Raw genomic sequence first — 72,089 nt, forward strand, 5'->3', positions numbered from 1 at the left:
AATACATTAAAATGGATGATTCTGTAAAACTTAAACTACCCATCTTCAGCTACATTCCTTTGTGACCTTTTCACAGGATGTCTGCCCAGCTCAGAGTGACACAAATGAAACCAGTACATGATTAAACCTCAAATGGAAACTAACGCTACTGACAAGCACTGCTGCAAAAAAATTAAACCCCTGAAACGTCAACCTGTGGTAGGTTCTTTATGAGAACCTTTTGTTTAAGGCCTTTCCAATTTCCTCTGAGAGCCAGGATGAAGCTTGCACTGGAAGACGTTGCTGGCAGACCTGTGTTATGCTGGTAATCAAATTAGTGTCAATGATATTTACTTTTTTTTCTTTTTCTTTTTCTTTTTTTTTTTTTTTGAAGATCAATGTTAAATAAATCATAAATGCAGCAGAACCACAAGGACATTTTTTAGTAATACAATTGTCAAAACTACTAATTGGAGTAACAATTCTTTTTGAAAAAATGTTCAAGGCTCTGCTAGATAAAAATTTATCTAACTTCCTAACAGTTGGCATTTGTAAAAAGATTGTGAAATCTGCTTTTTGGAAATGCAGAAATTCAAAGACTTCTTCCCTAATGCATCTTTTGGTCACAATTCACAAAGTACTTAAACGTCAGTTTTCAATAGCATACGCTACTCCATTAATAAACTCATGAGCATTCAGAACAAAGCAAAAATAAACCACACTGCAGCCTTTACTATAATTTAAAAGGGCAACATATGGGGGGGGACGGACAGTTTTAATAGGGACAGATCAGTTAGCCTGGCATGAAAGACACTGGAAAAATGGATTCGAAGCAGCACTGTATGTGCGTATGAATCACCTTTACATTTCTATCCAAATCAGTTGTTGAAAAAACAAAGTCCAGAAATACTTTTTATTAAAACACTGATCATAGTTAAAACACTTTGAGGTACATTAAATAAATACAACTTTTAAGTTGTACAGCCGGTCTCTGGCGGTTTTGCAATGGTTTTCAAGAAATGCTAGGCAGCATCAGTAGCATTTCTATAAGTACAGTGAAATAAACGCATTTCTGATTGGGAAAACATTTGTTATGACTTTACTAATAAATCAGTTAAAATTTTGCAAAAATCAGGGCTGAAATTTACATTCAGAAAAACAGGTGTTCTCCTCCTGCTGTTGGAAAAAAGTGGAATTCCAAAGGAAGACACTTTTTCCTTTTTAAGTCATCCACTACTTGTATTTCTCCCAGTCCTGGTTTCTTCCTTAATTCTCTTTGCTGGAATCACGTACCTGCGAATATTATCAAAGGATGGTCTCCTGGCAAACTCCAATTAAACTGTGAGGCCTGTCCCGCTCTAAACTGCGAGCGATATGGGACCTACGTAAGAAGGCAACTGGAGAGCTCAGAGCACCACAGCTCTGAAGATGAAGATCTTCTTGAAGTCGCTTTCTAGAGGTATTCACATTCTGCTGGGAACTTGTAATTACCTGTTTAAATGGGCAGGAATGGAAAATGGGAAAAAAGAAAAAATGGGGAAGACAGGGTAAGAAATGTTTTCATTTAAAAGGTTCAGTCCCTGACTATCATTTCATTTAAGTTATCTAATGATGGAACTGTCCCAGAGGAGATGTGTGTTTACGCAGCCATCCAGAGACCCTCCCGCTTCTCCTGCTCTTACAGCTGGTCAGGGCTGAGTACCGGCTACTGGAGGGCACAGTCAGGCTTGGAAGGCATCAGGCTTCCTATCTGTACTGTAGCATTGAATCAACAAAGGCACAAACGAGTATTTGTGTCTCTCTATATGAATGAAAAGGAAACTTGTGGAAAAGGCAGCAGTTCTGCCTTATAATTGACAAATACAAGTTTGGAGCAAATTAAACTCATCTGTTTCTTTTAGGAGAAAGAGATGCTTCACTAGCTTTGCTGAGGGTGGCAGAGAACTAAAACCTTGCAAGCCTGGTAAACAAACATTTTGGTGTTAATAGAACTGTCAAGCTACTTCACAAACCTGAATTATACAACTATTTTACCAAAAATTCTGTGACTTCTTAAGTAGATTTCTGGGATGCCCTGGACTTTTACTAATTAATGATGCTTTTTGTCTGAAAAAATAACTCCTAAAATTATTTCTTTAATGAAATGGTGAAATAACATATGGTGAAAAAACCATATGTCTACCCGAATCTAAGAAATCCACACAAGATAAAAATTGGGCCATTGGTTTCTGGTTTTATGATCTACATAAGCACTCAAGTATTTTTATACTGTTTTGTTTTGCGAGAAACTATGGCTTTTTCATTTAAAGAAAAATGTTTTCAACTTTCTAACCTTGAGGATTTAATGACCTATACATTTTGTAAAGCAATAAAAATGTTAAAATTTAATTCCATACCGACGCTCTGTTAAGTATGCCGTGATAGTACTGCTTTTCTTCCCATGTGACTACAAAGGTAACTGATACTGCGCTACTTCTTTGTTCTACTTCATAGTTAGCAAAAACAATCTTACAGCAAGCTTTATTAAATGCTGTCTGTTTCCTGCTACACATCACACTATCTCACATGCTATTTAAGTGCTATTACTTCCTATTTTAATACTTAGCCAGTGTCCCTCACTTAGGGATCAGCAGACTAATACCTAGATAGGAATTACAATATCTCAGGAGAGGAAGCAGCCCCCAAGCGTGTATCCTTAATCATCTGTCCAGCTCTGTGGAAACCCTACAGGCAACCTGAATGTGGTTAGTCAGTGTTAAGTGCATTCTGCTTTTCAAATCTGACAACGTAAAAGGAACTTCATTTCTGTAGCTGTCATTCTGGTAACAATGCTAGCAAGAGGTGATTCATCACCTTTCTTCCTGCAAGAAAGATTTACCGTTAAACATGCATTAGATAATAAAAGTTGCTGCCACTACCAATTCCCTTGTTTTATAGGATTCCTTCCAAGCCTTGTGTCTGTTTTATTCTCACTCAAGGTGAGAAGATGCATTATTCCTTCATTTGGAAAAGCACAATTTCTCAATTTTTTTTCTTAAAAATAGTAAGGGTTATTATCATTCTTCTAGCCAGGAGTAAGGGTAACTGCACTGTTCTGTTTCGATAGATCACGGCCCTGCTTGTATGTCTGCCCATTCTTTTCAGCTAGTAGCTTATGCTGTACAAATACATTTGCCTGAAAAAACACCACATCCAAGTCAGTTCTGTGTATATCCATATATAAACACAAATTCATGTATGGAACAGTCACAGGTGCAGAAAGACATTGGAAATAAGAGAGGATGATTATCAATGTGTAAATATCAGCTCCCTATAGATCTCCTAGGAAATTATTGGGTCCAGCTGAAGAATTTTAAATGCATTTATGAGTGCTTCAGTGTAAAATGCATTGCTGCCCAATAAATATTAATTATTTCTTACTAAAGCCATGTTACTATAAAAGAACTTTTGTAGGAATTTTCTGAAGTACTTAAAACTGTAAAAACATTTAAATAAGGTATGTGTTTATCACAGTTGAACAAATCTTCAGAACTTAAATGGCCTACCTGGTCTATAATATTGGCACTGAAGATGGCTTCTTCCATGTGTCTCTCATCAGATTTTATTACTGATCGTATGCTGTTCACTACGTGACGTACTTCTGGAGGGAGATTACAGTTTGAATATTCCAAAAATTTTGCCACTAAAATTTTTGTGTCTTTATAGGCCTTAAGGTCCACTAAAGAGTGCGGTCGCTCTTTTGACACTGTGTGCAAAGCCTTTGGCTTTAGGTGTAGATCAGTTTTCCTTGTATCCCTCTGTTTTCCAGTTGGTAGGAAACTGCTCAAAGAATGCTGACAAGCAGAGGCAGCCATATGAGAACCAGAAACAGGAACTAAAAAAGGGGGGGAAGAATATCTTTAAAGTAATAAGTTAAAGAAAAAAAAAAAAAGAAAAAAAGGCAAAACAAATATTGTCACAAAAATTTTTACGTTGTCATAAAACGTCTGTTTTTTTCTGAAGAATAACAAAAACATGCAATCAAGGAAACATGGCAAAATGGTATTTAACCAGAGGTCAAGAGTAAGACTCTTTCCCATGACCAAGAAGGACTGCATTTAGAACAAGTGGGTGGGTAATTAAAGTACATCATAAATCACAGACATTTTTGTTACCTCTACTTTCAGGGACTTCAGTTGACATTAATGATAAGGGGAAACACCAGCTACTCAGTGTTATATACATACCTGGTAATGTTTTAATCCCCCCCCCCGGATAAAGTTCCCCTTATTTCTAGGCCTCAAAAATTATAAGCAGTGAATAATGCAAGAGAGATTAGTAAGAAATACAGAGAAAGCAAAAATGCTAAACTAAAACAGAGGACTTGATTCGCAGCATTTATTTTCACTCAAAGCCTGGTTCCATCAGCACTGTACATCGTATGTATGCTGTTAGTAAGCGATTTTTCTGCCCCAAATTTTCTAGAGCTTGCTTCTCTATCAGAAGCTTTTAATTATTTTTAAACCAAAAGAAGAAAACCCACATGATCCTGCTGTAGAAAACTGATCCTCACCTGTTTCTACTGTAGCTGGAGATAATCCTGCATCTTGACGCTGGCTACATATAGGAGTCCAGGCACAATTATCACCTTTAACCAGAGAGAGAGAGAGAGAGACAGAAAGAGCACAATCAACCCCTGCTATCCTCTGCCCAAAGCAAGGAAAAATACCTCGGAATCTTTTATTATCTCCTCTACAGAATGAAACTACTCAGAAGAAATACTACTTTCAAAATGTCCTTCATAAAGAGAAGCTACTATACACAGAAATGTCCTATAAGCTGTTAAATAAATACAAGTGGAAAGATATAGTTCCTGCTTGATGGTTTCCTCTCCGTTATACAGCTATCAAATCCTAAATATTTCAGGCCTAAGCACTGAAGCTACAGAAGGATCCCTGCTAGGGGCAGACCTCAGACTTTCCTGTATTTCCTTGGCAGACAGAGTTTATCTTAGAAAACAGGAAAACCGAGAAAGCTTAATCCCTCTTACTTCTACAAAACCAGCATTTTATTCAATATTTCTACCTCCTTTTTTTACAGATTCTCATTCTTTGCAGGACAAATGCTATCCACCACTGATTAAATTAATGGGTAGATGACCATTATGGTTACTGATGATCCAATCAATACAAAATGGTTACAGAGCATCTACGAACAGCTCTGGACATAGCTGCCTTCTAACAGCCGAGTTTCTGGGACGCCAGCACAAGGATCAATGACGATGAGATCACACTATACAGTAACTACCAGTGCAGTCTTTTTCATTTCAAGCTTGTGACAGTCAAGATGCAATAAACCCTCACATTTATGCTAAGGCTGTTTACATCTGTTTCCAAGACTGAAAACTATTTTGAACTTCTAGGTAGATTAGAAGAGGTTTTCTTCCATATCTTCAGGGAAAGTTTATAGTGAAAAGCTGGTATAATCCTCTCTGGTAGAGTGAATAATTAAATGAAGGAAAACGAAGGTAAGATGCTACAAACATAGGAAATCTGTAAGAAATTAAAAGAGACAGCTTCTATTCTGTCTTTAATTTGCTTTATTATGCTGAAGTACTGCAACACATGAATTGTGGCATGCTTATTAAGAAGAGACACTTCAGCAGTTGTCTTCCCATCCATTATTATACTGCTTAATGTACTTGCAGCACAGTCAAAACTACACCACTAGATGTTATCCTGAATTAGCTGGAACACAGACACTACAATAATCACTCAGGCACTTAACCGATATAGTCACACAGTGTATCATATTTGATTATAGGTTAAGTTTATTTTAACAAACATCAGTGCTAGAAGATGATTTTGTCCTCCTTTGCTATGATAAACTTTATGGGGAAAAGAGAGAAAAACATGCAAACTACTAATCTATACGTAATTTTTTTAAGAGGGAACTATTTCTTACAGAGATTATGTGTAAACCCACCATAGTTACATTGTCCAGGGACTACACAGTGACTATAAAGGCACCTATTAAACTAAACTTTCATCTATAATTTCTCTACCAGGAATGACAGATATTTCAACACAAATAAACAAGCTCACTTTCAGCATTAAAAGATTAACAGGAGAATTACTGACTAACATACCCTAAAGACCCCATCATGTCAAGATGTGCTTGAAGCACATGGATTGTGTTTTATTGACCTAAAAGCCCAGAGTTTTATGCCAGCATTAAAATTCCCAGATTACTAATTTGTTAGATCTCATTGCTGTTGTGTCACTACGCTGTTGCACACGTGCAACATCCCCGTGCCAAATAACTTATGTTCCAAACCATGTGCAGTGCAATCACAGTAACATTCAAGACCCATTTAACAAAACTCTATGCAGTAAATTTCAAGGTTGCACTCCTATGTCTCTTCACATTGACTTGCATAGGGAGGTTAATCAGAAGATAAATTAATAATTTTTCTTAAAGTAGAAAGACAAGGTCCTAAGACAAAACCAAACCCTGCTTACCAATCTGACCATTATATTTTCCCATTTGTGAACATGCCTGAAGCTCCCCCACCCCTCAGTTCTCCAAAATCCACAGTATGTCTCTTACATGAGTTATTAGTATAACAATACATAGTTACAGTTCTGGCTTTCATATGGTCAGTCTATTTGACCAGTTCTACTCCAGGACAATTTTAAACAATAATTGTGTTACTGAAAAAAACCCTTTATCTTTGCCTATCGTTCAACTCTGTGGATGTATTTTAAAATTCTGCAGTGACATCTATATACCAATAGCCCGTCATGAAAAATCTAGATCAAATGCCTTTCCAAAGTTATAAAGACTATAAAGAACTTAAGCTGTGTGTTACAGCTTAGGAGAAATAAGCTTCAGGGCTGCTACAAACAGCCAGTACATGTTACCAGAATTGTGCTGCTTCTAACCTATGTATGTTTTCCAAATAAAGTTCAACAAAAAGTAGAGGAAGGGGAAGTGATGTGAAGTTGTGAAAACCTTCACAGAGTAAAATTTTGCAAACTGTAGTTTGCCAAACATAGAAATGAAAGAAATATGCACATCTAGACTCAAGTGCTTCTCTTAAAGGTTTCATTTTAAAGAGTCTTCTATAGGCAGCAAAAGAATGTCAAACTAGGTCAGCACAAACACAGTCTCTCTGAGTTGCTTCTTCTCTTCCCCCTGCTGTGTGTATATCAGTATCTCTAGAACCATCTCTGCTCCTTTATTACAATCGTTGCTAAGCCCAGTTACATCTCAGTGATGTTCAACCCATGTCCCTCAACTCATGTAGGGCTAAGAACTTGGAAACTAGTCAAAATAATTCACATAATGCCACTTCTCCGGAAAAGATGATGGATGTATTTAGGACATGTTAAAAATGAAGGCAGAGCATCTGTTTTACCAAGTGTCCCAGCAGTCAGCTAGAACACATAGATATGGCTGCCTACAGCAATCTCTCTCTCAAACGCTGCTCAAAGAGCATATGGAACACAATATGGAAAACTTGCAAAGCATGATCCAGAAGAGAAAGGGCTGTTCTTCTTGTCTTTGGCACAGTAGAAAGGATTCAGAAATTCCTACTTACTGTCTGCACAGCAGCTTCATAGCACATAAATCCTAGCAGAGTAAATGTCATAAAATAAATGCAGACTTCTAGATTAAAGATTCACTTTTCCTGGACAGGATGCTGAGGCTAGATTTCTAAAGGTAAAAGACATTCAATTATTGAGCTAAGTATGAGGTCTCTGAAATTCAAAGAAACACAATAACGATGCAAAAAGTGTAAGAGAACCAACACATCATCTTCCTAAATGAAACCACTTATGTCAGCATTTTGTCTACTTTTGTTTTGAGCTAGTCTTCCTCTAGACCCCTCAGAAAGCCCAGTGAACGCATCTGTAACAGCACAATCTATGACATCTTACAAAGCTTATAATCTTTACTTTCAAACCACTTCTCCAGGTTACCCCTTTGGATCTCTCTGAACAGCTTACATCCTTTTGTAAAACCTGCACTTTTTAAATGGTTTTAATGGTTCTACATTCCTGCTATTATTTGATCAAGCCATTCTCTACTAACTCAAACATTTTTTTTCCACTAACAAGCAGATTTTTATGAAGATACACCATTCAGCTAACAATGTCTCCTCTCTTCTTCCCTACTTGTCTAAAAGGAGATTCATATCAGAAGATGCTTATGTCAAAAGCTGAAGTCAAAAGCTTTCCTTTTCATTTATCATCTTGTCACGTGCCTCATCTTTCATTTCTTTGTCCTTCAAAACTTTTCACCCTACAGTCCAACTTGCCACTACACAGTCGCACTGCCTGCCTCTGACATGCACCAGTACTGCCAATGTCAGCGTCACCGTCAGGAAACACAACCTGCTGCTGTATTACAAGCATGACAGCTCAGTTAATTGGCTCCTAAATAGACCCCAGCTACCATTCAGCTACTTAGTTTAGCTGCTCAATATAACAGTAATACAGAGGTGGAAGCATCTCCTCAAGAGGCGGTTTTCTGAGCACTGCAGAAAGGCTGGTACAATTTAGAAAAGCCAAAATTAATTTCACTCTGTCACTTTTCCCATTTCCATTTTTCTTAAAATTTTTCAAATTTAGAAAATGTGCATGGCACTAAAGCCTTCACACATAAGTCAACCCTCACTGGAACGTTTCATATAATTTCCAGCAGCACCAATTGCTGCATAAATCACGTACCACTCATTTGTTCCATGCTCTATCAGCCTTGTAGTATTACACCTACCTTCTGTATAAGACGAACACGATACAGGGTCACTAGTTGATCGGACTATATTTGAAATTCGGTATTTTGTAATCTGATGCCGCTGGACAGCACTGTCGCGGCCGCTTGCGTACGATGAAGTATTTGTGGGCCCAACACAGGGAGAGGTCTGGGAAGGGACAGGAGGCTGGCTAAAGACCGCACAACAGATTTTCTTTTGCTTCAAAGGCGGCGTGGCATTGCTCTCTTGAGCAGAACTCTGCAGTTCTCTTTCTGAGGGGCTGAAATTCTCTGAGGAACAGTCCAAGGACCCGCCACAGGCACAGTTCTTTTCTTGCCCTTGAGACCTGTCTGTAGAGACTCGGCTGTGGGAACTGTCATCCTCATCAGGAAAACCCTCTGAGCAGGTTCTGTGGAACCTGCAGCGGGTGCTGTAATCCAGAGTGCTGCAGCTCTGGTCCGTAGCCCCTTTGGGGGTTGTACAGTAGGGAGAAAGATCTGCAGAATGGAGAGATCCTTGAACTTCCAGCGAACAAAGATCTTCAGAGGAGCAGCTATGGTCTGGGATATCAACAGCCTCAGAGACCATCAAAGAGGTGCTCTCAACAGAAACTGCAAAACAAGAGATTCAGAGAGGAATAAAGACTTCTTGCCCCTCTCCCATCCCCCCCCCGCCCCTGTTTTCAATATACTGATTTACATTTAGTAATTGGCAAGTACATCAATAATTACTCAAAAGCTGTCAGATGACGGAATGCCAAAGCAAAAAAGACTGAATTCATGTACTTGTTTCTAGTGTCCTTCAGGAAAGATAATTTGTGCTGTCCTTGAGTATTTTCTTCAACTAATAAGCACACTTGAGCACTGATACCAAAGTATTATCTGTAACTACATTTGGACAGGAACAGCTCTTTCACTACTGGTTTCTCTGGTAAACACTGAGAGATTGCCTGTGGTAGAAAAAGTAAAACTTGACACAAATGCGGAAAAAACACGGCTCTGTTCACTTTGAAACCAATCACTGCTGCCAATATTAGCTTTGCACCTAACGCTTTCTCATCATTCATCATTTCCCCGAAGCATGTACCTAAGTTATTTACAAATGAGAATTCACCATCATGTAACATCTCTGGCACACGAAATATGTGACACACACACTTCAGATAGAAGCTAAGCATTCTATGCAAGGTCACATCATCTTTGAAGCCTTTTGTATTAAAAACTGAGATTGTTATCACTTCTGCCATGTCTAGAAATATATGTTATGGATGAAAATGGCCCCTGGTATGAAAATAAGTATTTGGCTCTGCATTATGCCCAAGTCATGACAAAAATGAAGAAAATAAAACTAGATAATCCAGGCTCCAATAATACAGACAACACTTTTCCCAACTGGGACTCCTTGAAGTCCTCCATGTAAAATCAAAATATTTACAAAATACAAATCACAAAATTCTATTCAGCTCAGCAGCCTCTGATGCCCGTCTTTGCATAACAGCTGTTGCTAACCATATTGATGAGACCAATGCATTTTAAGTGTTTTGTTCAGAATAGAAAACTAGGATCTTTTAGTGACTTAGGGAACGTTTGTTAAGTGCTCCCATGTTGTGGGGTCTAGGAAGCAGAAAGCTTTCTACAGTATAGGGAAATTAGCTGTCAAAATGCAAGTCAAATATTCATGAAGTTGGATTTTATGAAGGACATTTTCTTCTTACATAAAATGAATCACAACAACTATTTTCTTTTGGGGCTTCCAGGAAATAAATTTGTAACATGAGGCAATCGTAAGATTGCCCAAAAGGACATAATCATCAATAATGGAAATACATCTATACATTGACATAATGCTAAAAAGGCATAATATGCACTGGTTATTATGTGTTAGGTGCAAAGCTGCAGTGGTTTATTGGACCATTTATATTTGTGATGAGGCCCCAAACATTTTTTTACCTAGTTAGATGATTCTTTGCAACATATTCCCTTAAATCAGGCTTTGAAATATCTATAAAGTTTCTATGGACAGATGAAAGCATCCAGTTTGTGCCTGTCTTCAGAGCACAGATCTTCACTGTCCAAACTCTCTGTGGTTTGATTTGATGTAATTGATAACTAGAGTGTGGTTGTTCGTACCATTTGCTACCTGGACTCAAGGGTCTTAAGCTGTATTTACAGCTTCTTTCTATTCTACTCTTCCACTGGCATGGTTTTTCTGGTAATACAGACAGCAGGGGGAGGAGGGACCTGAAGCAGATAAGCAGCAATCACTGTTCAAAAGACAGGGAATGGTGACACCTGACTGACTCTACATGAACAAAACATGCCTGAGGACCTTCGTAATTCACTTTCATGTCCACACAGCACAATATGTAATGTCAAAACCCTGGCTTGAGAGCTGGTCTGCTGCTTCCCAACAGTCAAAACTCTAGCACTGGTCTTAAAATTTAGACTTTCATATGTGGATGTGAAGTCCAAATGTACTTAGGAACTCTGGGAACTAGCTCTGTAGACACAGCCCTTGTTAACAGCAGCACATAAAAACTAGTCCCCTTCAGTTGTCACACTCCATTGCAGTTGTCAAACACTGCGGTTTAAAAAAAAAAAAAAAATTAGCAGTAGTTAAAGGTGACCACTGGTGGCTCTGGAAACTGAAATCCTCCTTCTTCACAGAACAGATAGTCTGTGTAGGAACAGACGCTCCTCACTTCTCTGCTCGGCTGTCAGTCCCATTCTGGATGCTAGGTGAGAGAGGACTGTTGCTGTTTCTTGGACCACTCTGCCACCCACCTCTCTGCCCATAAGTGTACTACCTGAGACCACTTGCCAGTCCATTCATTAATATGATATGAATATGATGTGGAAAAAGTCTTTAATGGAAATTTTACTCAAATAATTATTTCATACAAACTGCTCAACATCTCACGATCCACTGCGGCTGTAACGTCTCAGAAGCCCTCCATATCAACAGACATGGTAAGGAGGCCTATTCCAGTAACTTTTAAACTTTAAACAAACAGGCTCTGTACTGCTACTCATCTACTTGCATTCACAACATCGACACCTCAAGCAGCAAGCTTCCTGTTCAGGCTTCTGGAAGCCACATGGGAAACTACTATATGGACCAGGCATGGGGACTCTCGGGAAGACACCCATGTTGCTGATAGTGAGAAACAAACTGCTAGTTATGTGCATGACTCTTCAAAGAGCAATGACAGTTGCCGTATCTGCCTCAAAGGGCTTTATAGAGCATGCTTTGTCGAGCAAAATTCTCCTCTGCATTTCCAGCCACATCAGTTTATGACTGTGAAAAGGTTCTTCTTGCCATGAACAATCTAAAAGCAAATCCTTCTTGCTCCATCGGCAAGGGCAGAACAGAAGGAAAAGTCCACTCAAAAAGCCTACTACATCTTTCTCAAGCAGGCAAACATAATGCTATGATTACCTTGTGTGCTGAAGTCCAGGGTCATGTTCCTCTCACCCACACTCGATTCGGATACTTGCTGATCAGTACCAGTGACCTAAATGAAAATTGTTTAATGAAACAGCACATTAATCTGCAATTTACCAAAACAAAGTATAGAGCTGATGATCTTAAGAACACACCTGACAATGTGAAATAACTGTCATATAAGCTGCTATTCAGACTGAAAGCTATTTAAAGATACAGTATTTTACAATGTCTTTGGGTCAGGAACAAAAGCAGGGCAAAGAACATGCTTAAAGCGATTTTTCAGTTTTTCCAGGATCTACAAGCTAAATTCATCTTGAATTCACAGGCAGCTGGGGCTGCAGGCCCACATTACAAAACTTCATGTCTGCAATGCTTAAAAATAATGGTTCTATTACAAGCAATCTCTTTTTCTACAGTCTGCATTTTTCCATATTACACTTTTTTCCCACGACATTATGTCGCCCTAAAATAGGACAGAGAACAACAGAAAGCATAAAAACAAGAACAGGAGCAGTATCTTCCTTTGGTTAGTTGTTAAGATGTTAACACCTAATATATTTTTAATCCCTATAATATCATTGCCACCCAATGTGGCCGATGCCGGCTGCTCTCCAGCCTATCGGAGATTGCTGAAGGGAGGTAATACTAGGACTCACCTTTTTTCCCTGAAAGGATGGATTAAGTGGGTAACTTCCCTTCACCTTTGAGAATCATGTGAACAAAATGCAGAGTCAGTCCTGCTGGAAAGACTTGATCCATAAACACCTGAAATTTAGGAAATCTGCTTTCCACTGATTTTAATAGACTTTGGATTGGACCTTGTTGCCAGTCTCATTAGATTTCTAGCAGTTCTTTGGGATCATGATTATTGAAAAAATGGTTCCAATAAATAGCTGGTAACAATAAATGAGAAAAATATAAAAAGAGAAGTTGAAGGGAATGAGATTGATACCATCTTTAGCAGAAAGCATCATATCTGCTTCTGTCTGTAGGGCCACAATTAACTAGTAAAAGCTTATTACAGTTGGTGACAGAGTCTAGAAATAACCATCAGTCACCTCTGTGAAAACCTTTTTGTCAAGAGCTTAATTTGTATCTGGCCTTCTAAAAAATTGAATGTGACACTATTACTCTGAAGCTATTAAGGAAATAGCTTTCAGTGCACGTGCCAGTGTAGATTAATGCACACATATATATGCATAACGTACTGTCCTCACTAATTTTTTTTTCTATCTATCCATCCATCCATCGCTTACTATAATCAAGTGATCAGGAAACTTCTTCTGATACAAATTTAGTTTTTAAAAGTGATTTTAAGTCTAAGGGTTAGCAGATACAACTCTAAACAAAGAACAGTACCAGAAATACTTTTAACTCAGCAATAGATGGATAGAGAACTGGGAAGCAAAGGTGAAGTCACTCATATTTTTAAACAATTTACTTGGAAATTTCTTAAAGGATCTTTCTTTATTGAAGCAGAATATTGCATCTGTGGTAAAAAAAAATAAAAATTTAGTGGTGTCACTCTAAGTTGCAGGCCATTCCTAGGAACTAACTGTGGAACTGCTGGGAACTAATTGGAAAAGAAGTGTTCTCAAATGCTCTTTGTTGCTAGAGAAAATTCAATCAGACTAACTACATTTTGGAAGAAGTAATATAATGTTTTAAGGGTGTTTGTTTCTTTTTAAAAATCTAGGGGTTCTTTTTACATCTAGGTGGTTTCACAAATTCTTAAGCATTGACAGGAAAGTATCTGCTGAATATTTGTGCTGAAACATTTATTGACCTTTTACATTCTCCCAGTCACCAGGCAGCTGTAGTGACATTGTCTACTACCTATAAAATGACCTAAAACCTATAAAATGAGTTATATGCAAGGCTGAGGTTTTCGCAAACCCGTACTAATGAAAAAGAACCATCTGTGGCTTTGATCTAGTAAATTTAAAATAACAACATTATTATACAGCATATAAACCAAACTTAAGGCTTGTGAAAAACGCTGGCTTAGCAATTCTTGAAATGAAAGCATTGCATCTCTCAAAAAAAATACGCTATTTTACAGAGAAGAAATATGTGCATTGTATTTACATACTTTCGATTCCTATTACACAAACATTTCTAGATTATGACAGTTCGATCTTCATGTCTTTTTTTTTTTTTTTTTTTTTTTTAATTTTCTGCTCAGTTTGCCAAAGGGAACAATTATAGTGCTGACAGAACTTTTTGACCTGGGAGTAAGACAACTAAGCTCATTTGACACAAGCCACAGAGCAGCTATCGATACTCTGCTTTGACATCTTGTTGGAACGGAGCTTGCACAGAACACACCACGGACCCAAGGTGTATTCCAACATGGGCAGGAGACAAACTAGTTTACCTTGCAGTTAGGTGTTAACCTTGAGAGTCCTTCAGCTCACCTAGGCTAAGGCCGCCTGTTTCACTCAGGGAAACTACAGAGAGGAACTGTTCTCAGCACTCTCTTCCACGCAATGAGATTTGTATCAGCCTTTCACATCCTTTGGAATTTATAGGGCCACAAAAGCTCATCCAGCACACATCACATCCCTTCTCAGGCTCTGCCTCAATCTCAGAGGCTCCTACTCAGGCTGAAAACCTTGCAGCAACATACCTAAAGACATGGGGCTGCATAAACAAGATAACATTCTTAGAGGTGACTCGTTACTATGTGAATCAAAGGACATGGCCTCTCAGCTTAACCTCTGAATGCTTGCTTACATAGTGCAGACTATATTATATTATAGTTTTCTCTAATTACAACTGCTGGAAATAAAAAACAAAACAACAACAACAACAAAAAACAAAACCAAAAAACCCCACCACACAAAACCACACCACCAAACAAACCAAAAAACAAACAAACAAAAAAAAACCAAACAAAAAACCCCAACAACAAACCCCAACCTGAACACAACCAAACCCCAACAATATGACAAATAGATGGGACAAATTTACACACACAGAAATTGCTTCTTGAGACCAAACAGAAGATGGTGATTATTCCGCTCTATATAAAATCTGTCACATACAGAAAAGCACTCGTTATCTTTAATGCTTCTCTCTTAAGGGCCTCATTGATAACTAGCATCCTTAATAGTGGGAAAATAAGAAATTTCAAGATTTCAGGCATGCAGAAGAAATCAGGGATGTAATTTGAATTTTGGTTTCTTTTTCTACTTTTTTTACTATTTAGCCATATTTTGCAAAACATACGCCATTTAAACTTATCCAATCAATGGGTTAATTTTTCCTTTTCCTTCCCTTGTTCTTTTTCCATTCACAAGAATAATTGCTGAATGTATTTTATATGCTTCTGGAATTGATTAACCTTCTTGCTTGGGGGAAGGAGAACCGTGGTTTTAATTGTAGGAGATAACACTGACAATTTTTAGTCAGATCAGAGTTTTGGTTCACATAGGGATGGCACGTGGTTTCAGGCAGGTTCCTGCACAGCCTAGGGTAACAAAACCTTATTGACTTGCACATCCTCAGACATAAAGCTGGTAAAGACCGTCACTAAGCGATCAATAGGAAAAGGAAAGAAAAACCATGCTTTTAACAAGCCTGCACAGCCTACAGGTTAGTAAACCTTATATAACAGTCACTGGTATAATTCGCCCAGAACCCTGATCTATTTGTTGTCTTTTCTATATCCTAGTCAGTACTTTGCATGGAAAACAGTGTGAAAAACATTTTTTTCATAGTCATAAAATGGGAATTCCTAATCGGTACAGATTCTTACTTAAATGCAACCACTTAAATTAGCACTGACATTTGTTGTACGTGAAATGCATGAAATATTGAGTCTAATTTGATACAATTTAATAAAAGTCTAAGGACCTCAATCCATTTAAAAACAAACAAAACCTATCGCTTGATGCTCAGCAAGAGGTTTTACAATTATGACGTTATTACATAATGGTTTCCAGAAGCACTTCTGTAGCTAAAGTTCTGCCGTGATTTCCATTGTAAAGTCTGCCTTTGAGGGATTTATAAATCCAGTTATTTCAGTTCATACTGTACTGTAGCTTAGTGCATATTATATGGGAGCATTTGCATCGTGTAAGAATTTAGGACTCCATTTCTTTCCTCTTGTAGACCTAAAACTGTCTTAGACTTTGGCTCCATTCCTCCATTTACAGATCGACTGGGACACTCACTGCAAAAAGATACATTAGTGCTTTTGTTGTCAAGAAAAGTATATGGCTGCAAAGTCCCCGTGTAGGCTTTAGTTAGCATTGCCAATGCACTTCACTTCTGATACTCAGCACCTGTTGTTATTTTGCTCCTACAAGCTTTCTGAGCCAGCAACTATCAGGCATACATAAACTCACTCCTAGAAGAAACTATATAATTAAAATATAATTTAGAAATTAAAAATCACCACTCGTTTTCACCTGTGATTAGAACAAACACTTCTGAAAACCAGGTGGCCAGAGACGAATAGGCAAGACACTGACACTGACCCCAGATGCCAAAAAATAACAGTCAATACATCTGCTTATTAAAGCTCAGGCTCTTCTTGCAAGAGCATGACTCTGCTGCTTTAAATTATGTCTTGTTAAATTATACTTTTGTTATATGCTGGTGCTATTGTGCTGCTGAATGTCGATGCTCATGCAAAGTGTAATCCCAGTTATAAGAGCGCTCAAAGTGATTTCGTGCTTAAGTATAAATAGACACTTTTCTAAACCTTACTTAGTACTACATAAAAATTCTTATCACAGATATGGTCCTTTTCTTTCCCCCCAAATCATATCACTTTTGCCAATTTTTTTTTTTTAATCACAGAAAAATATCAACTCCTCCAGGGCGTGCAGGTTCCTCTGAGTTACTGTAAAGGGAAAAGGATGGAACTTGGATAAAAATATTTTAGAAGGGAGATGGCCTTAGAAACTCCAATTTTGTTGTTCAGAAAAGAACTTCCCTCACAAGCAGTTTATACCGATTCATTTTATTATATAAGAGCCAAATAAATCAAAGGTAGCGCAATGTTTGGCCTGTTTATTGTGGCAGGTGGTGGAGGGTACGATACAAGGTAAGGATTAGAAGCGTTGTCAGAAGCTGCTTTGCCAGTCATAGAAGCTGCAAAGTTCGGCATATCTTGGAGTTTTTTAATTGCATTTTTGTCAGGGCCTGTGCATCTCAATGTTCTTTTTTTCTCAGACACTTGTCTTATTAATTGTCTTAATAGTCGTCTTGTGTGTGATTTAGTTTTGTGGTTCCAGTTGTGGTTTCCCCCAGTGTGAAAAAAAATCACTCGCAAACTTTTCAATGTTTTGTTTTGGGGAAATGCAAAGTACTCCCCTCTGTAACATGGGTGCAATTTGCCAACCTGAACACACACGTTTCCACAGTGTGCTATTAACAACTGAGAAGCCATACCTAGAAGGTTTGAGTCCTTGAGTTTTTACTGCAGCCTGCAAGAAATCACAGTTTCTAAAAGCAATTTTAAGTATTTTCCCATTTGTGACAGCTGATTCAATTATCACAAATCACTTCAAGCAAAACTTTGCTCAAATTAGCTTTGGCTGTACATGCAGATACATTATAATTCTAGCTTCAGTTGAGTTGACACTGTATAGTAAAAAATAAGGGAAAAAGTGTAATGCAAATTTTTGTCTGAAGCATAATGGATCCTTTTTCAAAGCTCAGAATAAAGGTGTCATGCACTCTCAGGAGTAACTGTTTCTGCCATATAACAGCAGAAGCTATCAAAAGCAGTAACAGCCAAAAGCATAAGCAATAGATAGAGAACTACTCATTGCGACTTCATAGGAAGAACACGTCCCTATCCTTTTATCATTCAAATCTTTGCCTTGTATGGTTTCTTATCAGCTAGCGTAACACCGAGGCAGGAATCAGTTTCTAGCACTTCGGTGCCCGACAGGAGCCTCCTTATGGAGGCCGTATCTTACAACGACTACAGCATCAATTTGGCACTGAGTTCCAGGCATCCTGTCAAGAGCAGAGCATACCATCGTAAGAACCAATACCAAACCTGCTTCCTAATTCCTTATTACCTACAGAAATTAAGAAATGTAATTTCTTTTTAAAACATCATTATCCTTTTCAAATAAGGAAAAACACTGTGCTTCGGTGATTCCAATCCATTCTTCTAGGTTTTTGTTACTGACAATCCAGTATCATACTACTTTTTTAACAGATAATAACAGCTGGAATATTACTACTCGCATAAGCATTTGCCCAACCATGCACAAGAACATAAGGAGAATACACATTAAGTAAAATTTGTAAGTTAAACCCTTTTAAAGAGAATGGTCTGAAAAATGTGTTTAAAGAATATAAATATTTTCTAATGGTTGCTCCCCCAAAGTACAATTAACTCCTAAATTATTTTAGGTCACTAAATTTATCTAAAATTGTTTCGCATCATGAAAATTGGAAGACTATGTAAAGAATTTCCTGTGGCTTTCCTTACCTGACTGGCAGGCGTCTCTCCAATCACTGCCTCATAAGGAGGGGGCAGCTCAGCTGGATACAGCATTGCCGGGCTGTTAATGGTTACTTCATATAAAGCACTGAATGGGGAATGAGGAAAATCCAAATGGAGAGCTCTGTTTAAAAATACAATGAAACTTAATTATTAAGGAATTGCATTAGATTTATTTGGTAAGCTATTACCTACACCACAGTGATGTAGAGTCTTCTCTGAATTCAAAGCCCATATACTACAAAGAATTATATTGAAGAAGTTTACTAGACAACCAAAAGGAAGCCCGGATTCACAAGGCAGCTTTAAAAATTGTATTTCATTTTGGATGCCAGCCATCTCTACCAGCTCGTTTTGCAGTCATTAATGTCCTTCACTACTCCACAGTAATACACATTAACTGCAATGATTTCCTTAGAAAATTAGATCTCATATTCAAATTCAAGTATATAATGTTAACAACTGTGAAAGGATTACCCACAAGCTGATCTCTGCTTTAAGTTTAGATATTGTTATCCTTGTCTTAGCTAAGTTCAGTCACTTCCCTATTAAGGCAGTGCTTTAACACAAATATTCCAGGCGCATCCTAACAAGTTTGCAAAAAATGTATGTCATCTCTCTGGAAAAGAAGCACCTAATGTAAGTGAAGGCCATTACTTGGCTTCCTATTCCTTGAAAAAGCTTCATAGTCTGTAGCTCAGAACTATGCAGTGACTGTAACTACAGGGAAGAAGAATCACCTCTGTGCCTCTATCACTGGTGTGCAGGTATATTCTGGTGGGTAGTAAGGTGGAGGCGGTATTGGTGGTATGAACTCATCAAAATCCAAGGTTTGATGCAGGATAGTTCCATGTGGAGTCATGCAGTCAGGATTGGTAGAATGTGGCCTCTGCGGCAGAAACTGAAAATGAACAGGTCAAGTTCCTTCAGATGGTAGAAACGTCATCACCAATAACAAAAATTTTAATAAAAGGTCAGTATTGGCAACCCTGACCAATACTCAATTTTGTTAATACTCATACTGAAATGAAGGAGACACTTCTAGAAGCAGATCAGTGAGGAGTGTGAGTCAAACTGCCAAAATATAACACAAGGTTTTACTAAAGACAGAGAGGCCTGTGCCTCGGTCACTCTTACAGGATGCAGAACATAGACATTTAAAATGAAATAACTTTTCAAGGAATACTTCTACCTTGTAATACAATTTTGTTATAGCAGTACATAATCAGCTGTATTTTAATAATTGATGAACAGTAGATACAGCTACTAAAATAACTATTTGCATGTTTTTTTTCCAACCTGAAATGCCTTGTGCTTATAGAGAAAAAAGCCAACCCCACCCCCTCAAAAAAACCCAAATAAACCAAACTAGACACAAGCTACCACGTATTCATTGCATTTTGAATAAGACAACTACAAATATCCCACCTATTTTTCCCTTCCAAAAAAAGGGCCATTTATAACAATTCTTTATTATTCTTGTAAAACAAAATATTCTTAATAGCCATTTATGGTTTGGTGATACAGACACTGCACACTTAAATGTGGTATAAAGGTTTTAAATACTGGCATGAAAGTGAGAAAAACATTTATTCTATATAAACATCTCAAAACCAAAAAGAAAATAACCACACTGAATAATAAAAAGTAATAATACTGAGAATTACTGTCAACATTTGTGACAGGAACCTAATCAACTTCTAGCATAGCAGTGATATCAAGAAGCCATTCTGATACCTTCGATATCAGAAGCACCGTAACTTAACAAGCCTTCTAGCAGAGGCTTAAACTACTTCGGTATCAACTATAGCCCATTCTGCAGATCACATGGAACCCAGCCACCTTGACCTGGCTTTATAGGGTCCCCATGGCTAACCAGGGATCAAAAGACAATCCAAAACCACAGAAGAATTCCTGCTTCTCCAGGCAACCTTCTGCTGTCATATCACTTTTCTTGGATCAGCAGATGACTTGGTCTTTAGCTCTTGCCTTTTGAAACAAGTGAGCTAAGAAAATTTGCTGAAGGCACGTTTCTTTTTTATACTGGAACAAGAGAATATATGTCTTTGTACTGTTGTCTCATTACATTATGATTTGTTTAAATCCATGATAAAGACTTAAGAAGCAGTGAAATAAAAAGGGAAAATGCTTATGCTTAGGAGATCCAGCAAACAAAAAGTAAATTACCTTAATTTTTAATGTCACAGTTCTATATTTTTCACTTTTTCAAATTTAATTTGGTGCAGCAGCTATGCTGAATTTACATTACCACAGAAATTATATTAGTCTTCGGTATTTAAAAGGTTGAGTTACATCTTAATTCTACTAAACACACTCTATGTATGTTGTTTCAAAGGTCAAAGCTGTAATAACGCAACACAACAGAGGGTCAGGAGGACCAATTTCAATTGTTTGTGAAAATGAACTTAGTTGCTTACGAATCGGCTCTCTAGAGATATTTTCGCAAGCAGCTATTAAATAACCTCCTCTGCAGACTATGTTAGATCATTACATCTTACACCCAATTCAATGACTTTCAGCCACTGAAGTCTACAGATAGTACATGTCATCTACTTGATTTACACTTCGTTACATGAAATGTCTGATGCTGTTAAGCACTCTTTCATGTAAGATGTGATGCTGTTATCCTGAGTACTGTCAGACATTTCTACAGGTTTGTGTTACAGAATAAAACTACATTTTCGCGGTCATTCGGTCTAAATTCACCTGGTCTTTCAACAGCCGTTTCCCAAACTGTAACATTACATTAATATTAACTGTTAAACACGAAACTTCTGCCCTAAGTGATATAATTACCAGTGCTCATCAGTCTGCTACCATCCCAAATACACTGAAGAATCTTACAGGAAAATGGTAAGCAAAACAAACTTCAACTTAGTGACCTAGAAGCTGTATAAAAATTTATCATAATGAAGACAAATATCTATATACTCTGGCTCACACTTTGTACCCTACTTGATCCCACCAAACTCAGGACTACACTCAATTTTCCTAGGAGAGTTAATAATTTGGGTCATTTTTACAGTCTGGAAACTAACCAATTTTCTTTTACAACCTTCTGTACCTTCTCCCAGACTATTTCCACATACTGCCATGGGACCCAAGCTTTGGGTCGCACCAGAGAACATGTGGCTCCATCCCCTCAGTTCTCGAGTTCCCTGGAGCTTGTTTCATCCAGCGACACACAGGGAGCGATACACTTCACGCCCCTCAGAACGAGGCAACTGAACACATAGCACTTTTGCAGCGAGTAAACTATCAGCGTACATTTTGTGGGATGTGACAGAAGTGAAAGGTTTTACACAGGGCAGAAGAGGCTGTGGTTCAAGAAGGAAAAGACCTAATGTTTAGATGCAATTCAGTTTAACAGTAGAATCATTTGCATCCCTTTCAAGAACCGTTACTGGGAATACAAATCATGGCAATGAACTCTGTGTGACCAACGCTGAAAATGAGTGGCAAAACGGACATGAACGATGCACGTACTTGGGGGAGGGGGTGTTTATAAACAACAGTTTACCTGTGTGATATCATCCTGCTGGAAGGCACAGAAATTAAAAGTGAAAAAGGCTGTAAGAGGGAGACTAGCAGGAAATGAAACAGTAGCAAATATAAGGGATTATCACAAAGAACAGACATCCTTGAGAAAACAATCGGAAAGCTATTATGCGGGAAATAAATCATATCTTATTCCATACTACCCTATCTACTAATCTCTGCTAGCCTGCAAAAGTTTATTCTTCCTACAGTAAAATGTATTTTTTAAATCTTTAAGGGTTAGTCTCAAATGGTGAAGGCTGGCAGGGGCTCAGCAAAGACTTAATACACAGTCCATAGGTAAGAAAAAGACACGGTAAGAAAATGCAAACAGCTGACAAAGCTGGACTAGTTGGAGGAACACTGACAAATGCTTTCACAAGGAAACACGCATTTTTGGTATGAGAAGACAGTTGTTACTAGATAATCAGTCTCAAAATGTTGATGGCAAGTAGGACAGGCAACAGCAAGAACTGCCACATCAAAAACGGGGGGGGCCTGTTTGGTCACAAGTATAAACAAGATCAAGTTGCATTCAATGTCATTTCAAAAACCGTAGCTCACACTATGGAACAACTCACAAAGCAGGTCTCCTAGCCAGGCTTTTGGGATTAAACCAAGGGCCACTGCAGAAGCAATGGATAGAAAATGGTTGCAGACAAGGATAAACAGCAAATAGCACCACCAGTAAACACTGTAAATAGCCAACACTGTTAAAAGCTTTGCATAATTTACAGCTATCAATAGGTATTTTGAATATATTTACTAGGCATAAATAGATATCCCCTGGCTCTGGAAATCCCAAATATTCAACCATTTCTGTTGACCACCTGGAGTTGTTGGATGCTGGGAGCTTTCAGAAATCCGACAGGCAATGAAATACAGAGCTAGAATTTGCGCTCCTCTTCTAGGAAATAGCCCACCTTACGGGCTAGCATTCAAACTACTATATACATGCAGGGGTTTTTTTTCGTCCTTGGACTAAAGATGGCCTTACTTTAGTCTATGGAATGTGTCTGACACCAAAGAGGCATTATACATAGATTGGTGCATGTGCTAAATGGATGTGTAACATAGTGCACACATTGCACACAGAATTTTATGTGCTTTAATTGGGCATGCCTAACTTTGACAGAGTTAAACAGCCTGATTGATTTAAACAGTCCTCATCTTTATTTCATACTGAGAACTACTTATTTTGTTATTTGGTTTGCAGTTATGAGGGAATAAAATATGCTATCCGCTTGCAGCAGGGTAAACGAGGAAGCTGTACAACGCTGCAGTTTTGCACCCCCTTCTTTCTTGGACCTGAATTCAATACAGAAGTTAGCCATGGCATCAGCAGCAAATTGTTCACAAGCAGAGAATCAGAAACACAAACGTTAGAAGCACACCGCTTCCAGTGGGAGTAGAAGAGGTAAACGCTTTCTGAAAATGCAGTTATGCTCAAGGGTCCGCGTGCCATCGTACTGAGAACTGCACACAGCCAGTGATCTAGGGCTGGGTGCCAGTGACCTTCTCAGCAGGCTTAGAACCTGTAGCAGGACACATATGCTGTCACTTCCCAGTGAAGAAGGCAGTGCTTTGTAGAATAACAGAATTCTCTCAGTTTGTAGCTCTTCAAGGGGAAATAAACACCATTAGATACATATGAATAAGATTGTAAAACTCTTTTTTATTGTCAGACCAAATTTCCAGCTCTTCACTGAGAGGCTGTCTAGAAGTTGCTCACTGAAGTGACTGGAATGATTAGAGTTTATTATTTATGTTCTGAATATTTTGAGTATATTGAAGTAAAAGCTGATGGAGGAGTCTCAATTAAGGAACTGAAGAGACAGCAGATAATGACTGTAAATATTATTCTCTAATGAAACAGTTACCCACTAGGATACAATGTGGTAAGTCCTTCTACCTGAGATCTGCGAGACTAAGAACTCTTCATCAGTATTTCCAGGTATGGGACACCCCTACTAAACGTCAACAAAGACATCCTCTACTCTACATGTTCTGCAGCTGCTCAGCACTCTTGACTCCATGTAAACGACAGTGCTGGGATTCACTGCTTAGCAGCTATGACATATCTAAACCAGTAATTGCCATACATCAGTATGTGACGTGTGCTCTAAGGGAATCTTCTCATCTAGACTATTTCCCATATCTGCATGTAATTACCTCTGCCTTCCATATCGCATTTAATAAATTTACTCTGTAACTTTGAAGTGAGTCCTTTGGAGGGTTCGTTATCCTCATTTAAGTCTCTATATGTAATTTATTAAAACCTGCTAATTCTTGGGAATGGGAAATAAAAACTTCTAATTGCACATAATTAAATATCGGCATGTTATCTATAGGAAAAGCTCTTTACAATATACTTGGGTCTGTAATTCTGTCTTCAATTAACTGTCCTCCTCCTGGACAGGTTGCTCTTTTCCTTTTCTGAACCACTGGAATCAATATCTCCTGGAGGGAAATGTAGATACTAATTGTCTGCAAGAACAGAAGGATCACGGCTGACTCTTCTAATTTGTCCCTGATCTTAAAGGGAAATTGCAACACAGAAGATATTATGATAAGGAAAACATAGATTCAAATTTTTCTGCTGCGTCGTTTCCAGTTGCTGTTCCTATAACCATCACAAGCCATTAGCTCTGCAGTCTCAGGGGGACTGGTCTGTGACACTACATCTTTCCTGAAGTACTGACTGTATTTTAAATAGTCTTAAATATTAAATATTCTTATTCTACCAATAAAATGTGAAATGGAACATGGTACACTTTCTAAAATGTCACAAGCTTTCCTACACCAAAGGTTTCTATTTTACCTTTTTATTTGTGGTGGGGGTGAGGGGAATATTTATCCAACCATCTTTACATTTAAGATGGTTCCATGGATGCATGTCATTTGCAATGGATGTTTCTAAAAGGTCTGTCACCTGGGCTTTGCAGTACCTTTAAGTGAGCTTTGTGCCAAAAAATGTAATATTTAGGTTTTGACATGATTAGGTTAAATAGTAAATATTAGGTAATAACTTAAGATCAATTCTCAGTTAATTTGAAGCTTCATCCTGAAGGGTTTTTTTTATTACTATTTCATCAGGATAAGGGGTTAAACAATGCCAGGAAGATATTATCCTCATACAGAGGTGCTTTATTTGAGGTGTTTGAGTGGAAATATTAACTACAGCCTATTAAGTTAATGACATGCCGAATTATCATTACGGCTGATGAAAACAGTAATTAAATGTTACAGCTTGCATGTGTCATCATTACCTTATTTCCTTTACAAAACAACAGATTGTTTTGGATATCACGTAACATGAAGAACAGTTACTAACAGTGATGGTGATAAAATCAGAACATGCTGAATGGTATCAGTGCCAGTACTTCTAGGGTAAGTACTATATAAACATCTTTGGAGCGGAAGAAGGACTGGAATAGGTGTCCTTCACGCTTTAGCTTGGCCACAGTGGGCCTAATTTCTTGTGTTTAAGTTGGGCAGCTACCTTTTGAAGAAAACAGTGAATTTTTGCAGCAGCCATTCATCAGACAAGATGCAAACTGAAATTGCCTTAGGCAACAAATGAAATATCACGGAAGTGACGGCTTGGTTATTAAGAAATATTTCTTCACATTACAGAACCTTGATATAATCTGATCTGATTCACATTTGTCTGCTGGAGGGGTGTGTACACAGAAAGGACCATTCCGGGAAGCCCTGTAACGGAGCGCAGCCTGAAACTAAACTACTGAAGTAGTGAAACACATAACAAATGCTATTTCAATCTTTAATGATGGTATCACTTACTCTTGCAGCTTTAGTACAATTGATAATGTTTCTTTCCTGAGCAATTATGTATACTTAACAGGGTGAGGAAGGTTAAAGTGAAGTGAAAAAATTGGGGTACATTCTGAAACGGTCAACTCAAAGAAAGAACAACCTAGGAAAATATGTTTTTGTGCCCCATATGACACTATAAAAGTAAAAACAAAAGTAAAAAAAGGTTAAAAAAAGGAAACTAAAGTATAACAATAAAAATCGTTTGCAATGTTTTGCAGTATTTTTTTCATTAACGCTTGAAACCAAATGTTTGTTTGGTGGGATTATTTTTAACCAAAAAACCCCGTTTCAAATTCATTAGAAAAATTAATCTTACTACCGGACAGCTTGTGTTTATATTTTTCAGGGCATTTTTACTAAAAGATTGGTACATCAGAAGGTGGCAGTTTCCAATAAAATACTGTCAGTTTGCTTGTAGGGATCAGATACTCACATATGCAAAAGTTAGCAAGAAAGCAGATCCCATGAAACATTGTTGCAGATTTTCTTGAGACCCTATTATCTACCAGTTTTACGTTGCTAGGCAATAAATACCTGAAGCACACAGAACAGCTTCATGCCAGAAGAAAACTTGAAATTATTTGAAATTTGCAAAAATTCACCATTCTAACGGATTAATTTCTGAGACAAGAACACTAACACAGCACACAAATCACAAAACTGATGACCTAAGGATAACCTAACGACGTCTGAGGAGGATGTTCCCTATTGCATAATGCTTTTGCTGGCTAGGAATTATATTTTTATGCCTCCTCTTCCTACAGGAAAGCCTACGTAGCTCTTGAATACTGTAAGAGCAGAGTAAAAGAATCAGCACAACAATTAAAACCTTTTCATCTAAAAGGGGTGGTATCTCGTGCTGCTGCTATCTTAAACTTCCAGCATGGTGCAACCCTGCTAAGAGAAGATGCATACCTCAGTGAAAAGCAAAGGGAAAAAGCACAAATCAAGCATTAAAAAGCAAGAAAAAAGGAAGCAAATCCGATTTCTGGGTGCAGGAGAGCGAAAAGGAACTGCAGACCATGGGACAATAGACTGAAAACAGTGGAAGAAAAAGAAATCCTCAGGTCAGAGTTCAGCTGGTCTAAGTCAGCGTAGCCCCAGGGGAAGTTACGCTCACTTAGGCCTGGTAGTAATCTGGCTCAGCAACCTGAAAAAAAAAAAAAAGGAAAAACTTAAGGATAAACAAGAAAAGACTGGGGTCGAGTAGAAAGAAAGATATAATTCCTTTCTTCGGTGTAGAGAGAAGAAAATTCTTGTCAATAGAGCCAAAAGGGTGGGAGAATAGAAAACTAAGCAGGAAGAGAGAAAGCTGGAAGCACAAAGCATCAGAGGCAAAAAGAAGGTGACATAGTGGCCCCGTCACCAGGCGGGAAAGAAAGAATTTCAGGGAGGAAGCAGAGAATGAAGTGGCAGAGAGAAGAATAATGTGCTTTTAAGGTATCTGACTTCCTAGTGACATTACCGCTTCTTGCATGCGCCCATCAGAAGCACTTTAATATTGTTCTTGGTTTATTATCATCTATACATTTTTATTCCTCTTACACTGCTAAATACCATAAAATTAAGTGTAGGTTAAGATTCCTGGAATATATACGGTTACACTTCTGGATCACTGCTACCGTTGTTACACTAGACAGACAGACCTTTCCAGGTGTGATGATCACTTCATCTCCCTGTCATCACTGTGAGGTAAAAAAGATCTTTAGTCAATGGGCATTCTTGCAGCACATGTCATGGGGGGGGAGTGCATGAAAAGAAAGAACACCTACAATATGATAAAAATCCTTTAATGTTTAAAATACAACGTGTCATCAGCTGAAATGATTATTTTTGTCAATTCTGTTTGACATCCCCAAAAAAGTTATTAAAAAAAACACTGTTTACAAGCCTCTACAAGCATGCACAGTATGAATACACAGAGCGCTATATGAAAAAATGCATTTATGTACCATTTGTAGGCATTATGTAGACGTAATGTGCCTAATGTATTGTATCTGCTACTACGTGAAGTAAACACCACATCACAGGTTGAAGATATTCTTAACTAAGCTTGTAACCCAGTGACTGGAACACTTGTATAGAAAGGACAGCTTTATCTCTGTAACTCATGCACTTAAACTCAAATCAATAGCCATGGCAGCTAGCGCATTTTTTTTTATTTATTTATTTATTTATTTATTTTTAAATCAACCACGTGCCTGCATGGTAGGTTATACAACATTTCCCTGTTGTGTAAATGGTTTGCAGCTAACTTGCTGGGCCAGTATTCTATCTATGCAAACTTTTAGACGAGAGATTTACAAATAACTGGTATTAGGCTTGTGCACTTGCGCACTCTTATTAAACAGAGGATGATTTCCTAGACTAGCCAGTAATAAAGCTGGGCTAGAAACAGTATACCTGGCCTGCAAAATACAAAGGATTTTAAATTTTTCTTTTTTTCTTTCAATATTGCATTGAAACCTTGAGAACCACAGCGCTCATTTGGGATAGGAAAGCTGTCTTTGTCCAACCAAAACAAGACAGTATCCTGTAATGCAGCTGGCTATGCCGCAGACTAATGATCCTTTTCCCTCTTGTTTTAAACACAGGTGCTACTCAGAGGCTGAATGTGTTTTCCTAATGAAAACACAATTATTGGCACAGGGCTGTGAAAAGTTCCAGTTTTGAACTCCTAGTTCTCGTACCAGAAAAGCAGTGAAAAATAGTATCTCAAAGCTAAGTAATTGCTCTGGAGAGTGTAGAAACTGAAGATAATAAACATGTAATGACAGAAAATTTAACGTGCATATATACCTGAATCTCATTAATAACCTCGTTAACAAAAATAACATACTCCCAGTTGCAAAATCCTCATTGTAACTCTCTAATACGTAAACATTTTAAACACAGCAGCTATTCATACTGCATACATCTATGTGCTATACTTATATAGATGCATGCAGATAAAAAAAATACACCCGTGTACACACACATTCTAGTAGCACACAAAGACACACAAACAGGCTTAAGTTTATAAGCAAAGAGTAGGTACAAATGAGAACACACAGGTAGGGACAATATGTTACGTTGGACAACACCCTGTGTTGTCACTGAAACGTACTCACCATTTGCAGAAGATCAGAAGAAACCATCTGCATGCAACACATTGCTGTTGCCAAAGCACAGACAATGGTGGAGATGATATTGAGAGCGCACACACTGAACAACAGGTCCTGTGAAAAGACATGCATCGGAATATCATCTCTTATCTCAGGGACACAGAGGACAGGAAATATTTTTAGCAATTTGATAATAAACACTGGCAACTGCTATCAATTGATATGGCCTCAATTAACTGTGTAGAACTCATTCAGCTCGTAGTAATTTTTCAAACCAGTCTGCAAAAGGAACAATTACAGAAACAAACGTTTTTCCCTTCCCCACTTCTCACAATACATTTGGTATTAGAGATTTCCTCAGAAATATTGGTATTTCAAGTTTTCCAGTTCCCTGAAAGAAAAGACAAATTACTGCTTTCACAGTGGACTCCAAGCTACAGCTATCATGAGGAAGATACTATGAAACAGACTTCTGATTAAAAAAAAAATACATACAAGAAATTTCATTGCTTGCAGGAGCTGAAATCTACAACTTAGGGTTGTGTGTTAAAAAAATCCCATGGAAACTCTAGTATGAAATAGAGAATTTTATCCTGTATCAGATACTCTATGCATCTGCAACATTTTTAGATAGGAGAGAAAAACAGTGACTACATCCGGGCATTTCACCTTGTGCTGATGAGATAAGTACATATGGCCATGTTGTCCTTTGAAAAAACCCCAAACATTTAAAATAGAACATAAAGCATTTCTGTTTACTAAGCGGAATAAAATAAAAGAAATATTTGAATTAAAACTGAAACATTTTTATAGCAAAGGTATAATTAAAAAAAAAAGCATCCATCTCTTCCAGTCACTGGGTTTGTTTTTACTTTCCCAACAGCCAGCAAAAAGGAACACTGATTGAGCATGCTGGCGACACTTCAAACCTACTACAATCCTTCCACAGCAATTGCTTAGCTGTTGTACTTGTGACAATTACGTGGCTCAGTTAGTATTCTGAACAGCCAGTAAAAGTATTTGAGAAAAAGCATCACAGAGAACAGATGAAAAACAAAATCAAAATTGTTAATATACCATGAGTAAAAACACTCACTGTGTAAAGAACATTCTGTAGGATCTAAGTTTAACAGAATATTTCAGTCACTGCCAGTGCATAAAGTAACTTCCATGTTATAAAATCAATGTGCTGCTTGCTTTGCTTTTTCCAACAGGACTGAAAAAATGATAGGAAGGTGCAGACTTACTCCTCCCACTGTAATTGCACGCTCCGCAAGTGACCTTCATTTGAAGATGGAAATGCCAGCCATGGGAACCAGGCAGACGTTAAATGGGTCAACAAGTTCCAGTCATTTAATAGCTTACACTGAGCCAGGTTTGCTCTTGCTGATCTGGGCAGTAGTTTTCTGTCGTCTTGGCCAGCCCCTCAGCCAGGGGAATAACGAATCAATAGCATCAACAGCAAAATACTGGAAGGGCCAATCTCTAACTCACATACAGAAGGTGATACAGAGGACTCATTCAAATACAAAGTCATACAGACACAGTTCAAACAGAGGTAAACAGGCAAGTAAATTCCTAGTGATGCAATTAGTAGCACAAAAAGAGATTGAGATCCTGCATGTTCTGCTTTCCATAGGTAAACGTAGGTAAAGAACACCAAGGCAGACACAAGATCTAGGGCAGAAATAGGACTATTTCCTAGCAGTAAGAAACTTCATTCATTGCTTACTACAGCCATTTAGAACAAAAAGATTTAGCTAATCTGAATGTATAACTTTATACCATTTATGCTAAAAAATACAATCTACATCAAAGTTGTAAATTAGGATCCAAAGTGTCTTTAAGACCCTCATACAACTTACGTGCCTCAGGATAGGCTCCACTGTGCCTCTGTCACTCGTGACAGATGTTTCTTTGACCTGTTCCTAAAGATCCCACAGCTCCATCCCACTATTCCAATGTTTACCTTTACCATCAGTGTCCTCCTTTTGTCCATCCCACAGTTGAAAACCATTGCTCTTTTTCTTCCATAGCTTTTGAGAACAGGCTATTACACACCAGACTTCTACACCTTTAAGCTCTATTATTACGCTTTAAGTCATTTCCTCCCTTACTGCATGACATTAACCCCATTTCCTCCACTCCTCGACTCAGACAATTTCCTAGGCCTCTGATCATTTTCATTAATTTCATTTGGTTCACCTCAAGCTGGTCCACATTTTTCCTCAAATGCAGAATCCTAAACCGGGCACGACCGAGGCCTTACGAATGCTGACTATAGCATAAGGATTATTTCTTGTGCTTACAAGCTATAGTCATCCTTGCACATCCTGCAGTCATGACTGAGGTTTTTTGCAACAGTACATCATCGATTTGTCTTTTGTCCAACATAACCCCAGATCCTTTCCTGCAGATCTACTACCCTCTTCATCCTGCTACTAGGTAAGGACAGAAGCAACATCATAAAGACAAAACTATTTTTATTGGAGAAAAGCCAAAAAATAAACCTCATTCTCAATTACACTTATCTCACATTTATAAAAAATAAGGAATAAACCAAACCCACTTCATACTACATGGATAGAGAAAAAGGATTAAAATTTTTTTCCCCCCATTTCCCTCCTCCCACACTCTAAAGCACAAAGTAAAACCAAGTAATGCTTTTCATTTTTAGTTATTTTTTTGTTCCCTACCAGTAATTCCAGAAAACCTCTCCAGACAGTGTCAAATCAATTGCTTTAATTTTTATTCATTGCTAACTATTGTGAAACAACAGACAAAGTAAGTTGACTGTGCAAAAACCATGAGCTGCAGTAGTGTCCCGGACTGGACACTCACAACGATGACCACTTCTTTGTTGTGGTTTGAGATGTTTCCCTTGCCACGCATGGGTAGCTGAACTCGGTTTGCTATTCAGCATTACATTTGTTATGTAGGGCAGGGATTAGTGTCCACAGTAACAACAGCCCACTTTCCACAGACTCCTTTTCCAGGCTGAGCATACAACAGGCAGAGCATTGTTCCCACAGCAATCTTTTTGAAGGTGAAGATACAACTGGAATGTTTCAAATGCAGTGATGCAGAATTTTTATGTATTTCATAAAGATCAATAAAGAGCAGCCATCTATCAGCCAAAAACATAACAAGACAGCAAAGCTAAACAAATTTGGAAAAGATGTTAAGTTTAAATTTTTAACAGTGAAGGTAATAACTGAGCAATGATTGTGGTATCCTCACCATCACCAGGTATTCCTTAAAGCAAGACTACTACTTTTTTTTTTTCTTCCCTAAAGTCTGTTTCAACTCAAACAGGAATCAACCCACAAACCAACAACCAACTCTTCTCCTCTTCCTCTCCACCCCCAAACAAACATTAATCTGCCTCAGACAATTTACCATTTTCAGGGGATTTCCTCCCTGTGCCCTGCAGAACAAGTAATTGGGTAATTCACAGGACACTCATTTATTCAACTATACATAGCAAGTGAGCCGGAACAGGCTTTCAAGATCTGAAACCCTCCATGGCCAAACATGCTACCAGAAAGACCGTGTAGGTGCTTATGCAGATTCCAGCTGGAACACAATGACAATTAAGATGTCCTTTAGGAAATGTCTGTGAAAAAGCGGTAACCACAACAGGGACAATCTTAACTCTCCGCAGCACCTGGCCACAGACAGCTACATTTATAGGGGTCTAAAAGAGTAGGAAATCTGTATTAAATACAAAAGAAAGGAGCTTTAGTGACAGATTTTTGGTTGATATCTGCAAGAACTACACTAATCAGAAAAAACAACACATGAATCTGTAATGGTGTGAAATAACGATGCTTTGCTCTTCACAAATGGCTGAACCAATTTTCTCTTCCACGGTACTTTTCTAGGTATTTTCATCTTTTTAAGACAAAAATCTGATTCTTCAGCATGTTTATATGATAATTAATGCTCTGATATGTATAAAGTACTACGTAGAATTATTCTTCTGCAGGTTACGTATACAATCTTCTTGCCACACCTTAACTCACTAATCGCCGAGGACACAAATCCCTTTAAGAGTGGAAGCAGCTGTCAGACTTGCCTGGAAGCGAGCCTAGATCAATTCAGATATATACCCACAGGAGTCAGATGGCGTTGTGAGCTGTTTCTCTGTGGCCGGTTGTTTTTCCCAAGTATGTCCCTCCTTAAATCTCAAAAGCTGAATTTGAATTTAATACTGATTTATGAAAAAAAGCAAGATTTCATGGTTGTAGCATTCCATTTTTATCACAGCTTAATAATTACCAAAATAATTGTGTCATTACCTACATAACTGTTTATCGCATTTTCCTTCCCTAATAACAGACACCTTTCATTTATACTGTGGTCCAACAAAGGATACCTGTGCATTCTCAAATCTTCTTCACACTATCATCCATATGTCTTACTTAAGGAGAGAACATCTGATTTTTTTATTCTTTTCTGAGTTAAGCTGTTTCCAGTATTACTCTTTTGATACTGTTTTTATGCTACTGCACCTCAAAGTTCTGCCTTTATTGGCACAATTAAAATAATACTTTGCAGTAAAAATTTTAAAAGCACACATTTTCCAAAATAAACAACCATAGAAGAGAAAGTATACTAAAACTAAACCTTTCCTTTCTATCTATTGAGAGTTTATCCCATCTTCAATAGGGATTGCCTTCTCATAGAAACCCTCCCATACTTCCTATGCTTTCTCCTCCATGGTAGTCACAGCCACCTTTTACGAGCCTGTAAATTCTTGAAAGAAGCATACTCTTACATCCCTGAGAGTTCAAAACTGACTCAGAAGGAAACAATGCTTGTCACACAAAATTTGTGGTCTTGTAAAACATTTCAGCTGGAGATCATCAGAATTGAAGCAGAGCATAAGATCAAAAGGAATGTAATTCTTCAGCCATACAAAGAGTCTGGAGCACCAGGCTCTCAACCCACCAAAATGTTGAAAGATACATTAGATGAATTGCACGAAAATGTGGCTGTGTGTGGAACAGCAGATGCGGACATTGGGATTTAGCCCCTTGCGGAATAGTCATCCCGTGTCAACATTTCTCAGAGAGACAGCATTATAAACAACATTGTTTTCAATTTCAGTATTGAGCCTCAAGAATGCATGCTGGCAGCAAACTCGAGTAGCTACTAAATTCAAGAAAGCAACTTTTATCAAACCGATTCTGCCAAGCCCAAACTGTAAGTGGTGTCAGGTATAGCCCTCTTCTCACATAAATCCACAAACTAAGAAGCAGGGACTGCCAAGAAAAGGTGTGCTGTCCAGGTTAAACGGCATGTGTGTTGACTGGCTTTTTGTCTTCTCTTAGTAGGATTCTTATGAAACGTGCTGTAAAAAAGAGAATAGGCTGATCCTTTAACTGTGGAGGAGTCGCTGAGATACTTGGAGAAATGAAGGTTATAAACGAAAGAAGAAATACAGCAATTGACAAATAATTTGGACAAAATAGCACAAAGTGCTATCTTAAACAGAAGGCAGAAATTGTTTGTACTGTTTCTGAGATTAAACATGGTTTAACTACAGAATTCCATGAAATGTTAGTGATAGAACTCTGGGCCATCAACAGAGGCAAAAACCACTGTATGAGCTTTATAACCTTAAAAAGGGGGCTAAATGAACTTACTTAGCTCTTATTAAGGGGCTGCACACTAATCTGGTAGATGCTTTGAAATATTTATCAACAAGCTTTCGAAAGCTAGTTTTATGCGTGTGCGCTCTCTTCCTTTGCTGTGCTTTCTTCAGCATAATAGCTGAAAACTCTCTGGTGAAAAACAAATATTAACTAATAATACCATAATGCAAGTATAGAATAGACCATTTTAGTTTCATCTTACTTAACAAAAAGAAGCAAATCTTTCAAACCTTAGCTCAAAATGAAATGGAAAATTTCCCCAGTCTGAAAGTAGTAAGGTCTGTAACAGAGCTAGTAGAAATGTTTCAGCAAAAAATGCCATTTTGACACTACACATATGTTTAATTTCATTTTGAATTTTGGCAAAAAAATAAAGTTGGAGCTCTCGGTCAGATCTAATATGCAGCAGTATATCACAGAGTTATTTATGTCAGGGGCGGAAACAGAAGAGCTATTCCTTGTCTCCTCTCTCTTGTTTACATGCATTAAGTCTAATTAAGCTGAAACACCTCCCCTTGGGGTTTATGTCTACTTGTTAGACTGGAAGACAGCCTTATGGGATGCGTTGTTAGTAGTTCATAGAAAAACTGAATTATTCTAAGCTGTAACTGTTCCTTTTGCTTTTTACGTGTTTCCAGAATTACGGAAACATGACCTGGCACACTGAGTCCCTGGCGTACTACAGTCCCACACTGAGCAGTCAGCCTCAGCTCTTTCTGAATATTGATTTTTGTGGATGGCACACAGGTGAGATACCTGTAACTGTCGTTAAAATTAGGCTATTATTTAGAAAGGTAAAAAGACTCTGAGAACAGGTTGTGTAAACTGCAATTTAATAATCCTGGAGTTCTGTCTGGAAGCCCTGAACATCATGGTCTGCATTGCTGTGTTCTATCAGGCACTGACAACAGTTAGCCAAATCCAATCATGCAGTAACAGTCTCTCTCCAGCAAAATGACAGCTTAATATTTTGCAGTGCCATTCTTTTAAAATCCTTAATCATGGCCCTGTAAAGGGATCCCCAATGCCTTTTTTGAATATCCTACATGCTGTTTGAGCATTCAAAACATATTTACTTCTCTTTAATGGAATTGCTTTTAGACTTCAGCTGATGAATGTAAGCTGTCTAAGCTGTAATCTTTGCAACTAAGTGTCATTTACAGACTACTTTGCTGACTACATTTCTCTACCAAGTAATGGAGAAAATAACAACATTGCTATCTTGCAAACCTTCAATAAACTAAGTTTACAGAAAATACACCAGAAGTCAACTTTAAAACACACTTTTTCTTTTATGCCCTACATACTAATCTCTAGTAAATTTGCTCATATCTCTTGAAAAGAGAGTTAATGAGCTGTCAGACACCCAAAACAGGCACCCAGCATATTCCCCCAAAAGGCTGCAGAATTCCTTTTGTCCAGGTCTGAAAATGAAAGTTAGAGACTAGGACAAAGCTGCATAGGCACTGACATTCAAAATAAACATCATTTAGTGACATCTTGTGTCAAAGTCTTCCGTGTTTCACTTAGCATCTAGAGAGCAGGTGAGTTTTCTGTTACCTCAGTCCGATAGATGCGCCATGATGTTTTACATTCACTGCTGGAGGAGAAAGGAACAGCCTATTTTCACACTGACGCCTTCAAGGCGTGAGCTAAAAATCACATAAGCAGTTGCTTACACCCATGATTTGTTAAATATTAGATGCCTATTTCCAGATACCTTTGGGCTTTTAAGAGAAGTATTCACACAGGTAACTTTCTTTTACAGAGGATATTTTCTCTTCTTAATCCAACAGAGGATACCCAAATTTTATTCAAGTTTGGATGACAAGCTAGCGGAAGCTATTCCCCTTCAGGAGACAAGTACCCCTGTTCAACATTTAAATCACACAAATTACACTCTCAAAAGAAAAAAGAATGTTAAAGTTCTGACAGTTAGATTGACAGTCACAGATTGCTTTGTAACAATAGCAAGGAGTAAAGTTTACAAACACAATCTGGGAAGACAATTGCTGCTCTTTCTGAAACTATATTCAAGTATCCCAAAGGAAATTCAAAAGGAACAAAAACCCCCAAACAACACACAGAAAACTACTTGAGCACTACCTTACTACCACTTACACTAAAGTATTTCCACTTAAATTTCTCAGTCAAGTCTTACTGAACACCTAAGAAGCAGAAGATTCCTCTTAAAAACATCTCTACCAAAAAATGAAATGAGGAAGAAACTGATTTGACTGACGATGTATAGCATTTCAGTGGAGTTGATATCCACAGGGTGACACCACCTACTTTAATTGATACTGTAGGGAAGAACCCAGCGTCAGCTTTATACGATAGGGCAAAAACCAGACTAAACAAGAAGCAAGCCTAGAAAAAGTTCTGTAATTTTCAAAGTAAAAGAACGTCATTTTAGAGTAGGTTAATCTCCTGTCATGATCCACATGTAAGAAGGCCTTAAATTCAAAAGACCGAATGCAGAAGCATTCTTAATCAAGGAGGACACAGCAAAGTTAACTGAAATCCTTTCAATTTTCTTATCCATGAGCAAAGGATTCTTAAGTGGACCTCTAGTAACAGGGAATCGATCAGCCAACTTCTCATTCAGGGGAAGAATACAGAGACTGAAGACAGTAGTGCAATCTGAAATCATCAGAAAGCAGCTGTTAATGGAGTGCAGTTGGAGGTGCACCTTTCCCTCTCCCACCACGAAAAAAAGTCTCTCATTAGAATTTGGACTTATATGAGAAAGTCATCTGTATATCTTGCATTTGTAATTCCACATATAGCAGAACGTCACATAATGGAATTCTTGCTTTCTCCTTCCTGGAGAGCAAAACATATTCAACTTAATACATTCAACAATTTAATGAAACAATGATAGACCTGAATAACCATTACTGAGTGTCTGAGTAATCGTATTTCTCAGATCCAGATTACTAGCACAGACACAAGATCACAAAAAGTAAGCAATGTGCCTTGATAATAATATTCAAGACTGTAAAACTGTGTTAACCACAATGTCCAATACCCTCCTCCTCCTTACTAAAAGTTAACTTTATTTGAAACGTCAATCAAAAATAAAACTATTCCATTATCTGGGATGTTTTCTAAAAGGGGTATGTTCTAGTAAGAATAAATGAGAAACAGAGTTACTTAATTATTTTACTCTAAGAAATAAAGATGAAATGAAAATTGAAATTCAGTAAAAATAGACAACACAGTTGTCTCTCAGTTGAATATTACTAAGTTGTCTGTACATATATCCACTATCTATTAAGAAAGCGAATGGGAAGTAATTTTCTCGGTTTAGAACCAGAGCTTCTTTGCACTGTTGAAGAGATTCAGATTGTGAAAGTTACTAATAATATTATCTGAATGTTGTAGTTCAGTATTTCCATTCTACATTTTAGTTTCTACCGATGGTAGTTGTAGCAGCTCCTGGCTGTGCGACGGAAGGAGGAGAAAGGAACAGCCGCCCCCCAACAAGCCTTCCTCCAGAAAGGAGTTGAAGTTTGACAAAGCATAGGAAGATAGTATAAATAAAGCTCCTCTCCCACAGAAAACTTACAAATATCTTGCTTATTTCATAGGCTTCTACATACAAAATTCATTGTGAAAAGAGGGTACCTGCCATCCTCTTCAAAACCCCAGCTGTATTCCCAAATATCCAAGGATCCTCACCACTTTTATGCCAGTGAGCTCAGAAAACATGAAAAACAGTTATGAAACTTCAGTGCCTTAGGTTGCTGAGCCTTCCCCTTCCATACTCAACCCTTGAAACTCTGTTCCCACATCTTTACCTCTTTCCTGTATCCCTCTCCATCACCAGTTTGCAAGTGACTGCTGAGATAAGTAAATGGCAGGGATTTTGGGGGATTGGTGAGTGACTGAAGGGAAGAGACACTGGCAAAAGTGACTATCTCTCAAATTTTATCAAAATGAAGATTACCAGCAGGTAATATTTAAGATAAATTACAAAAAATGAAATAAAAGCAAATTGCACTCAGCACTGCTACACATCATCCATTTCTTTTTTGTTGCAGAGTCTTAGGAAGACACAACCTACATTTTCTAGTGCGCCACTTTTCTGAAAAGTGACTACATAAAAATGCACATTCTCTAAATCTGAGACTATGCCCAAAAGCCTATGGAATACATTAAAATAAAAGCTGTATTACAAAACCTGAGTACTTTTTAAAATATCTGAATGTTTAATTGAAATTTTTTTATATTTTGTATTCCAAAAATATTTTAGGATATTCAGTGAGAACTTCATATGAAAAAAAAAAAACCCCATACAGTAATATACTGAAATAGCAGTTTGTTCTTTGTTTTCCACGAAACTGCTGGGTGATGAGGCGGTCAGATGGTATTAAACTGGAAAAAATTGGTGATCGATTTATCACTTCGATAACTCAACTGTAGAAACAATCATTTAGCAAAGCAATTTAGAACAGCTGTTAGCACATGCAATTATGCGACAGACGCAAAGAAAATCTCTGGAATGAGACAGAATCCAAACCAAAAAATGACAATGGCGTGAGCCCCCGTTAGTGATGGGAGAGGTGGCAGAACTGGGTCCTTTATAAGCAAAGAACGTTCACTGCAAGTGTTTTCACCCTTCTGAAATTTTGCCCTTCAAAACATAATTTGTACCTCCTATCACAGCAAACATAAAGCAAAACTGGAATACTACCAATTTGCTCTAACGGTGAGCCATATCCATAGAGTTCCTTCATCTTAGAAAACAAAGTTAACTGAATTTCTCTCTACTATTGCTTGCCTTCCAGAAGCAGCTGTAGAAAAGCCATATTAGTCAACCACAGCTGCAATCCAGCTGCAATAATACGTGTATTCAACATTAACAGCAAAAACTCAGTGTAATTTTAGGTCTGGAAGGGAAGTACTACCTGACTGACAGCAGCCTACATACAAAACCAGGCAATAAGGTGAATTCCTAAAGGACTCTGCTTCCACATATACAATATCTCCAACCTCATAGCTATGAAAAAGCAGTAAGACACATTAACCTTGGGAATGAGAGCATTTCATCTTGTTCATACACACTTTATTCATCAAATGCATAAAGCACCAAGTCAAAAAACAGAAAGTTTCTCTGAAACATCCTTTCGCTATGTAACCACCTACCACAAACTACTGTTTTGTAGGGGCTTGAAACAAAGCCAAGTTATGATGATCACACCAAAGGACTTTAGTATAAGCCCAATAAAATTATATGCTATTTGGAAAAAAACACCGATAGCCTTGCTTAATCCACCTCCTTTTACCACACTATTGCAGCAATTCCATAATTCCTTTTACATACCCCACTAAACACAGATTAAAAATCAAGTAAGCCAAAATAAAACAAGAATCTCTGGACACCTTCACAACTCAACTCAAATGCAGACTTTGGGAAATACTTAATCACTCCCTTGCCTCTTCATACCATAGCGATGAACTGTACTGTCAATTAAGTTACATGCATGAAGATCAAACCAGGGAATTTAACATTCAATACAGACACATACCACACAGATGAAGCACTATTATGACAAAATATTCATTCTTTCTGTCAAATATTATATAGAAGATTTTCCGGCTGTGCTGCTTACACAGAACTGGGAAACTGTATTTTAACCTATTTTGCTCTAGAAGGAAACAGATCAATGCTTCTTGTCCCCACTTACTTATCTATCTTCACATTTATTTACAACATTTAAAATATTTATTATTTTTTGTGAAAAGTGTTACTTATGTTCATATTACCAAAAAAGTAAGTTACACAGCACAAACCCAGTACCTTCTTAAGAGTTCTAACCTGTGCAACAATATTGAACTGGCAACTTTCTTTACAACACACATTTTGTTGGCTCAACAGACTGTTTTCCTGTGGAAATAAAAGGTTCATAGTCTTTGAGGCTCTTAAATCCTTTGCACTGAGAGCTCAGTCAATATACAATAAAAGGAGTAAAATACGCTCGCTGATGTGTAAAAAGAACACTGTAATCAGTTGCCCTGAACACATGGATCTAAACATCCACGCTGATCAAGGGCTAAAACCAGCTTCACTTCTGCAGTCCTGTGAAGATGATTTCTTTTCTCCTTGATTGACTTCAATTACGGTGCTTCATTTCTTATACTACAACCTGAAAAGAGATAATGAGCAGTAAAGCTTTTTCACCCATGAAATTAGTGTCTGCGTATCTCTTCTATTCATGAATTCAAGGACAACAATCCTTTTAACTCAAATTATAACTTCAGTTGTTCTAACTGGGTATGTCTGAAGAACACTAGAAAAAAATAGCTGCTCTAATACTAGGAAGACTATCTTTGCTTACAAAGAATCAATTCTGAACCATATGAGTCTCAAATGCACATTGAACTGTAAATGGAGAAATAGCCAATGCTTCATAAAATAGATTTAAGGTATGAAAGTACAATACAGTACACTATTTTATATGTGTCTAAAATATTCACTATATTTTTAAGGAAGCAGTTCATAACTGCTACTTAAGAAAAACAACCTCAAAAAGGTCTTCTCTGATGGATGCGAGTTTGCGTATCTCTCATCAACTCAGGTGCCCATATTAAATTTAGTACTGGAGATATGTTAGTGTCCTGAAAGACTAAGGGTCCATAAAATAACTGGACAAGTATGTAATAAACAGATTCCAGTCATTCAAAGAGGCAGCTTTTCAGCCATGGGAGTTCACAACCATATTTACTCATTGCCTAAGCTAGGAACAAAAACACTCACGAGGAAGAAAAACTACGAGCAGACTACATCTGTTATACAACTGTTACTTAGAACTCTGGAATACCTGTAGCTCAACTATTCAGACTACAAAGCCCACACTGAACGACTCTATTTTTGATGGTATTTAGTATGGAAAATACACTCTGAGCATAGAGAATATTTTCAGTTACCTGTTAAGGAACATGAAACAACTCCAGCATTTAAAAATCTGATAGAAAGTTACTTATTCTACACTGAGCTTTATCCAATTTTAAGCAAATTATGAAGTCTTTTAGGTTAAGTCATTCAGCAAAATTAAATATTTTGCATTTGGTCATACAGCAAATCTGAGGAAAGTCTGTTCCCAAAGCTCCAAAGAACACGTTAGGAGTCATCCTCCTCTCTTTTGCAAGTGAAAGCATGTTCTGAATCGAAAAAAATTTAAACGTATGGGTAGACTTGGTCATTGGGAAACTCAGTAACAATAAATTTGGATTCAAAGGAGAGGAAGGGAAAGATTCACACAGAAGACTGCAAGAACCCCAAGTTACATAAATCTCTAATAATGATGCCTAGCTTACAAACTAATTAATGGAATCAGTAACTTGAAAAAGACATTTATTATTTATATTGTACTTTAATTTTAGCAGCTCCAAACCAAATATTTATGCTGAAAATAGAGGGGGGAATCGGCTTTTCCCTTAGCCTGTATAGTCACAAAACCATTCTACAGAAGCACTGTAAGTAAAGTAGGAAGCAATTATTTAAACAGCAAATTCATAAATTAGCATACATGACTGTAGGTATTCTGAGCTGTGTAAGCTGTTAAAGTAATTAAAAATACCCTACTGGATCATTACTAAACCAAAGCAGCATAACATTCTCCTCTTACATGCAAATATCAGACAGTAATAATACATCACAAAATAATTCAATCTTCTAAATACCTAACTTCATCCTCTCAAAACACAGTCTCAAGAAGATAAGCTTTGTTGCATGCATGTCTTTGGTAAGTTTGGGATATTCTGACCGGAGAAAGAAGGAATAATTTCCACAGGTGAAAGCCGTCAGGAAAATTCAGTCCTTATACTTTAATTAACATTACAAGAAAAACTCGGTTCCTTAAAATTTCATCTACAAACCAACACATTCAGTGCAGACTCCTGTGTCAGCATGTTATGCTCACTCAGAGGTAACACTGTTTAAAAAAGGCATCTTCATTCGTACTGGTCTCATCTTGGAAAAGACGTAGGTTGTTGCCTGAAGTATAATCAGCAATGTAATCCAGAGATGATATGGTTTTATAACTATGTCTGCGTGTGTTTGTTTACATACATATGTGCGTGTGTATGTATAAAAAAGATTTACCCTCTTGCATTTTTTCTGGTTTTACCTGAATAAAAGCCAACTTGCACAGCAATATCAGATGACTGAGAGACAGTCAAGAAAGAAAGACAAAAGTCTATCTGGACTTCTGCAAGGCTTTTGACACAGGCCCCCACAATATCCTGCTCTCTAAATTGGAAGGATATGGATTTGATGGGCGGACTGTTCAGTGGATAAGGAATTGGCTGGATGGTCGCATCCAGAGGGTAGTGGTCAATGGCTCGATATCCAGATGGAGATCGGTGACAAGTGGTGTCCCTCAGGGGTCCGTTCTGGGGCCAGTGCTGTCCAATATCTTCATCAATGACATAGACAGCGGGATCGAGTGCACCCTCAGCAAGTTTGCAGATGACACCAAGCTGAGCAGTGCAGTCGACATGCCTGAGGGACAGGACGCCATCCAGAGGGACCTGGACAGGCTGGAGAAATAGGCCTGTGTGAACCTCATGAGGCTCAACAAGGCCAAGTGCAGGGTCCTGCACCTGGGTCTGGGCAACCCCCGGTAACAGTACAGGCTGGGGGATGAAGAGTGCAGCCCTGCCGAGAAGGACTTGGGGGGTACTGATAGACAAAAAGCTGGACATGAGCCGGCAATGTGCTCTCGCAGCCCAGAAGGCCAACCATATCCTGGGCTGCATCAAAAGCAGCGTGGCCAGCAGGTCAAGGGAGGTGATTCTGCCCCTCTGCTCTGCTCTGGTGAGACCCCACCTGGAGTACTGCGTCCAGCTCTGGGGTGCTCAGCACAGGAAGGACATGGACCTGTTGGAGAGGGTCCAGAGGAGGGCCACAGAGAGGTGGTAGGTGCCCCATCCTTGGAAACATTCAAGGCCAGGCTGGATGGGGCTCTGAGCAACCTGATCTAGTTGAAGATGTCCCTGCCCGTTGCAGGGGGGATGGACTAGATGGCCTTTAAAGGTCCCTTCCATCCCAAAGCATTCTATGCTTCTATGAAAGTAATACACTGCTGATAACAGCTTGGCTAAATTGATTGGCTGTTTTATGTATTGCACTGCTTTTAAATCTTCATCAGTTTGTGAGCCTCTAAGAACTTTTCCAGTGGAGTTTCAGCTCTTCAGTGAATTCAAGCGTACTCATAACAGGTTTGTGCTCCTGTCCTGTTTCACAGTTCCCTTAGTAGTCTACAAACTCTGGCATCTTTGGCCATAAACTTCCACTTTATGCATTGGAATCACTCCTCTCTCGTTTGGACAGAAGGTAAGAGCAAAACAAGCTCAACTGAAGTCCTTCTCAGAAAGTGAAAAAATATCCAATTGCTTCCAAGCACAAGATAAAGTAGTCACAAAGTATAATTTGCACAAAATCCATTGGTTCTGGCAAACAATTTATGTCAAGTGACTGTTTTCCAGATATTTAAATAATGAGCTGTTTATGTTTTACCCAAGAGATTTGATATGTTGGACCTTTTAGGATTTTAAAATACCAAGTTCTGTAAGGTTCCATTAATTGTAAGGTATGGCAGTCTATATATCAATAAAACAAAACATTTTGCCATACCTTCATGCTTCAGCTCATATTTTTCTTTTAGGAATTTTACTGTAAGTAAAATGTTATCTCTTTATTGTAAGAATAACGTTATCTTTTCCTCTTCAATTAAGTTCAGAAGACAAAAGTAAGTCTGCATAAAATTTAAGTAGCAGAGGACAAATGATTTCTAATATTTCATCCCATAAAAATTATTTTCTCAAAAATCATTAAATATTAAAAGGAATGTCCTGAGGCAAATTTCCTTGTATAACAGTATCCCCTCTTACATTTGTAAAACCATCTTATATCTTTGATTATAAACCCAAAATCTCCTTAAACCAGAGTTCACCTGAATCCATTATCATTAACATTCATGAAACTGGACCTAACAGTCAATTGGCCAGAGTGAATAGCGAGGTACACGCATGAGCCTTGCAAACATATTTCATTGAAGTATTCATTTTGATTTACATGATTTATTGATATTGTTTGTATGGGATATGAAGTTCAGCATATAAAGCCTAGTTTCACACCAGCTGAATTCAATCTAAGAGTGAACTTTGCTGTTGAAACAGATGACTCTGAAGGAACAGGCAAACAGATGCTCCTTTTGGCATCTTGGCTATAGCGCTTTGCTGCACCCTACCTAGCAGGTGAAGACTTGGAATTTCAGTAATCCCAAAGGTGGATCTCGGTGACAGAAGAAAGTGTAGATTTCAGTGCCAGATTGTTTTCATTAAACGCCAGTGCAGATGCTGTGGAGTTTTGGACCAGATCAGTTCATGGAGCAGATTCATTCTGTGATGACATGACGGCTAAATCCAAACCAACAAACTCAGCGGCAGGAAACAGCCAGATACAGAACTGCCCCTTCTGGTGGCAGCTCTGTGGAAAAGCAGACTAAGTTGATGCTAGTGACACTTCACCCTAAGTCCATCCCATCTGTGGTCATCATCTCATTTCTGTACATCTGATTCTTAATAAACCTTTCTAACTCTTTTTACTAATTTTGTAAATAGGCAGGATTTACTTTTACCTTAATTTGTTTTGAATTAAGTCAAGTAACTTCCTAACATAGGATAGAGTTGTTCTAGAAGTGCGGTTACTGTTTAAATCAAGATACTGAGACACTGACATTCCTTAGCAGCACAGAATATCGACCCTGAGTATCCAGAGGAATGCAAGGTATCTTATTTTCAGGGACAGCTTATGAGCTATTAATGCAGGAAACTGTGTAGAAAATGCATCTTCTGGGGAAAAACACTGACCAGAAAATCTCTCCATTGTAAAACAGGGCAGATGGATCAGACTTGGGTACCTGCAGAATCTTAATGGTAGTTTGTCACATCATGCGACTGCTATTTTTGCTGGAGATGTGCAGACAAGACTACAAGTATATCTAATAAATAAAACTCTAATTCACTGTCCTTGAAATGGGTTGAGTCCCCAACCCTTACAACAGTGAAACGGCAGAGTATTTTTGTCCATTTTACTGTAACATATAATTTTGTGCTGAAATTTCACTACTCAAATAATCACAGGAATTAGAACTTCTCACAGATCACCTATTCAGTCAGCTTTTGCAATCAATGCTCATATCTCTATATGTACATATGCGTGATCACAGATATTGTAGTGGTAATTCTTGTGTCCCCATTAAAACGTTTGGGTAGTTCATTCAGGGTTTGCAAGGAATGTTGACTTACAAAGGAGCATAAAGAGATAATTCAAATCAGAGCAGAGACGACAAAAACAAATTAAAAAAATTTTAGACGTTTTTCAAAGCAACTATAAAAAGCCCCACTGAATATCATGCAAGGCATGATCCCAGCACAATTTAGCATACATAAGACTGGTAGCCACTGTTACTTTTCCGTGTCCTGTTTCACTGACTGGGAACAAGCTCAGACAGGCAATACGTGCACAACTGTCCTGTTCACAATGCAGCTCCCAAAGTTGCTACCATCAAAAACACAAGGATGACTTCATGGAAACATGAGACTTTACCCACCCTCAATAAAGAGAAGGAGTGTGAAATGTGTTATACATAAAGGTGTATAATCTTAATTCTGGTACTGTACGCTTTCTCTCCTTCTGGCTCCCCAAACAATGTGCACAATTGAGCTTTTGGTACTAAAATATCTGTTCTCTTAAAATCACATTGTAGTTGTTAATTGCAATTAAAGAAGGTGAGCCTTATCACTGTCCGTTGTTTACCCAACGAGCTGTAATCTTTTTTTCTTATGGCTTAGCAGGATGCTGTTCTTAAATTTACAGCCAGGAATATAGAGCTCTCAAAAAAATATAGAAAGAAAACGTAGAATTAAAAGTGAAAAAGATTTAAGAAACTTTCTGAAAAAGTTATTTTCCTAACTACCTTCTCTTAAATGAAAAATTCAGAACATACTCAATTAAAGCTGCACTCAGAATATACTCATAGGAACTCCTGTGTTTAAACCAGTCCTCTGCTAGTGCAAGCAGATGTCATCAATTCCTTTTATAAATGAGTTACATTTTAGAAGAAATTATATTTTGTGCTTCTATTCTTATTGCTGTATTTGTTAGAAACCTTACCCTGATTTCCAGCATATGTTGCTTCTACTCACTTCATATGCTGACAATGTCCTCAATGAGAAACAGTTCTTTTCTCTCTCATTAAAGTTTACTGACATATTTACAACAAGCAACCATATGCTCCCTCAATCTTTATTTTTATAGGATCAGCAAGTCAGCTTTTTCTGTATGACAGGTTCATGTTTTTGCATCTGTCATACTTTGAAGAATGTCTTTCTGAGAAGTTATTTTCCTGCATTACCTTCTCATAACACATTTCACTGGAACTGCACCACTGAATACAGTCCTGAATTTAGCATTCCGAGTAGCAGCTAACTATTATTTTTTGACCAGAAATGTCAAGTTATGCTTCTTTTCCACCTACTAAATTCTTGCTACCTAATAGGTTTTTGCTCCCATAGTCTCCTTTATCATCTTCATTAAAACCCGAGACAGAGCTCTTACCTAATTTTGGGGCCATATCAAATGGTTTTAATTTCTACCTGATCCTCACTACTTAGTAGTTGTTTTTCTTTTTTTTTTTGTTTTCCTTAATAAAGCTGAAGAACATTTAGATATTTATTATATACCTTTTGCAGGATTTCTACCTGTTCTGAACTTTAAAATATAGCTTCAAATATCAATATAACAGCATTTTCAGGCCTCACACTATAATATAAATCCCTAAGATCCTTATCACGTTGAATTTCACTACTGCACTCCATTATATTCTACTAACTTTATTAAAATACATACTTTGAAATTCAGAGCCACAGATGCAGAGTTAGTTCTGTTGATCATTAAATTAAACCTAAAATGAATCAATATCTGGCTCTCAGGCTAGGGTTCTTTTCTCTGACCCGTTCTTTCATTGATTCCTTACTGTTTTCCAAACCAATGTAACACCATGTCTTGCTAGTTTGGTGACAATGAAGTGAAGCAATGATGTGGGCAACTACACTGGGATCTAACTCACTTATACAATATTCTTAATATTTGCTCTCAATTTTTTCTCTGGGTAGTTGTAACACAAAATGTTACAGGATTCTTATCTCTTATAATATTGCAGAACAGTCTATAAGCATGTTTCCGGCATTATCCCGAAAGAACATTACTATTCTCTCCCAAAGTAACTCCCATCTGAAATACCGCTAATACTTTGTGCTAGCAGTACATCATGAAATACTTCAGCATTCTGCTAATATTTTGTGCTTCTTTGCTGTCTACCGTAACATTACTAAACAACACCAACCACCACCTTTGATTCTAGCTTTCTTGAACAGTAACATGAAAGATAGCTGTCCTTACACTTTCCAGCATCAGTCATAACCAATTATAACTTCTGTTTCTTAAATAACCTCTTACAAAATAGTTAGCTATACAAATACAGATATTGAGTGTGTAACATAAAACCATTTTCATGCATAGAAGCACTAAATTCTGTTGGATGAAGATTTTCTTTTTTTTTGCATGTAAGAGTGTACGAACACAAAGAACACCGCTACTCCCTTCATCACACACTTCTGTCTTGTTCAGTACTCGCTACTTAAAACTGAAATAAACTGTTAATTCTTCTCATAGCGCACCTTTAGGGTCAGCCTCACAACATTGCACTCCTGCAGAGGGTTCAGTTTCAGCGTTTCTCCCAGGTTACTGCAGCCTGATGTTTGATGCTGCATTTCACAGCAAACACAGACACCATCACTGTCAAATTTAATCTGTGGATGGAAAAAAAAAAAAAGGTCAGAGAAAGTATAAATCAACAGAAATACACTTCCCAAAAATTATATTTACACTTATTATGACAGTAATGACTACTATACGCAAAATTAAAATCTCTATGCAGAATCCCCTGAAGCAGAATATCTTCCATCGGCTAATACAAGCTATAAACCCAGGTAAAATACAGAAAAAGGATACAATACCAAGGAAGGGTGTTACCTTTTATGCCTCTCTCTGAAAAAAATTTGCTTTACAGGGGCAGATGAAACCAGAGTTACTCAACTGAATAAACATCAAATGATACCCAAGGGGGAAAGACAAAGAATAATAGGAAAAAAGTCAGAAAATACATGAAGCAGTCATGATCGCAAACGTAACTTACGTTTACACATACATGGAAAAATAATTACAAGAGAAACCATGACATATACTTGAGAAAAGAGAACACAGCATGAAGAAAAAGTGGAGGAAGTAAGAGGTACAAGTCATCTCATATATATTTTTACTTTGGAGAAGGTTTGCTCTCTATTTTCCTATGTTCAGTTTGTCTTGAATACAATAAGCATTCTATGTTTTCACATTTTAAAAAGCACTATGTATTCAATTCTTCAAAGACTTGCATTAAAGCATGCCTTGCTAAGAACACTGAACCCCGATCATTCGCAAAAAGTAAATTAAAGTTAAGGTATCTATGAGTGATTCTAAAATAACCCCATTCAGCTCAATGAAAATATTTATTACGCTGATTCTGACTTCCTCATTAAAAACAAACAAACAAAAACAAACCCAGAAACAAAAAACATAGCAATGTTTATTTTTCTGCTTCCTTCCAAAAAGACTTTTTTTAAGCCAAAATGTAATGCCACACATGTTTTTACCTAGTCTGTTAATATGAACTGTCATTGCTTTAAATTTTCTCAATTGGGTATTTCTATGCTTTCTCCATTCCCATTTTTGCAGGTTATTTACGGCGCTAACAATGGGATACAATACCTTACTTCTCTAGGTCACTAGTTGCAATTCAATCTGGGTCAGTATTGAGAAAAGTAATTATTATCACATCAGAGTTCCTTGAACTATGAGTTTAAACATACCAGATCCCAGGTTTCTATAGTCCAATAATCAGTAGTAAGAATGACACTCATGAGAAACTTCCATGGCTTTTCATGTAAAGAATAAAAGATTCAATATACCATTCAGGCATACTCAATCAGTCCGGTATTCCTCCAAGTAAAGATGGAAGCATAGTGGCTGGGTGGTGAGAGATCCGAATCACCATGTTACTTAACTCTTTAAAAAAAAAAATATTTCCAGACACAAATCTGCAAAAAATTTCCTAATGAAATATGCATTTACTATTTTTAATTCAAATTCTCCCTAGGATGATGCCAATTTCCGGAACACAGAGCAGCATTCCTTGTAGAATTACCTCACACAGCCTTATACGTAGAATCATTTCAACAGAATATTTTCTTACTGCTTAAGACCTTGAAGAATGTTTAAACTGTTCATATAATCTTAATAGCTACATATTTAAATATATGGGGTTTTTTTTAGTGTCACCTCTATCAGGCTTATCTAGTACTCTGCTCACATGCTGGTGACCAGAACAGCAGTTGGAAGAGCAGAAATCAGAGTCCATTAAAAATACATAATAAACTTTACCAGATGAGATGCAGATGAATGAATGCTTGCCATATACAGTGATGAAGGCATGCTGTGCTGGTTTGGGCTGGGGTAGAGTTAGTTTTCTTCACAGTAGCTAGTATGGGGCTGGTTTGGATTTGTGCTGGAAACAGTGTTGATAGCACAGGGATGCTTTAGTTATTGCTGAGCAGCGCTTACACAGGGTCAAGGCCTTTTCTGCTTCTCACCCCACCCCACCCCAAGAAGCTGGGAGGGGGCACAGCCGGGACAGCTGACCCCAACTGACCAAAGGGCTATTCCACACCACATGATGTCATGCTCAGCATATAAAGCTGGGGGAAGGAGGAGGAAGGGGGGGACGTTCGGAAGGATGGTGTTGGTCTTCCCAGGTAATCGTTACACTTGATGGAGCCCTGCTTTCCTGGAGATGGCTGAACACCTGCCTGCCGATGGGAAGTAGCGAATGAATTCTTTGTTTTACTTTGCTTGCATGCGTGGCTTTTGCTTTACTTATTAAACTGTCTTTATCTCAACCCACGATTTTTCTCCCTTTTACCCTTCTGATTCTCTCCCCCATCCCACTTGGGGGGAGTGAGCGAGCAGCTGCGTGGTGCTTAGCTGCCAGCTGGGGTCAAACCACGACACATGCTCAGGGCAGAATGCTATCTCAGTGGGCTTCAATTCCTGCGACAGATTGCCCTCTAGGCAGTATAATTTGTAAAAAGGCTTTAAAAAAATCTGGGTATGTAAATTATACCATTTCCCATATACTCAAAGGCAGCACTGGAAATAATTGTCTATGGCAACTCACAGAGACTTGGTCATACCCTAAGCCATAGACACTGTAAAAGAAATAAAGAAAAAAAAAATATAGTTTGAGCACCTTTATTGTGTTGTTTATTTCTAATTAGCATACAATTTAATTCACAAAGCTGCTTTAACAATTTCAGACAGTGGGTTTTTTCAATTCCTGTAATCTTTTAATACATTCCTTTAAAAAGTGAAAGATCTGAGCAAAACCCAACTACACGGTTTATGATCAGATAACCTCAGCTCTTGAGATCAATGGAAAATACAAAGCACTAAATGCCACTGGGGAGGTCTTGCTCCTGAACCCCTTTGGAAATGGTGTCAACTGTTAGATAAATGCTACAGAGGAATTTAGAAACTCACACTTTGAATGTAGAGCTGTGTCAAATTCAGTGGCCAGAATGCTACAGCACACCTGCTATACCAGCACCAGGCATAGAGCAAATCAATAGTCTTCAGCTGCTAAAAACTTTTTATAGTGAGGAAAATGGACTTCAGACAAAGCTGTCTACTGCAAGATCATTTACTCTGATTCATGCTGCCCCCGTTCAATGAAAGATAGTCACCGGCTCATGATGGGATGTATTTGACAGTTCTAATATCCCAAGTCTCCTTTTATCTCATGTAATGAACAGGTGTCACAGAAATAAGGCTAGAAAGAGAAATACTTTCTTGGTCAAGATTCCCTGTCTATGAAAGATTCTCGATTCATTCTGAAAGATGTTCCATAACTTCGTACTGCCCAGTAACTCTCCCTTCAACTCAATTCTTAAAAAAACCAAAACAAAATAAAACAAAAACATAAGAGAATCGTTTACATGAAAGTTCCTGCAAAACATAGGGACATCTTAAAAATCATAGCACATTCAAAACCACCTAAGATTTGCCACCAGGCTGCAAAACGAAACTCTATTTTAATCTTAGACATACATTTTTGGAGAGCTTTTAGCAATTTTTCCTTCAATGTCTGTGAAGCGACATCTTTGCTAACTTCTGTTTTTGTAATGGAGACCAGTACAAAAGGCTGAGCATGTCATTGCATTCGTCCTTTCAACAATACAGCAACTGAAAGCAATTTTGAGCCCTCATGCTCCAGAATGCTCATCCCCGTCCTACTGCTGTCTCACACTTGTGCAGACAGGATCAAGAATTCATACAGCTATCCTGCAACCTAAACACTGTCAAAACTAACTTTTCTTATTTTGTGTGGGAGTGGTTCATTTTTAGTCCAGATCAGACCTCAAATGCCATTCACTTTGTGGCTTCCAGACAGCGGCACAAACAACAGAGCTACACTGGTACAGGGAGAAGGAGTTGGCATTACTCCTTCCAGCTGCAGGGCTGGTGTTTGCCAGCCTCAAACACAACTGCATCAGCAGTGCCTCAAAAAATGTGTTCTTCCTTCTCTCTCTGCTGTGTTTAAATCTCTTTTTGGTTGGCAGAGTTTAAGAATAAAGCATCATTCACTTCACCCCCTGCACATACTCCCCACCATCAGTTTTCCTGTATATATGCGAGTTCCACTTTGTGATTCTTACTCATGCTAGTAAGCATAGTCGATAATCACAGTATAGTTTGTGTACTTTCACATTTATGACAGTTGCACAGCACACCCTCATTCAAGCAGTATTTAAGATTTCAAACATCAGCCTGAGCTGCCTACATGCATAAATTGTCTTTTAAGTTTATTTCATCTTGCCAAAAAGCAGTACTGTTACTTCAAAAGTGATAAAAACCATTAAAATCTGACTTCTATGCAGCAGAGGATCAAAAAAGTAAAGAATCCTCCAACAACAAAGAACATAGAGAACTTCAAACTTATTAAAAATACATACACACACACACACACACACACAGGCCCCTATGTTACAATAAAGTAACAAAAATGTGTGCAGACCAGACTTTTTTCATCTGTATCAATTCAACAAATTCTGTCTAGGTATTAAAGGAGTCTTAATGAAGAAGAAATTACTGCTGAGTGTGCACACATTCTCACCAAAAAGGGTAAGTCAGGGATGAAGTAACAGTGTTACTTTGCATTCTACCCTTTCCCTATTACAAATGTAAAACTTCCCGTAAAAGTAGTAATAGATTTTACTTTTTCTTCTAAATCAACCTTCAGGGTTTTTTATAGGGAACATAAAAACAGCAGTACAAAATTTCAAAACAGAATATAAAAGTTCAAAAGTTGAAAACAAGGCAGTGAAGTGCAAGAAAGCCTCACTGATATGTTTATGGGAAGGAACTTTAGTCAATTATAGCAGCTTCCACAAAGAGAAAGAGCAGGAGGATCCAGTAAGGAATAAAGTTGAGTGGTAGGGAAATATCAAGAGAAAAAAACTGATAAGTGAATAAGAACAACAAAGTAGTACATATATTTTCCTGGAATTTTAAAGTATTTTTCCAATATGCACAGAATTTAACGTAGCTCCAGCACAAAATGGAATAGAAAGAAAGCTCAGTTCTGGAACTGGGCTATGCCATTCATTTCTATGTGAACCTGCACTTGCTTTGCTTTTCCTTGCTTTGTCTATTCCAGCTAACCATAATGCAGGGAAAAAGGAGTCTTCCTTTATATGCTGCTATAACCACAGGACAATTTCAGCTGTACAACTGAAAAATAAATTATAAGCAGTCTTTCAATACAGAGATAAACCCTGTCACTACTTTTCTAAATAATAAGAAGCTGTAAATTTGGTTAAAACTAGAGGATTTATTTTTAATTGAATAAGTGATTTACAATAAGACAGGTACAGCCAGTAAAGACGAATAAAGAGTAAGAAATAAAATATCACTAACAAAATTCTATCTTGTGCAGTAATAGAACATAAATTAAAATATACAAATTGCTCTACCCACATATGTTAAGCACAATTTTTAGAGATCAATTTTTTGAAAAAGAAATTCATAAGGCAGAAATGTTGTTTCTCATACACACATGAATCAACAGCTTGAGTGTCTAACTGCTCTGTACACATCCTATTCTCACTGACTTAAAGCAATATCTTGAGGTTTTGGCTGCAGGATCTACAGCTAATCAGGGGGAAAAAATTCCAATTAAATTTTCATAACAAGCCATTAAAGCTACTGGTATTTTTTTGTTCCTCAGTGTTGTATGTTGCTAAGCTGCAGGATAAAGAGCACAAATACTAAATTCAGAAATTACACATTCAAAATGCTAACATATGGTGAACACATTTTTCATATTCACAGAAAAATATATGTTATGGAATTTACAACAAATCCCCAGTGTTTAAAGCAAAATAAGACCCTTGTCTCTCATTCTTTTTCTTCAAAGAACTACTCTACATGTGAAACACTTCTGAATTTAAACTCCACAATACAGTAGATACTATTATCACTTTTAAAGCCCTACATTCAGCATGAATGAGTTTGACAGAAATACTACGAGTAAAACAGAATTTATTTTGAAGTTGACTTTTGTACTGTACTGTGCTTGGAAATTTACTAGCATATTTTTGTCTGGTACAGTTAGATGGGATGCCAACTACACCTCAAACTGTATGCCTACAAAAGCTGGATTTTGACTCCTAGAGCTGCATTGCCATAAAGTAAATGTGTATCCTAGAAAGTAAATTTGTATCCTAGAGGGCAGTCAAAGGATTTAGAGCTCTGGTAATGTGCACCCAGTCACATAGTGCAGGACTGTGCAGATCAACAACACTAAAGTGAGCCATCTAAGGAATTAACAGGAAATACAGGCTTAGAACAAGTTGTTAAGAAACTGGTATTTTTCCTTTTTGAGTGAAAAACAGTAATAAAATAATTAAATACGTTCAACATAATACATTACCAAATTCTGAGTCAAACCCTGCGCTTAATCATAAAGCAGTGTTGCTCACTACAGCGCATCTCTCCCAGTGGGTGGTCTACAAGAACAGAACTCTAGAATGTCATCCGTACAAGCACTTCAACATGGCAATATGAAGTATTCGCAGGCAAGTCCCCAGCCTGACTGAAATGTGATTTTGTGTAAGGAAAAATCTAAAAAGTAAGGTCTGAACAGAAGAAAAACCTGGGTTTTTTTTGGAAACAATTATGATAGGATAAACAGTCACAATGAAATTAAATTGCCCTCATCTAGTACAGCACACTGTGGCAAAGCTACTTAGTATTGCACCATGCTCTGAAAATTGAAACTAGCAGTTTGAACATTCGAATCTTCTTTTGCCCGCTCATCCTGTCATTGGTGCAGAGGAAAATTTGCACATTCCATCTGCAGCAGGAACGAAAAGCTCAGGGAAGTACAAATGAAACATAACTATTTAGTAGATGAGTACACTGGGCTTTGGAAAAAATGTAAAACACTATTTGCAAGATTCTTGCTTAAGTTACAATCTTGCATTAACCTGGAGAAACAAGCAAAGGTTTCCTTTGAATTCTGCCACAAGAGAACAAATGGGTAAAGCACCTCCTCAGGAAGGTCCTACATGCCCACCCACCAAACCTCTTAATCCCAAAATGCCTACCCAAGGGCAAAGCCTGCTTCCACCTGCGAACCCTCGGCCTGCCCACTGAAAGCATTTGTTTGATACCACACCCTTCCCTCACTGTTGATTAGAACAAGACTAGAGAAGGCAAGACAAAGGAGGGAAGAAGGCAGGCAAATATACAGTGTGTCCAAAGAAGGGCAACGAAGCTGGTGAAGGGCCTAGGGCACAAGTCTTATGAGGAGCGGCTGAGGGAGCTGGGGTTGTTTAGCCTGGAGAAGAGGAGGCTGCCGTGAGACCTTATTGCTCTCTCCAACTACCTGAAAGGAGGCTGTAGCGAGGTGGGGGTCCATTTCTTCTCCCTAGTAACAAGCGACAGGACAAGAGGAAACGGCCTCAAGCTGCATCAGGGGAAGTTTAGGTTGGATATTAGGAAAAACTTCTTGACTGAAAGGGCGGTCAGGCATTGGAACAGGCTGCCCAGGGAGGTGGTTGAGTCTCCATCCCTGGAGGTATTTAAAAGAAGGGTAGATGTGGTGCTTGAGGACATGGTTTAGTGGTGGATTTGGCAGTGTTAGGTTTACGGTTGGACTCGATGATCTTAAGGGTCTTTTCCAACCTAAACAATTCTATGATCTTATTTATTCTATGATCTTACAGTTAAAGAACCCAAGGCTATTTTAAAGTTCAGATCAAACATGGTCCCATGAAAATCACTGAATCTAGGATATTTTGAAACTACATTAAATTTCCAAGTGGAAAACATCCCAAACAACTGAAACACAATTTTTTCAAGAAGCCAAGGGCAGGGCAGGGCAGGGGGTGGGGAGAAAAGCAGTTCTTCATGAACCAGCTTTTTTCTTCTTCTAAATTTCACCTTATCCAAAACAAATTTATTCCTTTTAATTTTCGTCAATGATCTGACAATTCAACTGCACAGCTCAGTCACTGCTTACTTCTGCAGCAGTAGTTTTCCTACTAGAGGTGGTGATTCTGACCAAAATTGAAGAGGAGACACGGGGCTAATAACCAGAAGAGAGGTCACTGAAGAGAACATTTAAAAGACTAAAAAGACATTCTGTTGACTCAGGTCTTTTTCTTGGTAGTGAACATCTAACCACTGGCCGGAGCCAGTGCTTTTTTTGTCTATGAATATGCTAATTAAACAGAACTTTGCTTATTTCGACTTTCTGTCCCTGCAATGCCATGTTATTGATTCTCACTAACTTGATTTTCTTCCTTTTATAGCTCTATTATAGCTTGTATTAGGAGAAATTAAAACACTTCTTTTCATTTGTCTGAGTCTTTCTGCTTGGTGCAAAGGCCTATAAGGATCCGAACACAAATACGTTATCACAATACATATCAAAACAGAGATCACATACAGCTAGGTCGTATTATTAAATGATAAATACCGTCAACATATTTAAACATAGACTCCAACAAGCACATACATAATCACAGTTAACAGTAGTCTGAGTAAGCAACTGAACTGCAGGCGTAGGGATTTTTCAGTAGGCTTTGCTGAGTAGCCCTGTTTGCTAATGACTGCCTAAACGGAACTAGAAAAGCAGACATACACACGCAGCAAGACCCATCCATGCACTAAGCCGCAACAGCACCAGTAGCACTGTTCTTGCTACATGCATTCCTCTCCATCTGGGACAGGATTTGCCCTTTACATTCTATTCACACAGCTTACTGCTCTGTCAAAACCGGGTCAGTAATGACATTGGTTACTACTGAGTCAGAGGTGAAAGACTGCACACACAAGTACGAATGGCTCCCCTCAGCCATATATACATACACACACATTTTTTTCATTTATTATTATAGTCAATTAACTGTCAAAACCAGTAACTAGTTAAGAATATGTTGGTTCTGAAATAATTTATGTATTCTAGGGGATTTTGCCAACAAATCAAACAATGAGCTATTGAGGAAGGAAGAGGTAAATTAATATTTCCAAAATTCCAATGTTCCTTCCTTTTTTTTCTTTAGGTCTTTGATACTATCCTACCTGAGAGATGTAGCAAGATGGCATTGCTTGAGAATACAGAACACCATGCATCAACCAGCAGAGCATGATGTCTAGACACAAGCCTAAGATATTCATTACAATGATGCTCCAGGTCAAAACACCATGTTTGAAAGTTATAGCAGATAGGTCACATAATATAGTTACATGGTTGCATTATACAGTTAGGAAAGCATTCATTTTGAGAGACTATTTATTCTTTCTTCAATGCAGGCATGAAGCCATTTTTCTAAGTCTTCTAAATGGTACTAATATCAAAGGAAGGATCTCAAAACAAATTAGTAAGACTCACTTCAAAGATCTTCCACAAAAAATACCTATGATACTTCTTTTTTTCCATGGGGAAAAAAAAAAAAAGAAGAACCAACAAACCCCACAACACAAAAGCTATTTTCCCATAGCACTCCAAAGTACAGCATACATCTTACAACAGCTTCAGGTTCCACCAGTTGATTTTTCCAGTTCTGCAGCACAACTCCAACTACCCATCAAAATGAGAGGCAGGAACTTTATCAAGAGGTTCCTAGATTGAATATTTTATAGGGAAAACCCTCCCTTCGTCTCTTTGGGTCACTGCTGGTTTTCCACTGAGTCAGCTATCTGGCAAACACCGTAGAAAGCTTAGCAGAATACCTAAGCTTTTCCAGACTGCCTAACTGAGGGCGCTGCAGGCACACCCCTCTGAAACAGGATGGGTGACGGGAATACAGAACACAGGCTTAAAAGCTGACTAAACAAGGTGAAGACATACGACTGGTCACACCCAAATGGTTTCCTGGTCTGTATTTTTCACGTGCCTTTCAAAATATTTGCTGAAACATTTTATATTTTTTTAACATAGTTTTATTAAATATACTGTGTGCAAACGGAAGCCTGAAGAGTTTTACTGGACAAAAATCTTAGAACAAAGGAGAAAAACAATGGCTGAAGAGAAGAGGTGCACAAGCATTTTGTGAAGTCATCTGTTGGCATAAGAGAGAAAAATGTCTTTTCTCTTTATCATTGAAATCAATGTCTTGGGGTGTATATGTGCACATATTCCTAATACTTACTGAATCCTATGAGTGCATACTCATACAGTTTAAACAGATTGATCGGTCTACTAACAGCCAGATTATATGAAAAAGAGCACTGATGCATATCATAGAAGCATAGAATGCTTTGGGATGGAAGGGACTTTTAAAGGTCATCTAGTCCATCCCCCCTGCAACGGGCAGGGACATCTTCAACCAGATCAGGTTGCTCAGAGCCCCATCCAGCCTGGCCTTGAATGTTTCCAAGGATGGGGCATCTACCACGTCTCTGGGCAACACGTTCCAGTGTTTCACCACCCTCATCGTAAAAAAAATTTTTTCTTGTTTTCAGCCTAAATCTACCCTCTTTTAGTTTAAAACCATTACCCCTTGTCTTATCGCTACTGGCCCTGCTAAAAAGTCTATGCTCATCTTTCTTATAAGCCCCCTTTAAGGATTGAAAGGCTGCAATAAGGTCTCCCCGCAGCCTTCTCTTCTCCAGGCTGAACAACCCCAGCTCTCTCAGCCTTTCCTCATAGCAGAGGTGTTTCATTCCTCTGATCGTTTTTGTGGCCCTCCCCTGGACCCTCTCCAACAGGTCCATGTCCTTCCTGTGCTGAGCACCCCAGAGCTGGACGCAGTACTCCAGGTGGGGTCTCACCAGAGCAGAGTAGAGGGGCTGAATCACCTCCCTTGACCTGCTGGCCACGCTGCTTTTGATGCAGCCCAGGATATGGTTGGCCTTCTGGGCTGCGAGAGCACATTGCCGGCTCATGTCCAGCTTTTTGTCTATCAGTACCCCCCAAGTCCTTCTCCTCAGGGCTGCTCTCAATGCTCTTTATATCTGCTGCTCTTTATACCCATAAACATTCTCCAGTCCATTTGTCAATCTGACAACTTAACGTCATGGGTTTCCTGAATTGGGGGGGAATCATTGTTTTATTACTTACTTTAAATCAGGTATTTCAGATGTGAGTTTAGTTCTGTAGACATCTTCATTAGTTTATATCAGAAAATAGAGTTCAATGCATATGTACTTTTTTCTTCAGTTAAAAACATAAAGACTTTATGTTTTTAGAGCATGCCACATCATGATAATTTTTATTATTCTGTATTTTATGTAACATAAGTAACATACATTTGCTTTGGAAATTTAAAAAAAGAACTAATTTAGGTTGGCAAATAAAATACGAACATACACATACCAGAACATTACTAAGTCTGTGAAAGACACTGGCTGTATAAGGAGCTATTGGATGAAATCCTGATGCTGCTGACATCAAATGGTAATCACTGCATTGCTTTGATGTGGTCTGTACTCCAACTATTCTGTTTAAGCATCAATTTGTACCATGACACTAGGCAGCAAGTCTTTCTAATATTACAACTTGCTTTTTGAGGTGACAAAACACGGTAAATACATTAGCACTTTAACTCTCAAACTTTTCTCAACATGATTTTTCATATTGTAATGCCTATAGATGGTTCTACTGAACACATACTGTTTTGAAAATTAAAGAAATATGTGTATAAAAAACAAACAAATGAAAAATAAAATCCTTTGTCCTTTATAAGAAACTTCTTTTTCATTACTCACCAACTGACATCCTTCCAGGGACTTTACCAGCTGAGCGTTCTGACAAGAGAGAATGGAACCAGCCAAGTTCAGCATTACGCACACTGCAGACAGCAGCATGAAAAAGGTTATCTGGAAAAAAACCAAACAGCCTATTATTATTCACTGCAAGAGGCAAATAAGAAAAAAAAAAAAAAATAGACATTCAAGAACTTCCAGCCTGTCATGCAATTACATGGATGGTAACATTTTATACATTTTAAAGAAAAAAGTAGAGTATTTTCTAATCTGACAACATCCTGAGTCTCACACTGTATGAGAAAGCCAAATAAAAACTAGACTTGACTATCATCTATTTTCCTCCAGCCATTTCAAAATCATCCAGTTATTTCCCACTTTTATCACACACTCTGAAAATTTAATGGGTTTTATGAATAAGCATTATTAACAAGCAAGATTTGAAAAAAGTATTTTTATAATCAAAAGTATTCTTAAAACAATTTAAATCCCTTTTGATGAGGATATGGTTAGCTTAAAGAGGAAAAGTATTTGTGAATATCATGTGTCACGAGTTTCTACAAGTTGGGGGAAAAAAGGTGAATAAAATTCTGGATATACATAACTACTTGGTTTTTAAAATTTACAATTTAAGCAGCATCCTCCATATCAACTACCCATTGTGTTAATTACTCTTTTCCCCTCTTTTCAAAATACGTCAAAACAATCATTAACTTTATTGCATCAGCTTAACTATCATTTTATTGCTTTGAATGTAAAAAACCTGGCCCGGTGTGGGCAGACAGAAATCTCAATACGTAGCAAACTCAATATGTAGGGAGATAGAAAGGCACAAGCAGTAAGAGGCCAAGAATAAACATGTGCTCAATATGTGGCCACCTTAAATAATCGCTGTTCACGTTGCCATATAACACTCATACTCCTATTGAGTTATATGGAATTAGTAAGAAATTCTGTGGCATCTCTTTTCTGTATTCAGGCCCATAGTTTACAATCTTTCTGGTCACTGTTCTCACAAGATGTTATATTCTGTCAATGCATAGGCTACAAATATTTTTGGCAAGCTTAAATCCAAAATGGTTGATTCTTTTTTAATGTTTTTCAAATGAAAAACAAGAATTTGAATAGTTTCCCTCTTCACCAACCAAAGCTTTACTTGACAGAAAAATTCCCAATTGATACATCTAAGGGTTAAATTATATCTCCATTGCATATTTTGATAGAAAACAAGATTTCAAGTGTTTTTACAATTTAACACTCTTATACTGTGCGTATGAAAAAGAAGCTGTGACAAATCTGTGTCAAAGTCAAAATTTCTAGAATGAAAGACATACTGCTAATAATGGGCAACTATATAATGTCTGTGTCTCTATATACTGCCGCATATGCAGAGAAACACTGATACTATAAAGTAGTATAAAATCTGCACTAATGGATACCTTGCAGATTCAATATTTATATATCACCTCATTTTACTATTTCTTAATTTTTCTATATTTAATCATTGTAACCCAAGAGCTTTATGCATTTATTTTTGCTAATACAGGCAAAAATTAACGTACTTGATAGAGTGATAGTTGTTAAAACACGGAGCTTGCTAACATACTAAACATGATTTTTAACATACTCGTTCTAGCCCTTTAACTGCAAATTCATTTGAACAGGTAATGGAACTTTTACAAAAATAGGAAATTGATTTCTTCTTATTTATTTGTTTTATCGCTTATTTTTTATGTTGCCGGTATTTCAATCGCTAACCTTGTACTGCAAATTCTTCTGTAGTAAATCCACATTATTGGTTATATCATATTCCTTTTATGAACCATACACACGTTCCTGAAAATTCACATCTTTAAAGAAGTCCTGATTGCCTTACAGAAGGGAGTAGCCAGGTATGCAAATGGGTATCAAAATTTGTTTGATTCAAAAAAATTTAAACATCAGACACCTTTTCTCTGACAAGCACAGTTCGCATATGAAAGTCCTGCCATTTCAAAAACCACCAAAGTAACAAAAGGCAAACATCCTCCAACTTTATGTTGATTGACTTGGGTGGGCTCACAGGAAATGAAAAATACATGGTGTGATGCTAAGGCTGACGAAATCCAGTCCTTTGCTGACATATAACTTCCATATAAAGTCATCAGAACTGCGTAGAATCTCAACACCAAGTCCCCTTTATAGCTCTCCTGCTACAACACTGAATAGTAGTTAATGCTTCATGGTTAAAACACTTTATTTATTCAGTTGCCCCCTCATTAGTCCCTGGCAGAACCAATGCAGCACTTGCTACTTGACAATCCTTTCTCAGCTAATGAATTCTACAAAGTTCTATGAAGTTCTGAAAGCTCAAGGACAATAGAGTTTCCTATGCTGAAGGAAAATCTTCTCTATCAACTCTGCTCCAAATGTCTTTCATTAGTCCCATACCTTCAAGAAAAGAAGAGTACCAAACAGTTCTTGAAAGCTACCACAAGCACTTTTTTGAAAACAAACAAAAAACCCTCTGTAATCTCCACATTATTAACCAAAGGACAGAAATTGCATTACAAATTTTAGTTACCAGCTTCACATTCTTCCAAGCATCACAACTGACAACAAGGTTTAGAACCTATGTCAGGTGTATCTCTCTTTACAGTACTTTCTCCATTTCAGCATTCATTAATGATGAAACCTCTATCGGTGTTTCCAAAGTAATCTCTTCCTCTTGTCACGCGCAAAGACAAGAGAGAAGGATCCAGCGCTCTGTTAAAATCATGTAACAGGCTCTTACAACTTCTGCTCTTCTCTGTGGGTCTAAGTCTCACATTCTGTGTAGAAGTTGCCACCAGTGACACAGTCACACATCAAACACTGAAGGTCTGTTTCACACTTGTCTTCCCAGTTTTGCTATTTTACGCCTCACTTCTCAATGTCCCGGGCAATGCATTACCTAAGCTGGGCTGGACAGGTAGTTAGAAGGGAAAACTCATGTCCAGTGCAAGCCTTTACAACTACCTTGCCTCTTGCAAAGAGCCTAATAAAAGCAATTTAAATATTTCCAATATCCTTCCTTAAAGCTTGTCAGATAAATACCAAAAAAGCTTTCCACTAATGGAATAGGACACATCTGTTATCCTGTTATCACAACTTTTGAGGTGAAGTTCACCACCATGCTGGAAGCCACAACAGAGAAGAGGAAGCACAAAAATATCAATTACCACATTAACAGGCATAAAAAAAATATGTTCAGTGTGCTTAATGTTTTTATCACAAATCAGTCTTTTCTAACATTGGCACAAGTACAGCAGCAAAGATAAACATACCTGCAACCCTTTGAAGGAGTGGTCATTGTGGATTATGATGGAGAGCCAACACTACACTATGAAACACTGTAGATGAAGGTAGATATTCATTATTTGTGAAATTAAGTATGTCTAATTTTCACATTAAAATTTTCCTCAGAAAGTGAGCTACTGAATGTTTGCTCTGACAGCTCCATGTGACTTACTTGCAGGAGCAGTATGAAACTATTAGGAAAGGGTGTAAGATGCAGTTAACCCGATGACCAAGGGCAAGAGCTTACACTGAAGAAAACACAGAATTAAGTGTCAGACACTGAAGGGCTATGACATCTTAATGCCGCTTTAAAACTATACTATTATGTTCTTTACCTTTCTAGCTACGACATATAAACAAGACAAAGTGTTCCTAGTATTCAGGAAGATGCATTAATACCACTGCACTCCAAAAGCTTTAGAGCCACCAAGAATTAGTACATAAACAAAAAGCGAAGCCAATTGATTTATTACGGCGTGCAGTTAGCAGAATTAATCGGAGAAGTCAAAGCTGATATTCTACACAAAGCACTCTATAGAAGAAATGTTAATAGGACTTCCTACTTAAATGTTACCATAGTCCTAAACTAATTCTACAAAACTAATTAGCTAATGATTTACAATGATATAACAACTCATAATTTGAGATGTCATCTTGCACCGGGAATAATAAACTAGCTTAATTCTCTTCATGACCTTAATCTGCTTCTTTCATTTGTTTTTTTTTCAATAATTTTGAGGTTCAGATTAGATGAAATAGGTTCTCCTGGCCTTCTCATAACTTCTGTCTTTAAGAATAAAACCACTTAAAAGATAAAGCCTTCACAGCAGCTCTCCATCAAAAAGAGAAAAAAATTTCCAATGCAAAGGGAGGCTGAGGCCAGAGCCTAACAGAATGTCTTTGCTGTATTCCTGAAAGAGAGGGATGAAGGACATTTGGTTGTAGGAATAGATTGCAACAGCAAGCAACCTTACCAGTTTCTATTTAATCATCAATTACATTGTTTCTTTGCAGAAGTCTCAACTTCTATGATCATATGATTATGTGAATCTCTCAGATTTAATCTAAAATAAAACACTTTCTAGGCTACTTGTTCATCACATAAAAAAGTTAAAAAGCTTGATCCAAGACTACAAATTTCAAAACCAGCCACCTCCACCTAATTCATTAAAAGAAAGCTGGTGAATTTTAAGTCTATGTCACAGAATTTCAACAGCTGAGTTTCATACAGCTAGAGCTGGTCTTTGAAATTCCTACCACAGCATCAAATACAGTTGTGGTGGAAAAGACACGGAACAACCCTGTTTTTCCTTTTATTCTGCCTATTCATGAATCAAAGCCTCAATGAAAGTTTAGGGACTGGGTTACACTAACAAATTCTCCAGGTTCTGTCAGACTCCTTCCCAGTCAAAGTTTCTGGCTTTATTTAATTATAGATTTACATGTACAGCTGGACTATCAGTAAAATGGGAATGTGAACACAAAACCTTTTTGCAGAGTGGTTTGAAATTTATTGATGAAAAATCCTCTTCGGAAGGGTATGTGTTATTTTCACCATTTGTATTTTGGAAACAGTCTAGATTCATGCTATTGTTTTCTTACAAAACTTTTACAGAGTTGCCATTTTCCTTAGCAGTCATAAATAAAATGTTGTATACCTCAGATTGAATAATTAATTGATAAGTAATTAAGGAAGGATTATTTCTGATTTTGTGTTTAGCTAAACTATAATGTCGCTTTGTTTCAATAGTGTCCTGCGAAATTCACTATGATTTTGTTTCCAGTCTTAGGACTATAACTAGACATTTGATGTAGGTATCTTTACCTGCTGTGCTGGAAGTTATACTTCCCAAAACTTTGGAGAAGAGTCAAAAATAAATTTACAATTCGAACAATTTCTCCACTGATTACTCTTTATTCCTTCAGAAAGCTGGCAGAATGCAGCAATGTAAAAAAGGCTGCGCTGGTGCTATGCTATGGCAGAAGAGCTGAAGAGCCACCGCAGGAAATAAGGAAGGGCAGAGCCACAGGAGGCTTCCCTTTACACTCCTCACAGGCAAGAAGAATCTGGCTTTAATTTGCATTACTGAAATTTTGAAATAGAATAACATTAGCTTAAAGCAGAAATGATGCTCAGAGCAACAGTACTGAACATGGTCCTTCGAAAGAATAAGAATTAACCATTAGATTCTTCTGGGTTTTTTCCAGATATGAATTTTAGTAGTAAGACCTTTTAGTGAAATGATACAGTACAAAACAAAACTAAGAGAGAGCCAAATATCTTTCATTTGTGAAAAATATTGAAAACAGTGAAGAAAGAACTGTTTAGGGTACAGAACACAGGAAATTATCAACTATAATGCAGCTCGTGCTGGTGCAGAATTGCAAAACAAGAATTTTCATATTGATATAAAACAGAAGTGGAGTAATATGCCTTTAAGGACTAACCAGATTGCCAGCCACCAATATTTATGAAGCTTATCTTTCTACTAAGTAAAACAAGTGCACTGGCTTATTTCATTCCTTCAGCAGCAACAATAAAGAAAACAGAAGAGAGATGCCAGATCACGCACAGTCCTGCTGTTCGCTCTGCCCACAACATGTTCATACTTAACTAACACAACTGCTTAATCTCCTCCCCTTTTGTGTTAACTTGTAAGCATAAAAAGGAACATAAAGCATTAAGATGAATATAGTGAAAGAAAAAAGATTATCATAATTCCATTAATGTTTCTTTGAATATCGCTATATACATATTCCACATATTTATACGTTTATGAACATTTATTCCTAAAGTATTGCAAATGCTTTGAAGTGATTCCATTGTGTTTTCCTCATAGCCAAATTAAGGTTCACTATCTAGATAAAGATTCACGTCTGAGGTAGGTACATTGCCTTTTGAGAAAAAGAAATTAAGCATTTTGGGTTATTTCATATAGGGGTCACCTCTAGAGACTTCATTGCTAGGCCAAGTATCTATACAGGTCTTCATCTGACTGAGCAGATCACTGAAAAAAGCATAAATAAAAGACAACACACGCAGGATCGCAGAAAACTAAAAAAGTCTTCTTTTGAACACATATGTTCTCCAGTAGAATGAGCATCTTATTCTGGTCATTAATTCAAAGGTGAATTATTTTTGAAAGAAAGAACAGGGGAATCTTACCTTTCAGTCATTTCTGTGTCCTTAGAAAAAGGGAATCATACATTCGGTATTCAGGATAACCTCTGCTTCTGAATTACTTGAAATGAATGACACCAAGAAAGAGCACCCACCACGCACAAATCCACAAACGGAAATACTACATTCTGAGATTCTAACAAGGAGGCACTTAGCAGCCTCTGGCCTAATGCTATCAATTCAACTGTAAGGCATATATATGCACTTCTCTGTAAATTCTCTTTTGACATGACCTCTCGGGCAAACAACCGGGATTACTAGAAAAGATTATCCCAATCAAAAGAAAAAGGTTTAGTTATTATGAATGCACTGATAAGCCTTGATTATTTCTGCAATATCAACCTGATGCAAAATATTTTGCAAAATACTAAGGGATACTGTAAGATGGGCATTAGCTGAAAGAAAGCAAACTGAAATTTGGCAAGGAATTAACCCACTTACATATTCCAGAAATTGGTTTTAGTTGAATTACACATTTCTGAAAACCGTTTTAAGTATAAATATGCAGAGTATATCAAGAATGAGTTTTTATCATTGCAATCCCAACACGTATGCTCAATAAGAGACCACACCATACACATGTGCACAGAATGAAAAATCAGTTCTCACCATGCCTTTACAAGGAACAGCCCATAATAAGGGACCTTCCATATTGAAAGGAAAAAAAAAAATTATTTAAGCCCCAACCCTAACAGGTTATGTTATCTTTCCACTACAAAGGAAGTTATTTGTAGTCCTATCTTTAGCCAGATTTGTAAACATGCCTCTAAAAATAAAGAGTACCATGGTAATCATTAACACTAAGGAGGCCTGGATATACTGAAAATGTTTGAAAATACAGTGTAGTTATCACTTATTTTTCCTAGTCTAATCATTGTTATTCCTTTTTCACATTTCTGACACAATGCTATTTTTGATAACTGAATAAAAAAATATTTAAAGTGTAATTTGGAAAACTTAGTCGCTGGACTATACTTAAAATGAGGAAAGAACTTTTGCAAACATCACTTCCTAGTCATGCCACAGCAGAATTTTCTGCAATGTTCTCAACTTTCTTAAGAGGACATAAGTCTAAGGCAGCAGGTATATTTAATAAATAACATGAAAATATATAAATATAATTGTTATTATACAGACTGCATACACCATCACAAGAACATTTCTTTTATCAATGTCACAACTCCGCCTTGTATTTTTCAGTCACCACAGTTTGAGCAATAAAACATGAAAAACTAATTTGAAAGACAGCTATATTCCTCAAAACTCACTCACTCGTTTGACACTAATACACAGCTTACATCAGTGTCAAAGCGGTTGTTAATCATATTGCAAGACAACAAACACTGAAGACTATATTACTATTCAATATTCAATACTTTCACAGTGCAATCTCTTTCAGGAAGGAAGAATTTCCAGTTTGGCAAAATGGAGAAACACCCCCACAAAAAGATCTGAAGTGCCACTATGAATATGCATTGCATTTGTATTTTATAGAACAAAAATACAAATAAACAACTATCTTCCTGTTATCTTGATTATTCCAATACTGGTCATTCATGCCTTTTCAACAACAGAAATAAACTTAGTACTTCAATACCAAAAACCCTCACAAAGATATGCTAAAGACAGGTTTTTACTTGATTAATTCTATGAAATGCACATTTGAATATGGCAGAGAGAACATTTAAAAACCACCATATTGCCCGACAGTCTGAAGTTGTATGAAACCTGCATCTACACTGGTGTCTGGATGCTTCTGAGATACGAAGTCTTAAATTAAAATTCATCTATAAGGTAGGGTAGTTCCCCACCATACTTTCTAGATAAAGTAGTATGTAATATAATCCATTTGTACATCACCGTATAAATTGTTCTTGTTTTCCTTATTAGTTCCTTATTGTCCTGGACTCAAGAAAATAATTCTACTGACATGTCAATAAAGGGAGATATCCTGGGGGAAAAAAAAAAATTGCATTTCAGAACCATATACTGTTCTAATTTTCTTTCTTCTCCCTTCTCATCCCCTTGTAATTATATTCCCGCAAAATATTGCGGAAGCTCCAATACTTCCACGACAAGAGTCATTTATGCCAACTTTATTCTCATTTCAGCAACTACTTCAGTTCTCAAAAAGTAGAGAGACAGAATATGATCTTTGTGGGAGACGGTTTTTGCATCGTAACTGAGCTTGATTAAAAGGCACTACGGTGTCTTAAATCCGCTGCAATGACAAAAGAACTTCTGCCCACCTATGCTACACTTGAATTTTGGGTAGAAGAGACTAAAAATGGCTTGCAATTCTATGTTGCCAAAAGTTCACCATTAAAGGTAAACTTATAGAGTCTAAAAACGCTAATATAGGGCATTTATGGTACCTTCTCTATTCTCATCAGTGACCTTAGGACTAGTGGTTAAAAGGAAAGTAAAGTGTCTCTTTAAAAACAATTAATATTAAAATGTTCAGTCGGGGTCAAAAACTTTTTTATGATGATCATTACAGCTATACTTAAAATTACATTTGGAAGAAACCTTAACTTCTGAAGAACACGGAAAAACAGTCCTAAAAATAAACCAGTGTCGTGGTTTAACCCCAGCCAGCAACTAAGCCCCACGCAGCCGCTCGCTCACTCCCCCCCAGTGGGATGGGGAGAGAATCGGAAGGGTAAAAGGGAGGAAACTCCTGGGTTGAGATAAGAACAGTTTAATAATTGAAGTAAAATAAATTAGAACAGTTAAATAGGCAAAGCAAAAACCGTGCACGCAAACAAAACAGAACAAGGAATTCATTCACTACTTCCCACCGGCAGGCAGGGGTTCAGCCACCCCCAGGAAAGCAGGGCTCCATCACGCGTAATGGTTACTTGGGAAGACAAACGCCATCACGCCCAATGTCCCCCTCCTTCCTTCTTCTTCCCCCAGCTTATATATGCTGAGCATGACGCCATATGGTATGGAATAGCCCTTGGGCCAGTCTGGGCCAGCCCTCCCCCCGGCTGTGCCCCCTCCCAGCTTCTTGTGCCCCCGGCAGAGCAGGGGAAGCTGAAAAGTCCTTGACCAGTGTGAGCGCCACTTAGCACCTATTTAGAGACAGCTTAGCACTACTTAGCAAGAACCAAAGCATCAGTGTATCACCGACATTGTTCTCATCCTAAACCCAAAACACAGCCCCATACCGGCTACCAAGACGAAAATTAACTCTATCCCAGCTGAAACCAGGACAACCAGTTATTCTATGAGTACTGTAAAAAATGAAGCTTGGTTTCCTATGAAGTTTTGTTTCAACCACATTTCTTATTCACATTGCATTCTTCTATGTTTTCTTACCACCTCTCAAAGTCTCAAGTTCCTTTTCCTTCTATCTTTCCACTGTCCAGTTATCTGCCACCAACAAGAGCCACCACGGGTCTGCACCTAGTTGCAAACTGCGTGTGCTGTCTGACCAACGTAGGTGGGCTTGGCAGATCAGTTAGCCGACCAAATAGGAAAAAGTGTTCAAGTCATGCTACAGTCTTTCCCTTAGTGGGAACACTCATTCAGGTTATACCCTCTACTCAGTTACCAATTTTATCTATACTTCAGGGATTTTTCTCTCTTTAAAACCTATATTCTTCTGTCAGATTTGGTTAAAATTGTTCTGTTGGCTCAAACATTACTGGGGGGAAACAGCAGACAAAGAGAGAGACTTCATAAATACTGTTTCTTTAGAAAAATACTGGAACGTAGGTTTGTACACAGCAATTCGGAAGATCTGGGAATGTGGAAAGTCTGAAGATTCTAGGGCAAAGAGAGGTTGATAGCCCTAAATCTACACTTCCATATCTGTGCAGAACCAGATTTCTGTAAAAATGAATAATGCTTTGACTGGAGCATGTCTGCAAAATTCTTTTAATGTATCATTAGTTTCTCTTACCTATAACTCTGGCTTAAAGCATGTTTTTGTCTGAGAATTGTTTTTGTCGTAACATGGGACAGTTGAAAAAGGTGAAGGATAATGAACCTTTTCAATACAAGTGTCTTCTTGCACTGTGCATACACACACAATGGCAGCTCTCAGATGTCCATCTCCTATGAAAACTTTGAGATTCCTTATTATTTTTCATCATGTAACATTTTTGGGTGTAAGAAATTTAATACTCAAACAGTGATACTGTAAAAAACCACATATGATTACAGGTCAACATATTTCGGCATTTTATTGTGTTCAAAAATATAGCTCATTTTAAGGTAATTTTTAAGAATAGCAGACAGTATGGCTACAGCAATCTGAGAATTAGCACCTTTTAGAAAATAATTAGTATTCTCAGTGAGATTATTTGTGAATGTTTTTTCCTGCACATTTCTTAAATGTAGATACAACCATACACCTGCCTTCAGAATGTCCCAAAGTAGATCATCTTAAGTTTATGGATGTTACCAAAAAAATCAAAGGGATTTACAGAACCTGATATATTCTCTCGCTCCATTCTTCTTCATCACTGTGCTGGTTTTGGCTGGGATAGAGTTCATTTTCTTCACAGTAGCTCGCATGGGGCTATGTTTTGGATTTGTGCTGGAAACAGTGTTGATAGCACAGGGATGCTTTAGTTATTGCTGAGCAGTACTTACACAGGGTCAAGGCCTTTTCTGCTTCTCACCCCACCCCACCCGCGAGTGGGCTGGGGGTGCACAAGAAGCTGGGAGGGGGCACAGCCGGGACAGCTGACCCCAACTGACCAAAGGGCTATTCCACACCATATGACGTCATGCTCAGCGTATAAAGCTGGGGGAAGGAGGAGGAAGAGGGGGACGTTCGGAAGGATGGCGTTGGTCTTCCCAGGTAATCGTTACACTTGATGGACCCCTGCTTTCCTGGAGATGGCTGAACACCTGCCTGCCGATGGGAAGTAGTGAATGAATTCTTTGTTTTACTTTGCTTGCATGCGTGGCTTTTGCTTTACTTATTAAACTGTCTTTATCTCAACCCACGAGTTTCCTCCCTTTTACCCTTCTGATTCTCTCCCCGATCCCACCGGGGCGGGCGGGGGGAGTGAGCGGCTGTGTGGTGCTTAGTTGCCAGCTGGGGTTAAATCATGACAATCGCTTTCGTTTTTGTCTCTTAATATTGTTTTTTTCTCCACAATTGGCCTCAAGCAATTTCTTCTCTTTTGTTTTTCCCATAATCTTTAGACTTCCTTTCATCTTATTTCCCAAAGGCACAATTAAAACTGTATTACCTGCAAAACTGAAATCTTTAATCCTTGAGATAGTTGGCTCAAACCACCTTTTTGCCTTACTCTTACTGTGTCTTTCATAATATGTTCTTGATGTGTTAGGAGGAAAAAAGAGGAGAAATAAGAGAACCACCAACTCTAG

The 72,089-nt window shown here is 37.8% G+C and overlaps 1 protein-coding gene across 1 annotated transcript; it reads right to left on the bottom strand.

Annotated features, from left to right (window-relative positions):
- Window positions 1-1,284: 1,284 nt before the first annotated feature.
- ENTREP2 (endosomal transmembrane epsin interactor 2) lies at window positions 1,285-60,352 on the bottom strand (the record flags this gene model as incomplete). The annotated part of the gene is made up of 11 exons (XM_082322699.1): window positions 60,242-60,352; window positions 48,550-48,681; window positions 29,144-29,251; window positions 22,180-22,197; window positions 19,379-19,539; window positions 18,627-18,762; window positions 12,158-12,233; window positions 8,740-9,330; window positions 4,532-4,606; window positions 3,525-3,853; window positions 1,285-1,470 (listed from the first exon to the last, which is right to left on the bottom strand). Exons 1-11 carry the CDS (start codon window positions 60,338-60,340, stop codon window positions 1,285-1,287), a joined length of 1,911 nt encoding a protein of 636 aa, XP_082178825.1. The 5' UTR covers window positions 60,341-60,352.
- Between the last annotated feature and the right edge of the window lie 11,737 nt (window positions 60,353-72,089).

The sequence above is a fragment of the Platalea leucorodia genome (genome assembly GCF_965183815.1).
Source record: "Platalea leucorodia genome assembly, chromosome: 9".
Classification (NCBI taxonomy): Eukaryota; Metazoa; Chordata; class Aves; order Pelecaniformes; family Threskiornithidae; genus Platalea; species Platalea leucorodia.